The sequence below is a fragment of the Lagopus leucura genome, unplaced genomic scaffold, assembly GCF_019238085.1.
Source record: "Lagopus leucura isolate 7727_CA_CO unplaced genomic scaffold, USGS_WTPT01 Super-Scaffold_100026, whole genome shotgun sequence".
In the NCBI taxonomy this organism is placed as follows: domain Eukaryota; kingdom Metazoa; phylum Chordata; class Aves; order Galliformes; family Phasianidae; genus Lagopus; species Lagopus leucura.
The window spans coordinates 2,550,634-2,619,823 of record NW_024962277.1 but is presented as its reverse complement, the minus strand read 5'-3'; the positions used below and the strand labels follow the sequence as shown (position 1 = coordinate 2,619,823).

Genomic DNA, 69,190 nt, shown 5'->3' with positions numbered 1-69,190 from the left:
ACCAGTGGGGATGGGATGTGTCATGGCCCTGGGGCCAGAGCACTCTGTGCACCAGCCAGGACTGCTGTTCTTCATGGGCACCACTTCTAGGCCTCAGGAGCAATGGGATTTTTACAGCTCTTGGGGAATGAGGGCTTATCTGAGATTTAGTCACACCAGGTCATTGTCCTGTAGCCATGACTGTGGTCACAGTGTGTCCCCCATTGCTGCCAGCTCTGTGTTTCTGGGCTCCACGCCGTTCCCATCCTTCCTGAAAACAATGTGCTTGCATAATGTGCCTGAAGGTTAATTACCGTTGGAGCATCCTTCCTGATGGTTCCTGCCAATGTGCTCGAGGAGAGGATCATAGAATCATAGAGCTGGTGGGCAGCCTATAGCTGAGACCAAATCTTGGCCACAAAGGACAGCTGGGGGCTCCCAAAGCAATGCAGCTGTCATAGGCTGAACTGGCTGGCAATGTTTTTTTGGCAATATTGCCCAGCAGTTCCTTCTGGGGAGATTTATTCTTAGCTGCCTGCCTCTTTACCTGGCCCTGGCCAGGTGGGCTGACATTTCCCAAAGTTACAGAAGTCCAACAAAGGGAAAGCAGCAGAACGTGTTGGCATAATTCTCCCCCGAGAGCATGGATTTGGGATCTGTAGGAAAGGACCGGGCTCATCCTGCATCACGGTGCCAGCTCAGGCTGTGCTTGCCGGGTCACCTGTCCCAGCACCCAGCTGTGCCTCACAGGTGGGACAGAGCGTGCCTGAGTCAGCAAAGCCTGCTCCTAAAAATAACTTTCTTATCTTCCACTCCATCCAAATCAACATCAGCTCAGGCTATAAATAGCTTTGTGTGCCGAGCAGGGTTGATGCCAGGAAGGGCTGTGTGCAGGGGCTGCCGGCAGGGAGGGGATGTAGGGGCCCTTCTGGATGTCCCCCAATGGACAGTCACCCCAAACCTCATTGAGCTGGGCTTTCTGGGGTGGGAAGGATGCTCCCCCTTGTTTCATCTCCTTGCAAAACAGCTACCAAAAGAAGACTGGGTAAATAATGCCCCGTGTGCCCTTGCTGAGTCAGGGCCTCGTGCAGGTCATCACCTGAATCCCCACGCTGTTTGGGCTGCAGAACCCTGCATGGATCTGACATGACCTGGTGTCATCCTGCCCATGATCTGGCCTCATGCTGCTATGCCATGCCATGCTGCATGCTTAGTGAGTGTCCCCTGGTTCACTGCTTCCTCGGATCCCAGCCCTGGCTTAAGGGGGTGAGCATGGGTGGGTGGTAGGCTCAGGAAATGGGAATGTGATCCAGCGCCATTTCCCCACAGGTTAAGTGGTGGGAATTACTGTACCTGCTAATCCCTTGGCTCAGCTGCCGGGAACAGCCCAGCTGGGATAAATCCTGGATTTTACAGCCTTGTGTACGTCCTGGAAACAGGCTGTGTGTCCCCGCTGTGCCCACACCTCCTGCCCCAGGATTGGATAAGCCCACAGCTCCGCATGGCTGTGGTGGCAGTGGCTCCCACTATCCAGGCTGCTTCTTATGGGAATACCCCAGCACAGGGCTGTTTGAGAGCTCAGGGACATGTGTGGCCCTAGTGGAGGTGCCAGCAGGGCTGGCAGCCCAGGGTGTCCCGGTGTCCTGCGCTGGGCCCCAGCCAGAGCCCTTGGGTTTGCTCCTCTGGGCACTAAAATTAGTGACAACATCAAAGGGGGGAGGGGAGGAGAAGAGAGGGAGAGTCTTTGTTTACTTTAATCAAAAATAATTTGTGGCAACACATCTTCTTCCAAAGCAAACAGAGCAGGAGCCTGCCCGTGCTAATTCGGGAAGCTGGAAGGGAGTGAAATGAAAGCGCAGACCTGGGACAAGGAAATGAGCAGTCTGCAGGGCGAAAATAGAGCAGCAGAGCTGGGCAGCCTGGCTTTCTCACCTGGGGGAAATGCAGGCTGATAGCATCTCCAATGATACAACACAATTCTTCTCCCTTCGGGGATGTCTTTAATTGGAAAATTAGGCTGAGGAGAGACATCCCAGCACACCAAGTGGTTGCAGCAGCCCTTACTCAGGATGATGTGGCATACCCCACCCAATCATGGGGCAAAATTAATGCCCGTGGCCCTGAAGCACTGCAGGGGCTGGGCTGCTGACTGCAGGCTCCTGGATTATTTTTATCTCTATTTTATTTGCCATTTTTTGATGTTTCTGGTCCTGGGCAAGGACTTTGGGCCACTTCTCTTATGTTAATTTCCACTGGCACGTTATAATCTATTAATTAGGTAATAGGCACCGTGGGTGAAGTTTGGGTTTCAGCAAGATGTCAAGAGCAGGTCAGGCTCTCAGCTCATCCCCAGCCTGGCTGCTCCCCACTGCTGGAGCTCTGGGGTGGGGGGTAGGTGCATTTTGCTGGAGCTGCTTGGGGTCACAGATGCATAGCCAGTGCTGCGAGGCTGGTGGCCAGGGGGAGGACCCCAGCAAGAGGGTTCTGGGGGCCCTGGGCACCCAACTACTGCATTATTTCCTTGATGTCCTTATAATTTATTTTTGCAGCCAAGTTGTTTTCATGATAAAATGGAAATGTTTCCCACGGGCAGCTTTGAAATGAAAAGCTGGGCGAGGAGGCTAAATGTAGCCCCCTCACTGGTGTTGGAGTTGCTGGATCTGTGCTCAGCAGGGGGATGTGGTGCACAGCCCTGCGGGACCCCCACTGCCCCTGAGGCCTCTCTGTGCTGGAGCATGGGGGCTGGTTGCAGGGCTGAGCTCAGAGCTGAGCTCAGCTGTGCCTCCCAAAGGGTAGAGGTGTCCCCTTCTCCCTCCATCTAGTGGAAGTGACACTGCTGGGAACACGCAGGCCACCCCTCTGCGTGAAACAACGGTCTCATTAGCAGGAAAGTTCAGTCCTGCCTGCCCTGTTGACTCATCGCCTTCCCTTTCATCTTCTCTCAGAAGTGGCTCATTATATGCCCTATAAATAGGTTTTTCTACTGATTACTCTTACCCAACTATCACCATTCTCCTCCCAGGCCTGACGCCAGCAGGCAGAGATTCCAATGGCAGTGGGTGTGTGGGTTTATCCAGGACCACCTCCTCTTTGCCTTATTTTGTGTGACTTTGTTGCAGTGGTCCCCCTGGTGCCTCTGACTGCATGTCCCTGTGTCACCCCTTCCTGCTGCTTGCTCACGGCACTAACCCCAGCATCCCCAGCCAGAGTCCCCAGTGCCACCCGGTGTGGTGGCACACTCTTGGTGGCCTTGCAGGGACACCACACTGGGATGGTCACCCTGTATGTGGTCCCAATGGCCGTGCAAGAGGAGTGGGGAGATGAAGGGGTGCCGGGAGGGATGCCAGTCCCCTGCTATAGAATAATAAAGGCTGGAAAGTCCGCTAAAACCATCTAGTCCAACCATAAACTCCTCACCACCATACCACTGAACCATGTCATTCAGTGTGACGTCTGCCCTTTTCTTGACACCTACGAGGGCAGTGGCTCTACCACCTCCCTGGGCAGCCCCTCCCAGTGCCTCACCACTCTTCCAAGGAGAAATTTTTCCAAATATCTTCAGCACAAGTCTTCAGTGGGTTTGAGCACTGTGTGACGTCAGCAGGTTTTCAGGGCCAGGAAGAACAATGATCTCCATTTAGTGTTATCTGCTCTGTCACACGGACCATTGTGACTCTGGCATTCCTTGGCAGCCGTTTGGGTGGCTAATTACCTTCCCTCTTAATTAAGTGGGTAATTGTGCCTTACTGAGGGGTGGAGGCAGCAGGAAAAAGAGGTTGGGTGTGGAGCCCTTGTCCATGAACCCTCAGATTTGTATTTGTCAGTATTTGGCATGGTTTAGTGGGCATAGTGCTGACGGGTTGCTGATTGGACTTGATGATCTTAGTGGTCTTTTCTAACCTTAATGATTCTATGATAATGGATTCAAAGTCAGCTCTGAGATGCTGGAAACTGCTCTGGCAAAGAGGAGCCCATCACTCAGGGATGAGCCAGCTGCACTCACCCCATGGCAGCCCCAGCTCCTGCTGAGCAGCACAGAGCTCATCCCCACGCGATGACGGCAGTACTGGATAATGACAACGATAACCATAACAATAATAATCCTTCCCAGCTATCAGCAGAGAAGCTCCACGTGCTCCACAGCCAGGCAGGAGCTAAGCCTCGTGGCTCCCTGCAGTGTGATGCCAACCCGCTTGAGAGGAGGGAACTGGCTGGGAGGGCTTCACAGGCTTCTTCATTAACCTTGGCCCAGATAGTTGGCTTCACTAATCCCTGCATAGCCTGTCCAGATCAGGGCAGCATTTGCCTCATCTCTGAGATGAGAAAATCATCAGGAATATTTTTTCCAATGCCCTCCCCAGTGCCATGGCCCTAATGGGACTGAGGAGAGGACAGCAGCACTTGGTCTGTGCCAGGCAGAGCTGTCACATTCCTCACCTGCTGTGCTTGCAAGCCTGCCCTGCTCCAGATCAGCCTGCAACTTCTTTTATTTTGAGGTCAGCAGCAGCTGCTGGCAGCCTGGCCTCACTCCCTGTTTACTTTTTAAGCAGCTCAATGCAAATACAAAATTAACTGCTTCCTCAGATTGCTTTAACCATTTCATTGCTCCTGCTGGGGAAATGAGGACAAATAAACGTGGGGCTGGTGGTCTGCATGCAGCTATTGGCTTGCAGCAGATGAAGCTTTTGTTCTTCTGCTTAATCCCAGTTTTGGTTAGCAAGCCCAGATAATCACTTGTCTCACATACAGTCTGCAGAGTAATTCTGCCACCATTTCACCCCTGGAGATTAGAGGGGAAGGGGAGAGGGGAGCTGTGCAGCTCTGTGGTGATAGCTGCACCTTCTGCCCCAGGGATGTGGGGGCTCTGGTGGGTGTTTCCCTCAGTGGGGACAGCAGCCAGGAGCTGCGGGCAGCCAGCAAGACGTCATTCTTGTGCTGGGAGCACACACTGTTCCCTCTCTGAAAATGACTCGGGAGGAAGGAATTTAACACAGAATTTCCTCTTTATGCTGCTCCGGCCCTTGTTCTGGACATAATCTCCCAGAAGAGAGATTTTGGGATGCAGGAGGCTGGGGGTATGTGCTGGATGCTGCTGGGGCCATGCAGGGATCCCCTTTTCCCTGCTTTCTGATGAAGAGCTTTCTGCAGCAGGCTGAACACTTGGGCAGTGGGGAGGAGGGCAGTGAGCTTCCCTGGGAAGCGCAATGATGGTGACAGTGCCAGGCAGACCGAGGGCTCACTGCCCCGTGCACAACAAGCCTCCTCTCTCTGTGCAGCCGCGTGGCTGGACAGCACGTGAACTGCTCTCACCCAAAAGCATGAGCTTCTGCCAGCTGGAAATCATGAGCTCTTCGCAGGAGCAGATCTGTTATGTGCACCATGGCTGCAATGTTAGGCGTTTGCAACAGCAGAAGGGGTGATAGGAATAGGCGGCAGCAGCTGTGCTTTTGGTGCCACCCGCTTGTCACAGGGGCTGGAGGCCTTTGCAAATTTCCCCTAAAGAAGTGGGTCAGCATCCAATCTCTCTTTGGAAAGAGGAGAAGGACACAGGATTAATTGTTTGGTATCACACGGCCAGGCAATGGCAGCGCTGCTGGGAAGCATCCCCAGGGCTGGGGCAGTGGGGCTTTTATGGTGTGTCCCTCCAAGCCAGCTCATGTCTGCAGCCCAGCCACCTCCCTGCCACTGTCACTGCAGGAAAACAGTTTGCTGCAGCTGCTGCCTGGCTGTTCACAGCCAGCGCCTGTTTCAAAGCTGTGCAATAGTTGGTGATGTAACTCAGCACTAAAAATAACCCAGGAAGAGTCCCTGGAGCAGCAGGAGGAACTGCAGGGAAGGGCTGTATCAGCAGCGTGACGTTCCTTCTCAACTGACGCTGCCTCGCACTGTCCCCTTGGCATTGCCAGCTCTGCCTGCTCACTGATGGCTGCATTCGTGTTGGGTTGATAGGTGGCTCCTGGCAGGAGGTGTGGGATGAGGGAGCAAGGGAAAGGAGCAGGAGGAAACCTGCATCCAGGCTCCTCCATGGGAGATCATTGGTAAGAGTGGCAATTGATATATTGTTTCAAAATCTTGCAAGCATTACATGAGCTGTATGGGGATGAGAAGTTCTCTGCAACTAGTTCTTCACCAGTGTGACTCAGAGGGACATCTGATCTCTCACCTTGGCAAAATGCCTCATGTGGGGTCTGTTGGGACCATCCCTTATTCCACAGAGATGCAGAGGGTCCAGAATCTGAGTGAAACCCAGCTGCACAGAGTGGTCACAAAAGTGAGGATGGAAATCAGAAGGTGATGGTGGTGGGAGGCTCAGAGCAGCTGAAGAAAGAACTGGCTTGTTTTTGATTGATATTTATATCTGAAGTGGCTTCTCCCTGCCCTAAATAGCCTGCATGGCTGAGCTCTGAGCAGCAGTGCAGACATCCGCACAGCGCTGTGCAGAGCGGGGATTTATTCACTGAGAAACATCTGAGGGAGGCTCAGAAAAAAAGCAGAATTGGAAAGCAAAGCTGCAGGAGGGTGTGCAGTGAGGAATACAGCTGCATGAACAGAGAAGTGAGAGGAGGAAACCAAAATGGCTGGTGCTTTCCTGCTCCCATGTGCTGGGGATGCAAGCCCAAATGCAGGACTGCCTTGCCATGCAGGAAAATGCAGAAAAGTGGTACCATAAATAATCCTCTGGCCTGCCCTAACCTTTGGGTTATCTCCATATTGTTCTATTCATGTGTTTTTTGGTGAAGAATGTTTTTATCTTGCAATAGCACAGAGGAATTCTGCTGTGCCAGCAGCTCACAAGGGAAGGGAGAGTCATGCTGGAGGTCTGCCGGCACAGCAGACACAACTGATAAAGACAGGGAAAGAAGGGGACAGAGCAGTAGCTGGAGTTTTGTTATCAGGAGCACAAGTTGAATCTATTGTGGTAGCAGTCTGGCAAGAGTCCCTGATCTCCACAGGGGAAAGAGGCAGAGAATACTTTGCCCGCACTGCTGGCTTGGAGGCAGCCTTTGGTGCTGCCTCTTTGCCTGCAACACAGCCAACAAACCAAACCCATAAACCATAAGCTACAGATGTTTTTGTTTGCGGTTCCTGGGTCAGATCAAATCAGTTAATAGAAACTTAGAGAGAAGAAAACATATCCCGTTAATCACAGCCTTCTGCAGGGAAGCACTGCTCCAACACCTGTGATCTCTCTTGTCCTGGCAGCTCTTGAGAAATCCCAGAGCTGAGCTCCCACCCTGGCCAACAGAGCCTGGCTGTGTTATGCCGTGTTTATCCCCATCCCTCAGCCTTCAGCTTGAAACTGCTTGTGGCTGACAGAAGGTGCCTGGCCAGAGCTCTGGCATCTTCTCTGCTGCCTCGCACAGAAAGCCCTCCCATCGCTCTTCACCTTCCAGCTTCCTTCTCACATTATTATTATTTTTGGCCCCATCAGGATTGAGTGTAGAGCCTGGAATCTATTTCCGTGCAAGGCATCTTTAAAGCATGACATTTCCCATCTTCCTTATTAAATTAGGCGCTGGCCTCTTCAGTGGCCTGCCTTGTGTACTGAATCAGACACAACATCTCATGAGATGTTTTGCAAGTAAATAGTAATGAGAACCATGTGCGTTCATTTGAACTAATGTAGGCACCACAAAAATGGCACAGACCGCACCGTGCAGACAGACCACAGGCTGTGTCTGACTGCTCATGAGGACTACATGGTGAGAAGAAAGCTGTCTTGTGCTGGAACTGGGCTGATTTGGTAAGAAGTGACTGCATTATTTTTTTTTTTGCTTACATCTTTTGATTCAGGGTCTCAGTTTTCATATAAATGAAATTTTGCATCCCTCATCACGACAAGGATAATATTGAACTTTACAGCATTCCTCTGCTCCCTGTAACAGGAACAGCTCCTAGGCAGGGACAAAAAAAACAATGTACACGCACTTAATGATCAAGTGTGCTTCTGCCAGGTCATGGACTTGACACAACTCAGCAAAGAGGAGTTTTCTCTGCTGCTTCTTATGTTGTATGAGTTCTGTTCATAAAAGCAAGTGCTTGTTCCTTAAAACTGTCAGCCTGGCACTTTTCAACAGCTCGTTTAGAAGTGTATGTACATGTATACATTCACACAGAGCACACAAGGGAGAGAAAGGTGTCTGGGGAAGCAGGATGTTTAGTGCCTGCTTTTAGAGTGCCCACCTGAGCAGGTGCTGAGGGGCTGTGGTGCCAAATCTTCTACTCAGCAAGAGGAGTGCTGCTATTGCAACTTCCAGGGTCTGCAGAGCTCAGCATCTTGGGCTGCACTGCTCAGGGGTGATGCTCTCAGGTTGTGCTATGGGTCACCTGGCAGACAGGGGAGCAGTGCTGTAGCCATGCCTGCAGGCCCATGGCAGGGAGGTGACCGCTATCCACATGTGGTCAAGGGCAGCAGGACAGAGGTGGGGCAGTGAGAGCTGAGCAGCAGTAGGCCACTGCCAAGCCACGCTCCATGTCAACATCTTCTTGTTACAGGCATGACCTGGCTCAGGAAAACTGATCGCAGAGAGGCAGGAGGTGTCAGAGTGACTTGTAGCCTGGAGTCGCTCCCTGTCTAATTAAGAGGGACAGGAAGAGCAAGGCCCAAGGAAACTTAACGCTGCTGTAATCCCATGGGAACACCCCAACACTGGCAGCAGCAGCAGCAGTGCCATGCACAGCACCAGGAGCCCCAGCCCAGGATGTCACAGCGATCGCAGATTAAAACCGGCAGCACGAGCTGATAATCTGCCACAGCTGCCAATGCCTTGGTAAACTACACACGTGTTTGCTCACGGCTAGCTTCAATCCAAAGAGACCTGGACTTCAAAAGTGCCCTGCAGCAATGCCCCACACCAAGGGTCCTTCAGCTGCACGCACTGCAAAGAACAGCTGTGCTGCACGGCTGCTGCTGCTGGCGCGCTGACCTTTGTTTAAATGCGGCGCGGAGCAATTTGTGTCTGAGAGGACTCGCTCTGTCTCATTAACGTAATTAAAGCGGCGTCACTGAGTTCACTGTCAGCGCCTGCTGCGCGCTAATTTAAACCACAACAATCGTTATCTGGCCCGAGGCCGCGGGACCGCGCACCCCGCACAGACCGGGTTGTTGCGGCAGCACCACAAGCATCAGGCCTCAGGCCCCGAGGAGCCACCGCTCGTTAGTGAGGGCCCAGGAGTGGGGCGGGCCAGCCGGTGGAGGAGGCCGCGATGAGCTCGGGGTACCCAGGCCTCTCCGTCCCGCAGCGCCCCGAACCCCGGCTCCCCTAGCAACAGCGCCGCCGGCGGCCGTCCAATCAGCGCGCGGCAGGACAGGCCGTGCCAATAGCGTGAGGCGGGCGCGATGGAGGGGCGGGGCTTGGGGCCGAGGTGGGGGAGGGCCGGCCCCGCTCCGCGCCGCCATTTTCACGTCTGACAAACAAAAGAGGCGCAGCCGCCGCCGGCGCCGACCCGACCTCAGGTAACGGCCAGGGCTCGGGCGGTCCGCCAGGGTGTGCGGGGCTCTGACGGGCCCGCTGCTGGGGGTGAAGGAGGTGGGGAGGGGGGCGGTCTCCGTCGGGGCCTTGCGGTGGTGGGGGGGGACTCTGGAACGCGGGGGGTGGGGACCGGGGCTCTGCGGAAGCTCGGGGCCGCGGGAGGGGCGGGCGGCTCGGCCGTGCCCGTCTGTGCCGAGCGAGAGGTGGCGGCGTTCCGCGGGCCGGGCGGCGCTGCGGGCGGCACGGGAGGATGCGTTGCGTAACGCTGCGCCGCCACTGCCCCCGGTGTGGGGAGTCGGAAGTGCGCGGGGCGGGTGGCGCGGCTGTGGCGCGGCCGCGGCGTAGGAGGCGTTCGTTCGGCGTAGCAGCGTTATCGCTGTTGGTGGTAACGGCCCAGTGGGACTCGCGCCCCGATGTGTCCTTGGCCTCGTTTCCACTGTGTGAAGTACACGTGCATAGCGCGGATCTCGCTCCTGACACGAGCTGGGATTTAATTGCCTTTTGCTTCTGGTCTGTCAGCTTTTATTTCTTGATGCAGGGGTTCTGGATGTCCCCGTGTGGTTTTGTGCTGCGTGCGTCTCTGGGCACTTCGGGGTTGGTCTTGGAATAAGGGCTTAGCATCGAGTTGTGTGGTTTTGAACTGCCTTGAAACACTGATATCTTTGCTCATCCTGTCTCGTGGCTTCATATACAAAAGCACGCACACGCGTACTTCAGAATTGAATCATTAGGTAACATTTATTTGTTGTTTACTATGCTGCTGTTATAATTTGTAAGTAGGAAACAGCAACAATTTAACTGCCAGAATCCAGAAAGCGTTGTTTCTTCTTCATAAACATCTGAAGTGATCAGAGGTGCCTGCTGGTAAGGGTGGTGGGAAGGATTTTGGGAGGAGGGCTCACAAGATGCTTGGTGAGGATTACAGCCATCCAAATGGACTTGTTTCTAATAAAAGTAAGACCTTGCACTTGGCCAAGTATTTTTCCATAAATTGAGATTCATTACCTTAATTGAAAAGCTCTCTTCCTAGCTCTTCCCTTCATAGCTTTCTGGAATAATAAATTGTCCGCAGTACTCTGCTAATACAAATAAAGCAGTTTTATGTTGCTATTTATTCTTGAGGCAAAGTAGATCAGAATCAGGGTGGGCATGTGGTACAGCAATTTGGGATGGAGCTGAACAGCTGGGTAGTGATGAGATGTGAGTGCTGGGCTTTGTGCTCTCAAACATTCCTGCCCTACCAGTTGCTTGCAGAGAATACTTTGCATTTGTCAGGCATGCTGCTTTGAAAAAGCAGGGTGAGGAAAGATGTTAAAGAAAGAAGCACTTAGCTGCCCTCCGTGGTTGGGCTTTCTGCCATGTCGGTACTGTGGTAGTGCCTCATCATTGTTCTCTGATAGCAGGGGAGGAGGCAGGGTGTTTTAAGGATGTTCTTGTTTTCTGAAGAGGTTGGGGGAAAGTAGGGGAGCCTTGTTGTAACAGTGCCCTGCTGTGGTCACAGGTCATAGCATCATAGAATGGCCTGGGTTGAAAAGGATCACAGTGATCATCTAATTCCAGCCCCCTGCTATGTGCAGGTCACCAACCAGCAGACCAGGCTGCCCAGAGCCACATCCAGCCTGGCCTTGAATGCCTCCAGGGATGGGGCATCCACAGCCTCCTTGGGCAACCTGTTCCAGTGCCTCACCACCCTCTGGGGGAAAAACTTCCTCCTAATATCTAACCTAAACCCCCTCCATCTTAGCTTAAAACCATTCCCCGTTGTCCTCTCAGATGTCTGCCTTCTGGCTTTGGGAATAGGTTACTCTCAAGCTGGCGGTGAAAAACACACTGGTGACAGTCCACAAGGAAGTCCCACCCAAAATGATAAGCTAAACATTAGTTGCTCTTAATCATTAAATCTTTATTGTCTGAATAAACTCAATTAGATAAGGTTTTGATTTGGAATAAACTCTCAGTGGTTTTGGTGTGAGGCGTGTGCCTCTCGGAGCAGAGCAGTGTCCCTGTGGGGACGGTGGGGGTTGGGAGTGAGCAGTGGTTTGATGTGGCTTTCAGTGCTAGGCTGAGGTGCAGCTTCTGTTCTGAAGACATTGGTTTCCTTACCATTTCTGTACCAGTGCTCGAGTACAGAACTTGTTTGGCGGGTGGAATATGTGAGATGCTCTCTCCTCAGTGAGATGCTGCAGCAGAAGGTTGAAAGGATGGAAACTGAGTTGCAGATAAACAAAAACAAAATCAGCTTGATTGCACTTTCTGCTCTAGGTATACCTATAAATGTGGAGATAAGAACTATGGTAGATTCTAATCTGTTATGCTGATATCTCTGTATTTGTAACAGTTCTGGAGTACCTAGTGAGCGGGGGTAGTGCTGTGGTGTGGAGGAAGTCAGGTTTTTTACACCAGTGTGCGCAAAAACTCGCTGTCTCTTTCAGTTCATCCACTTATCAGCTGTTGGTTTGCTGATGCGCAGCTTGTCCCTGTTGGCAGGAGGCAGCACTTGGTGTCTAGGCAACGCCGGCCCGGCTCAGCATCTCTGTGGCTTGCTTGAAGAGATGAAAATTTTCCATTGCAGGGAGAGGATTTTTCCTCTATCGCTGGTTCTTGAACCTGGCTTTCGGTCTTGCCCAAGGTTAATGCATCCAGACTAGGGATGGCTTTCAGATACGAAGAGCTACGTTGTGTAGTTTTAAGGTATAATTGTAGGTAACCGTTTCTATGTCTCTTCTTAGAAATATCTCATGATGATGTTATTTTGGGCCTTTCATAATAACTATTTTTGTTATGATGTCATTCTTTTCTTCAATTTTGAAAAAAAAAAAAAGTTAAGAAAAAAAAAGTGACCCAATGTAATGAGCTGTGAGTAGCCACACATTGCTGCTGCAGAATCTGACATACTGTAGATATAAGGGAGGTAAAACTGTTCAAATGCAGATTTGTTGGTGGTGATGTCCAGTAATGTGTTTATGAACTTTGAATCATCAATAATGGTTTTGGGCACTTCTTGATTTGCATGACAGTACAGAATCAGAATCACAGAACGGCCAGGGTTGGAAGGGACCTCAAGGATCATGAATCTCCAACCCCCTGCCACATGCAGGGCCACCAACCTCCATGTTTAATGCTAAACCAGGCTGCCCAGGGCTCCATCCAATCTGGCCTTGAACACCTCCAAGGACGGGGCATCCACAACCTCTCTGGGCAGCCTGTTCCAGTACCTCACCACAATCTGGGTAAAGAATTTCCCCCCTGATATCTGACCTAAATCTCACCTCCCTCAACTTAAAACCATTTCCCCTCGTCCTACATGTATCAACCCTTTCAAAGAGTTGATTCCCCTCCCCTCTGTAGGCTCCCTTTAGGTATTGAACCTTGAGGTTCTGAGCGTGCCTCTGCTGGGTTGTGTTGGACTAACAATAACCTTTATAATAGGTACAGAAGGTACTCTTCTGTTGTACTGGTTGTCAGATACTTACTACTGAAGATAGCTGGAACCACGCTGTGTCCAGTTTTGCATTGCTGTACTGGGGGGAAAAAAAAAGTTTGCTTTTACAGCTCTTTTGATCTCTGAGAATCTTGCTTGATGAGGACGAACTCATTGCATCTGCCATGCTGAGTGGTTGGGAAGCAGTGGGTGCACAAGTCATGGCTGGTTTGGAGCTGGGTAAGTGCTGTCCAGCCAGTTAATAGGGCAGACAGGAAGGGCAATTACTGATTTCACACAGCAGCCTATCATGGAACTGTATGTCTTGGTCACTGTATCTGTTCCAGCTGTGCTGAAGTTCAGAGAAATGGAAGGAACTAACAGAATTGGGCTGACTAGCTGGAACTGGCTGATGATGCTCCAGTTGACATCTAGAGCTCGGGGAGCTCTGTACCAGGACAAAATGCTCATTTTCACAGGCACTGTTGAATCTGTTAAGAATGAGCGCTTGGAACTGCTGGGTTTATTTTCTTGAGGCATAGATGGCTGTGACGACAGTGCCCAAATAGCAGTGCGGTGCTGTGATGCAGAAGGCTTCAGTAGTGCCTGAAACCTTACAGGAGTTGTAGGCACTGCCTGACTTTGTGCTTACTGATGCTGACAGTTTCCTTCTAGCAATTACTCTTCGTTTATTTTTGCTGAAGAACAGCACTTGTACTTTGGATATATGGTTAAGAACATGATGGCCAATTATTTATCATTCTTTGGCTGACGTTAGCTGGCACACCTTGTTACAAAGTGGAACTGCTGACTTGATGGGCATCATCTTGATGTCTGTGGGGTATTGGCTCTTTCAGAAGGTTGGTTCAGTGGAAGTAAAGGCATGGGGTTGAAGTGGATGGATGTGATGTGTTCATACTGGAGTTTTCAGAGTTGATGGAAGTGAGCAGCTTCTCAAGGATGAGGTGTAGGTGGAATAAAGGTGCAGTAGCAACACTGAACCGAGTGGTAATGGGAGGGAGTGTCTTGCACTTGTTCTATTGAGACAAAAAGCAAATTTTGAACAGTTATTTCTTGTGTCTGGGTGAATAATGACTTAACATCACTGTAGACAGTTTGATTTCAAAGGATGTAGTCTTCCATGACCTTCCATAAGCTTGATTTCTCCCTGATGTGTTTTGTTTTCTGACAGTGTTGTTCTTCAGAAACACACAATTGGAATATGAGCACAGCATGAATGATGGTGCTGTACTGCAGAGTTTAGAGGAGAAAAGAGGCTTTTGGCAGTCATCCTGTCCAAGTCCTTCTTTGGCTAGTGGATACACTTGTGGCAGCCATGCTCCCTTGTGTTAGGGAGTTGCTGGCTGGTACCAAATGTTGCTGTAACTTGGTTCCAGGTATCTTTAAGAAGCGTGGAGGGGACAGGAGGTGCATGTAAAAATCACACAGTAATATATGATTCCTCAAGGATGAAAGTTCAGGCTGTGTGGTTTGGTTAGAGATGTGTTTGTGGGTGGTTCAGTGCATTCTGAAACCAACGCAGTTAGAAGGATATGGTGAATGACTCTCAGGAACCTTCCCTGATGGGCAGCAAAAGCTCAGTGACTGATCCGAGGTTGAGTCTCAAACCCAATATTTGAGGAAGCGCAGAATGAAATGTGGCTGTCACGTCTTACTGCTGTCTGTCTTGTTTTGCTGTGAGACTGCTTTCAGCTGGAAGGAACTAGGCTTCATTTGACGTATGCTGATGGTATGAGTGCATATACATGTAAACAGGAGACGTGCAGTATGTGGCTGTGGATTGTTGGCACCATTCTTCTGCTGGTTCACTTACAGAAGGTCTTTGGTGCTCCTTCGGGACCTTTTTCTCAGGGAGTTAAGAGTAGATTTTAGAATTTGGGCAGTTTAACAGGCTTGTCCATGTAAGCAACAGGGATTGGGATTTCTGAAGGGAATGCAGACAGAAAAATCTTCCTGCAATACAGCAAATGCAACCCTTGTGAAAGACTTGACAGGTTCCCTTCTGAGCAGCTTCACATACAGGGCAGCTTAGTCACAGCTCCAAGGGCTGCTCAGAAAGGTGCCCAGCTCTTTATTGAGGGGTTAGGAGTGCCAGGCTGCTAAATTTGTGGCAGTGAGAAAGGTGTATGCATGGGTTTATTTCAACCTTGATGCTCGAATTTCTGGGTGGCTTTTTGTGTCTCGAGTAGCACTTTTGCTTGTGTAATCCACGTAATTTAGCTTTTGCTGTCTTATTTTCAGAAGATTAAAGGCTGACTGCCATTTTGGTTTCTCCATGACAAAGGGCAGTATTGTCTTTTTATAGTACCCGGTGTTTTTGGCCAGCGGTGTCAGAGTGCTGTCCTAGGATGGATCAGTTTCTAAATAGGAAGTTCAAGTAGCTTAGTTCTGGCGGTTCGGGTTTCTTAGTTTCCATGGCATTTTACGTGGCACAGAGGTGAGCTCTTAAATTACACAGTCCCTGGAAATACCACATGGGTTAGAATTGCACGCTCTTTTCTGGCAGGGTATGCTTAGTAACCTGTAACTTGGCTTTATTTTTGTTTCAGGGAGATTAAATAGCTTTGAGACAGAAAGCTGGCATTTTGCTGGAGCTTTGTTTATGTAATTGTTAAACGTGCAGATTACAAAGGCGTACGGAGAGCTGAAAGCTGTTGCTTTTTGGTATTTGTAAGGCTTGTTCAGAGCTGACCTCCTTGCTGAGGTTTAAGGGCTTCCCTCCCTCAGCTCTGTGGCTTCATCCGCTAAGAAAAAGCTGTATAAGCTCTCGAATTGCCTTGGTTACTCTCTCGTGTTCCGAGACAAAGCGAGAGGGCTGTGTGTTTCTCCTAGTCATTCTGAGCTGGCTTAGGCATGGTAAGGGGCAGCAGCTGTGTGTGAGGAGCAGTGATGGAACGTGATACAGCAGATTTCTTTGACGAGTTTGTGCTGTCAGTGTGTTATCCACAGATGTGTGTCATATGCTGTGTCATTCTTAGTTCCATCTATTTGGGCTGTGTTCAGAAGTCCTGCCCACACTTGCAAGAGCAGCTCTGCAGCTGTTCCAGACTTACAGCTGTAAATGCACGTCTCAACTTGAGCAGCAGTGTTTTTCTCATAGTAAATACTGCTGCTTATATTTGAAGGAAAACAACTCCATGGTTAAAAGGAGCTAGCAAAAATGCTGCTTTTTGTTTGTGCCTTATGCTAAGTGCCCATCTTTGTGCGTGTGTAGGCACTGCAGTGCCTGATGTTCTGTTTGTAGGTTGCAGACAGCGTTAGCGTTGGGTGGAAGGGCCCAGTGCTCCTTGCAGCAAGGGCTGCCTGCAGCAGGTGCTGCTGTGCACTGCTGGCTCCTGCAGGCTGAGCTGCGCTGCTTCTCTGCTCTCGGTGGAGTTGGGCCTGTGGGTGCAGCATGCCTGGCATGAGGAACCTAGGGTATTTCCAGGTGTTTTCAACAATCCTGACCTTTCTTTTTAAGTTTATTGCTAATTTTGAAGATTTGTAAAACTAGCAGAGATTTACAAAGAGGCTGGAACGATTTTTTTTTAGAGCTAAATACTTCAGCTATGTTTTGCTTGTCACGTGCCAGTGATGGATGAGCTCTGGCACAGAGCACAGACTTTTTCTGAAAAGCTAATGCCAGTGGATTTGCTTCGGGTTTTATTGCTGCATTTCTCCAGTAATACAACAGGAAAATGTTTACAGCTTGAAATAGGAGTTCCTGTAACTGGAGGAGGGCAAGTGCTGCTGCTTTAATTTCTAGATGAACAGATACTTTCCATCTGATAATAAATATGCATTCTTCCATCTGTTAGTGATCTGATGTCAAAAATAAGATTAGATTTCTACCTTGATACAAGCAAAACTGCTGTCTACTTAGCTCTGCTGCTTTCCCAAAAGGGTTTTGCAAACATGTTTTGTATAACTCTGTTCCTGAATTATGCGTAATTCTGCATTTTAGGTGCAGTCTAATTACGTGTGATTAAGGGAAGAACTTGAAAGAATTTTCTTTCTTTTGTCTGGTGAAGCCTTTCTGTTGTTCCAACCTACATGGTTGTGTTGCTGCAGTTGCCAGTGGTTTCATAAGAACAGATCAGAAGAAGAAACTGGTATCAGTATTTCTAAGAAGCAGGTGGGACAGACAAATAGAAGAGACCAAGCACTGTATGTTCAGCAGGCAGAAGTGGCTGCTTTGTAGCAGGTGAGCTGGTGGTGCTGAGCACATCTTATGGTGCCGGACTCCTGTCGCTCTCATCCTGACCTGTGAAGCCTGGAGCCAAAGTCTTGCTGCTTGGAAAGTGAATGCACATGTTGTCTCTATGTGTAGGTATGGAGGAATTGATATTTAACTCCTGTAACTGTTCCTGCTGGGTGTTTTTACAACACCTTGTAACTGAGAGATGAGCACGTACATGTCTCTGAATGACCACTTAAAGGTTGTTATATTGATTGATTTGCTGCAGAAGAACACAAAAATAAGTTCATTTGCATAGGAACTTACAGCTCAGCATTTTTTTCCTTACCAGTACTTATAAGTAACGAAGTAGTGTGAGTAGTCACAGACCCATGGTTTAAGTTATACCTTTCCCCCAGTCCTTTAAAGCAGGTTTGATAGAGCAGCCTTCTGAGATGCAGACTGAAGTGTTGCAGACACTAGGAAGATTTGTTAGCAGATCTACAGCATGCCACTGCCCTGTGTCTTTTTCTTGCATCTAGGGAAGCCAGGAAGCATTTATCCGAACAGTTTTGACATCCTGATGTTGCATCCCTCTGCTCTGTAGCTTGTATTCAAGGAGTATACCTTGCTATTTGCAATAGGTTGACAGCGCTGGTAACAGAAGACGAGGCTTGCCTGTTGTGTGCTCACGTAAGGGTTTGGAATGTGCTGGTAAAATCCCACTCAAATAGGTGCATTGCAGGTTCTTGGTGTGCTTATGCTGGTCCAGCTGTGAAGGCTGTTCTGTTTGCACATGGCATTGACTTCCAACTGAGCCCTCAGTAAGGTTCCAGTGTGCACAAAGCAGGTGGTGGGTGTCTCACAAACTTCCCTTGGTGCTTTCCATGTTGATGGCTGCATGTTTGTCTGTCCCTTCTCAGTTGGTTTTCATTTCTTCAGGTTGGACCGGTTTTCTCTTTGTCATTTCCAGTAGGTCACTGGTTTTCTGCTTGCTCACATTTGCCCATCTGTGTGGTTTGGCTTCCTTGGAATCTGTAGGAGGGACTCATCTTTGGTTCTGTGGGGTTGGGGCATTTTGTAGCAGCTCAGCTCTGCAGGCAGCTTCCCTTTTGCATAGTGCAGTGAGCTGTGGGAAGGAGGGCAGAAAGCTTTGCTGCCTCGTTTGTGTCACCGCATGGCTGAGTGAGTGGGGGCTGTTGGAGGCTGCAGGTGGGCCCCGGTGTGTGCAAGTCTGAGCTCAGGGAAGCCCAGCTTTAATAGGGGGTCAGAAAGGTGGTTTGGAGCCAGCAGTTTAGCTGTTGGGTGTTGGGGAAAAGGGTTATTCAGTGAGATTGTTAGGAAGGGGGGAGTTGGTGCTTAGTTGGAATCTCCAGAGGATGTATTCATTAATGCAGTCACATATTGGACTGAGTTAAGAATCAGTAAGGGCATAAAATACCTGCCAAAGAGTGGAGTCACCCAAGATGCATTTTAAAACGCTGAAAACGTGAGTTATTGGTGCTGTTCTTTTATAGTCACTGTCAAGTTTGGATGAAAATAAGAGCACGTGGGGAAGGGCAGAGCACGCTGAGTTTGGCATAAAGATGCTGGAAGATGGCTGCTGTGTGCTCTGTCCTGCCTAAAGAGCATTGGTAACAAGCTGGGCATGGAATGGGGAAAAAGCAGTGTAAACTTGTGCTCATCCTGGCTGAGATCTCTGCTGTCAGAAGCGGCCAGACTTATGTTAGAGCTTTCCTTTTGAAGGAAGTAAAACCTGTCTGATGTTTGCAAGGCTGTTTGTGCAAGCATGGTGTTTGTAAAAGGGATGGTACAGGGGTTTCTGGTGGGCCTTACAGTTGTGATTCAGGTTCTGTTAAGCTGAGTGGTGAATTTCCCGATATTAGGTGAAGTTAAAATAGCAAACACATTGTTTGTAGTAAAAATCCTGGGGTTTTAGCATTACAGAGCACAATCTTAAGGGTATTTTTGCTGTGACATGCTAATGAGAATACCTCTGAAGGCCACTTTGTGGCATGGAAACAACTTGAACTCAGATATCTTTCATACCTTGAACAGGTAAAATACAGTAATTGTTCCCAGGGCCAACTTAAGCTGCTTGATTCACTGAGATGTAAATCGCTGGCGGGGCGTGCAGGTGTATCGCCTTTTGGGCACTGCTGCCCTGTTCAGACCTTACATGCATTACAGGCTTACAGCAGGGCTCACTCGTACAGGCACAGTGAGTTGTCCTTACTGGTGCGAGTTCCCTCTGTCTCTCCAGCCTTCACATCATCCCCACTGAGCACATGGTGTTTGGCTTGTGGAGATGTTTCTAACATGCCTCTCCCCCCCTCCTTTAAATATTGCATAACTGCTATTTTTATAATACCAGAGCTATAAAAAAGCTTGCTTTGTTAGCCTTTGAATGGGAAGCTGTGCTGTATGATGTGCTGCCAGACCCGTGTTTTTCAGGAAGCAGCGAAGGAGTGTGAGCAGCCCTGCTGGGGGCTGTGCTTGGGAGCACTGCTGCCAAGTAACGTGCTGCACCATGGGCAGGAGTGTTGTCTGCACCGCTTGGGCCTGTGTGAAGTAAACAAGCTGAGCTGCTGCTAACAAGTTCCCTGAAGGTGCATTGGGTAAGCAAGGTGTTGAGTGCTGGCTGTGTTGCAGGTGCTTTCTGCTACGCGGCTCTGTGTTGGAGCAGTGTCTGTAAGACTGAGCTCCTGGTGCAGCTTCTGCAGCAGTAGGACTGGTGCTAACCAGGAGCCAGAATCACTGCTGCCAGTCTCTATGTCAAGGGTAATCAGGAAGGTGCTCACAGAGCTGTACTGCTGTCTTGGAAAGAGCCCCTCTTGCAGTGCCCATGTTCAGTGCCAGCACGGAGCTGTGCTCCCCCATGGCCTTGTGCATGCTGAGCTCTGCCCCCAGTGAGTGCCAGCAAACCTCTGCCTTGCACTGGAGGCACCAGAAGCCTTGCTAGTGCAAGGAAAGCCCAGTTGCAGCTCTGGAGAGATGCGGAACTGCTGCAGTTGGGAAATGGCTGGGGTGACACTGAGAGGTCCCGACCTGCCTGCCTACAAGCTGTGTGTCCTGCTGTGGGCGTCTCTGGGGACACAGTCACAGCACGGTGACGGAATGTGCTGGAAGGGAAGCTTGCTAGTTCGGTAACACTGTTACACTTCTTGAAAGCAAGGGAGAAAAAAACAGCGAAGTGCTGTGTAGTGAGTAGAATATCGATCTGTTAGCTGTGGTGCAGGTAAACATTCCCGGAGCTGGAACCGAACGATCGATCCGTGTCCTGAAGTGGTGCTTTCACTCCAGTAATGCCCCCACGGCCGGGGTGTGCCGTGCGCGGTGAGCTGCAGCCCGCGGCGCTGCTTCTCGGTTAATGGAAAGCCGCCGGGTAACAAAGGAGGGCAAATAAAAATAGAGCCGTGACCTGGAACGCTTTGTGATCCCTTTGAACTAAGTGCGTTGTTGTTTGAGTAATGATCTTCAGACGAAATAAGAGGAGGCTGTTTTCGCTGCAGAAAGTTAATGATTAAAGCTCCTGTCTAAAATTAGAGCGATTTGACTAAAATTTTACATGCAGGCCGGGCTGAGCTGCGCTCCGTGACCCCGCGCCCGGTGGTGCAGGGGCGAATGGGGCGGTGCTGGTGCGCTGCGTGCCGGGACGGCCCGCCCATCGCCGGCATTGCGCAGGCGCGGGAGGACGGGAGCTGTTGGCCCCGCCCATCGGCGGCTGCCATTGGTCGAGGCGGGGTGGGCGGGCCGAGGCGCGGCGATCTGTCTGGCCGCGTCCCGAGCGCGCCCGCAGTCCGGCGCCGGCCGAGCGGCGCGCGGGGCTGAGTTGGGTGCTCAGTTCGGTGCTCCTCTGCTTGCCTTACAGACCGCTGGGCTGGAGCTCCGCCTGCGCGCCTCCGGGACCTCCGCCTCGGAACCGCCCTCACGCCGTTGCCTCCCTCTGTCTAATGCGCTACAAGGATGAGCCCAGCATTTGGAGCTATGGAAGTGGAGCACTATTCCAAGGGAGTCCTGCTCGAGCCCTTTGTCCACCAGGTCGGGGGACACTCCTGTGTCCTCCGGTTTAATGACAAGACTATCTGTAAGCCCCTTATCCAGCGGGAGCACCAGTTCTATGAGACTCTCCCAACAGAAATGCGTAAATTCACTCCGCAATATGAGGGTAAGTTACAGAACCATAGGATGGGGTCAGGCTGCTGCTTTCCGCAATACCAGCGTGCTGTGTGCTCTGCTGTCTCTGAAATCTCTTCTGCGTGGAAGAGGTTTTGGGGGTTTTCTTTTCATGTATTTTGATGTTGTCTGAGGCAGGCTGTGGAGATGCAGGGTGGAAATGCTTGCCCAGCTGGTGTTTGGGCTGCCTAACAGCATTAGAGTAGAGCAGCTCTGCTGGTGATAGTCCATATATCTCCCTTAGGCATAGGTAAGTCACTAACAGCTTGCGGATGTTTTCAGTAATTATCTGCTGCTTTTTTGTGGATTTGTAATTAATTTTCACCACTTGTTTGATGTCTGTTTACAGGAATTTGATAAGTTGGGTGGTGTTGTGTGTAAGCTTAATTGTGATCTCATTTATTTGGGGGTTTGTCCTTTCATTTTGATCACAATAAATACACGTTGGTGAAGTGTCTTGTTAAATATTTGCAGCGTTGTTTTGTCATTAAGGAAACGAAAATCCATGGCGCTTAGGTAGGCAAAGATCAAATAGCCGCGATGAGGCTGAGTCAGATCTTATGTAGGAGTGGAAATTCCAGTTCTCCTAAACATTGCACTAGTTAACAGAAATTCTTTTCTTTGTTATTCCATCGATGGCTGGTTGGTGATTAATAAATAATGACCGAAGCATTTTTTAAATGGAGTTGCTTTTTATGGCACACTGACTTTAACAGCTGTAGGGTGACCGTTTGCACTGTTTGTGAAACTGGCAGAAGACTTCAGAGATGTTTCCCAGTAGTGCTGCCTGCGTGCTGGCAGAGACTGACACCTCTTACATGAGTTCTTTGGGACTGGAAGAAAATGTGGTCTTTGAGCGATCCTTTTCAGAATGTAATAGAATGATTGTACGGCTCTCTGAATGATTGCATGGCTCTCTGGGGAGTGTGGGAGGGATTTAGGGGATAAGGGGCCTCACTTGGGCCTTCTGTTATTATTTTTCCAGGATAAAGGCCATTTGCTAGCTGGTTCCACCCCCCTTTTTCCTGTTGTCCTTTCCTTTGTGGCAGCAGGAGTGTCAGAGCCTCTGCACCCCCTCCCATGGGCACTGTAGGTGTCAGAGCTGCCTGCCATCTCTCGCCGAGACCTCTCCCTCTGGCCCAAAGATGAGCTGCAAGAACTTGATTTGAGGATAAGGAGAGGGGACTGGAAAATAAAAACCTAAAAACCAATTCAGACGTTGTCATGGCTTAAGCACGCCCAGAAACATGCTAATGTTAGCATGGGGGGCTCTGTGTCAGAGCACTGTGCTGGGACTGAATGCAGCGCGGTGCTCCAGAGCCTCTGCAGAGGGAGGGTCAGAGAAAAGTGTTCTCAAGGTTCGCCGTCTCCGTGTACCACAGATGTGTTCTGTACTGCATTGTGTGATTTACTTCACAACACTACTGCATTGCTGCTATCAATAAAATATATACCAAAAAGAAGAGCATGTGTAATTCAATGTAGTGATTTAAGAGGGATGCACTCGGACTAGTTTCGCTGTCGTGTGACATCATCTTGTTTTGCTCTGCTTGCAAGTCTTTCCCCTGGGGTTCTGCTGACCAAATCCTGTTTGGACAAGTGGGTTTTGCTTTGCTGTCATGCAACAACTTAAAGCTTTCACTGTTTGGATTATTTTTTTTGTGCAGATTTTCACTGCAAGTTGTTAACATGTTTGACATCTCGTTTAGGGTCAGACCAGTCAGGTTTTTTAATAAACATTTTTATTAATTGAAATTGTCTCCTGTTATTATTTGATTCTTACTTGATTCTGAATTGGAGAGAACAGATATTTTTTTTTTTTATATTCTGTCATTATGATAAATTGTCTTTTTTAAGGTATCATCTTTGTCTAGGTCTTTTGATATTTGTTAGGTTGGCAAATGAGGTTTGGCCTGTGGCAAGATAGAAACTAAGGACCAGGGTAAGAGAAAAAAACAAAAGTTGCTGTATTGTTAATGTTGTGTGTTGTAAAAGGCTTGCTTATTGCTTCAGCAATTCACAGCTGCTTATGTCCTTTCTCTCTTCAGGCGTGGTGTCAGTGAGCTTTGAAGAGGATGAAGATGGAAACTTATGTCTAATAGCATATCCATTAAATGGGGACCACGATAACTTGGAAAACTTAGATAATTCTGACTGTGAACCCAAAAGTAAGCTGTTGCGATGGACTAACAAAAAGACAGTGTTGTTAGAAAATGAGAAGCTATCTAAGGAGTGGGTCCGACAGCACAGGAAAGAGGAAAAAATGAAAAGGTAGGTTTAATAGGGAGAGCTGGGATGCAGAGTGTTGAAGCATAGCATTTTTTGCTGTCAAACTGGGATAAGGTCTCCAGAATTCCAGAGAGCTCTCCACATCTCTGCTTTCAGTTTCTGTTCTCATTTCTTTCATCTTTTTCCTGACCTTTTCACTGCAGTCAGGCTCAGTTGTGAAACTGCCCTGTCCTGAGCCTGATAGCATGGTGACTGCTTTTTGCTGCAATGAGCTAAGAAGGGTTTTCCAGTGCTGTACAAAAGATGTGTTACAACCAAGCCATCACATTCCAGTTGTGCTGTTGTAGGAAGCCTGCTTTATCTCTGTTAATCATGTTCTCCCTCACGTTTTCTCATAATTATGCCTGCTGTGAGCTCTGTGAGCTGTGAAGTACTGAGCTAGAACACTGACCTTAGCAAGGGTAAGGATACCTTAAAGTATCCCTTACTTCTTTGGAAGTAATTCAGACAGGTAAAGAATGCATACATTGAATTACTGCATGTTTTGTGACTAATTTATCCGTATGCTAATTGTCTGAATGTACAGAAAGGGGGAAAAAAACTAGTGCTAGCTGTTAGAGAATGCAAGTAAAACAGACCTCACTGGGTTTAACTTTATAAACTAAGTGTTCATTGTTGATTCACTTCTAATCTAATCTAATGCTTTATTCTGTTTTCTAGTCATAAGCTAGAGGAAGAGTTTGAGTGGCTGAAGAAATCTGAAGTTTTGTATTATACTGTAGAGAAAAAAGGAAATATTAGTTCACAGCTTAAGCAGCATAATCCTTGGAGCATGAAATGTCACCAGCAGCAGTTACAGCGGATGAAGGAAAATGCAAAACACCGAAATCAGTACAGTATCCTTTCCTGAAGATGGAATGGGTAGGGCTCTGCTTTTTATTTCTTGAACATGACAGATAAAAACTTAGTGCAGGCTTAACTCCAACCCAGGGATCTTTGTGAAGCAGTCACTTACATGGTGACTTGGAAGGGATTGCCAGCACTTTCCAGGATGCAGGCTTTTCCAGCATGCTGTGAAGTAGTGAGGGCAGGAAATCCAAGTAACTTCTGCAGATTGGGACTTAGTTAATGGAAAGGCTTTAGAGCGTTTGGGATCTTCCACAAAACAGACTTACTAATGTAAGCTTTTGGAGGAGGGGAGAAGTTAAGTGACTCTTTTTTTCCTTTGGTGAGAGCCATTACTGTGATCAGTACTGAGGATCTCAAAAACTAGTTGCTGCTTTCCCTTCTCAGCAGCTTCTCAATGTTGTCTGAAATATAGGGTGGGATGGTCCGATGGAGTGGTCTGCTTTAATAGTCTCCTTACAGTGAGCCTTTCTGATAAAGACAAGCTGAATATAAACTGTCAGGATGGCAGCATGAGAAAAAAGCAGTGACTACATGAAAGCTGAGGCACGCTTCTGTGCTCTGCAGCTTCAGGCAGAGCATAGGAACGTGTCCAGAAAAGGACAGTGAAGCTGTGAGTGGCCTGGAATGCAAGTTTTATGAGGAGCAGCTGAAGGAGCTGGGGTTGTTCAGTTGAACAGAAGGAGCTGGGGTTGTTCAGTCTGCAGAAGAAGAGGCTCGTCTCTCTACAGCTGTTTGAACGAAGGCTGTGGCAAGTTGGGGTCTGGCTCTGCTCCCACATAACTAGCCATAGGACAAGAAGAGGTGGCCTTGAGTTGGAAGGCATTCCAACTTGTTCACTGTAGGAAACCTTTATTCTCTGAAAGAGTGGTGGTGGGTGAGCAGTTGGACTGGATGATCTTGGAGGTCTTTTCCAACCTTGGTGCTGTTTGTGTGGCTGGGGGAGGTCCTGCTATATGCAGGCTTGCATGCGGCCAGTAAATCCTGCCAAGATACTGATACCTGTATGCTTTGGTAAGCAAATCCCTGTGTGTGAGGAGTTCTGGTGAATGAGTTACCAGAACATCTCAGTGACTAATAAACTGTTCAGAGTGAGAGAAAGTACTTTGTGGCTGCGCAGAGTTGTCACTGCTTCACTGCGGGTGACTGATAAATTACCTGGGAAGCGTGTGATATTTCAGAAGCAGACCTTGTGTTCTGAGGTATTTGTGGGCTGTACTTTGTTGTTCTGAATCTGTGGCTTGTCTGCCAGATTTTGTGACCTCAATTACATTTTTCCCACTTACTGCAAATGAACAAAGAAATCACCTGTCTCATTTATCTTCTCTAGAGACCAGTATAACTAGGAGTAGGTAAGTACTTTAATACCAGGTGTTTGCAACTAAGTTTTGATAGGCTGCTGTTTAGTGGGCATAACTATGATTGGAATTACGGCACTAACATGCCTGTGGTAGCGCTTTTAAAGTCCTGTGGCTGCACTGTGAGGATGGTTCCTTAACTAGCACTTCCAGAATTCATTTTGCTGGAAAACCTGACATCTCGATATGAAGTACCGTGTGTGCTGGACCTCAAAATGGGAACCCGACAGCATGGAGATGATGCATCGGAAGAGAAGAAGGCGAACCAAATCCGTAAATGTCAGCAGAGCACATCAGCTGTTATTGGAGTCAGAGTTTGTGGCATGCAGGTGAGAGGAAAGTGAGTTGCGTGTAAGGCAGCTGACGAGTACCTGTTTCTGATTGTCTTTTACTTTCATTTCTTGCTTCATCCTTTGTGTTGTTGTCCTTGAGATGCTGTGCTTCGTTTCGAGCAGTGAGAGGAATGAGGCTTTTGTGAATGACTTCCCAGTGGAAGGTAGCAGCTCCTGCATCACAGGGAAAGTGTTCTCTGAGCAAGAAAGTTATGGTGCAGGCTCCTGCACCATAAGAGTAATTGAAAATTGTGTAGTAAAATTACTGATTTGATTAATGTCTCCAGATAAGCAAGATAAGTGTAAGAAGCAGTTGATGAGAAGGTCTCCTGGAACATGCATTGTGAATAAAACATGGAAATTAGCCAAGATTTTAACTAGCATCAGTTCTGTCTTGCAGACTGAAAAGCTGTACATCTTTCTGTTTAAAGTAGGCTTGTTGTGAAGTGGGTTAGAAAGTGTGGTAAGAGTAGGGGCTGAATGAGATCCGTGCATGGACTTTCACCCGAGTTCTTTGTTTACTTGTTTCTGTATTTCCTAGAGTGACAAGTGGGAAAGAGCTTGTTTGTTTCTGAGGCTTTTCCGAAGCCTCTCCTCCCATCCAGCAGATTCTGGGAATGCCAGCAGTGTTTGCTGGGACTTGTTCCACAGCACGACTCTTGGCATGATTGGTGTTCAGCTCACTGTTGAAATTCTGAGAAAAGCACGAGGCAGCTCCCACACTTTTGTTTCTGCCTTTTAACCACACTGCAGGGATTTGAGCTGGCTGGCTTGCTGGTTTGCCTTCCAGTACAGACCTGTGGTGGAAAACAAGGAGGAGCTTTAGAAGCACCTCTCGTGTTTACTTTGTGGAGATGTTTTGGCATTTTTTCTGTGCACTGTGTTGAGTGCTTTCCTGTAGGAAGAATCTTCCTGCAGGAGAACCTTCAACTTCTTGGAAATACGGAGATGTATGGTGGCACACCTTGCTTTTCTGAAACAGCATTTGCTGTCCTGTTCTGAGCTCAGCATCCTGGGAATGAACTGGTGTGCCTGTGAGCAGAGGCAGGTGGTGTCCGAGTGGCTGCAGTACAAGTTGTATCTTGCATGGAGATCTTGGCCGCAGCTTTCCTAATCTCGCTTGAACTCCCCAATCATACATTCCAAGTGGAAAAGCTCAAATGTAAACTGAAGGACTTTTCCACTTCCTCTGAGCCTCGAAGTTCCGTAGACACTGCTGGCTGTTGTTGCAAACAGTTTCTGCAAGAGCAGTGTTGAGAGCAGCGTATCGTCGTGTAAGAGCTTTCCATAGCAGCCTTCTCAGCAGTGCCAGCAGTTCTAACTCCTCTTTTCTCTTGTGTGTGCTTGAATACACAGGTGTACCAGGCAGGTACTGGCCAGCTGATGTTCATGAATAAGTACCATGGGAGAAAGCTCTCAGTCCAAGGATTTAAAGAAGCACTTTACCAGTTCTTTCATAACGGCAAATACCTGCGCAGGGAACTCTTTGAATCTGTTATTAAAAAACTGACTGAACTCAAGTCTGTCCTGGAGAAGCAGGAGTCCTACCGCTTCTATTCGAGCTCCCTGCTGATCATCTACGACGGGAAGGAAAGGCAGGAAGTTGCTGTCGACTCGGACCCGGAGGACTTGGAGGACCTTTCAGAGGAGTCTTCAGATGAGTCGGCAGGAGCGTATGCCTACAAACCCACTGCTAGTACTGTTGATGTCCGCATGATAGACTTTGCCCACACCACCTGCAAGTACTATGGGGAAGATAGCGTGGTGCATGAGGGCCAAGACACGGGTTACGTTTTTGGACTTCAGAATTTAATAGATATTATTAAAGAAATAAGAGACGAAAATAGCGAATAAACAGTGTGAATGCACATCAGTAGAAAGCGCACTGTCGTGACTCTGTATTCCAAAATTATTGGCCACTTTCTGGTGGTAGGAATCCTTACAGGCTCTGCAGGGATGCTCCTGTCAGAGTCAGACTTGTTCAGAGGGCATTTACTTATATTGGTGCTGGACCTAGCACTGGCAAAACTTAGTATCCTTATTTATTTTAACTTTCTTAAACATTCCATATTTGATTACTCAGATACCTCTGTTATCCCTGTGTGTATACGTTCCAATAAAATTCTTTTGTTCATTGTAAGTGATGCTTGTGTCATTGCTGCTGACTGAGAAGGAGGTAAAGTTTTGAGATCTTTCTGGTGGGGTTATGCAAAAGCAGCACTAGAACAGCAAAGCTTTCATTAGCTTTCGTTAGACCACATGGAATAATGCATTGCTTCTGGGCCTCCTGTCCAGAACACCTTGAGTGAGTGAGAACCATGGCAGCGGAGAGCTGGGGCCTGGCCAGCAGCTGGAGCACCTGCCTCTGGGGAGCAGGGCCTGTGTGGGTCTGGAAGAAGGTGCCTCTGAGGGAGCAGAGGGATGAAGGCTGTTAGAGGCTGACTGTTGGCTTACAACAGCCAACAAACTGTTTCCTGTTTTGGGATCTTGTAAACTGACTCCTGCTGTGTAACCCGTTTCTATATAAATTTTCCTAATCTAAGATGAGCCAAACCATACGTAAGAAACTCCTACAGGATTAGCTGTAATAGCAGCTGGTAGGGCAGAGCTGCAGAGCTTGCAAGTTATCTTAAGCAGCTTAAAATCTTACTTGGGACGAATAGGTGGGAAAGGAATGTCGGAATGTCAGAAGATGGGTGAATAATTGCAGTAAAGATAACCGAGCAGCCCTACTTGTTCCTCTTTGGAAAGAGCGATGTTTATTCATCGAAACACTTTTAGTTGGCTGACTTTTCCTCTTGGGAAGCTTGTAAATCAGCATGACAGTGCAAGAGCAAAATGGTGTGGAAGTTGAGGAGCACTGTTTCTTATTCCATTTGCTCAGGATAAAATGAGGGTGTGTAGAAGTGAGGAGTGGGGGTTAGGGGGTGGTGCTGGGGGTCCTGGCCCTGGCCTGTCTTTTGCTCAGGGTGCGGAAGTGAGGGTCCTGCTGATCCCCTGGGTACCAGCACACGGGGCTGGAGCAGGAATGCAATGGGCCGGGAGGCAGGCTGCCTGCTGCTGTCGGGTTCTGTTCAAAGTCTCTGCAGTGGCCGTCCTGTGCTCTTTTGTACTTTTTATAGAGGTTTTTTAACCTTTACTCTTGTTAGTTTGTGGTTGCTTTTCTTGTTTGTTCCACAGTACGAAGATGCTAACCAACAGTGTCAAAGAGCTACGTTTGCGTTTTGCACTCAGTCTGCTGTTTTGCAGCTGCACGTGGAGATGGAGGATTGCTGCAAAGAGGCAGTAGTGTGATGGTGCTTCATGCGTCCCTGTGCCTAGCACAGCCCACAGAGAGCCCTGCTGAACTGCCGCCGGGAACGTGAGCCGGGCGTGCTCAGGGGCTGTTTGCTGTTGGCACTGCGGGTTGCAAAATTCCTTGGGCAGCGATCAGTGAAACTTCCTGCTGTCCTCTGCGATGTGCTCTAGGTGTGAGTCAGAATACCGGGAACGAGGAGCGGGATCGCCTGCAGCAACGTGACGTTTCCTTTTCAGTTCTGCTTAAATGCGATGCCCTCTGCTAATGAGCTAATGACAGTCTCCTGGCAGGCTGCGGTCACCCGCCGCTGCTGCAGCATATAAATAAGCCTGCCTGTGCAGATTCATCTGATACACGGTTTGACTTTGTAGTCTGAAATTAGCAGGGATAAAGTCCTCTAATGGACTTCTGTTACGTACGAACTCTGGAGGGAACTCAAAATCCGATGAGAACAATCGCATTTGCTCTGATGCAAGCTGCCTCCAGAACAAGTCCTCTTTGTTTCTGCTGCGAGGGTTGGGAGCTGCTGGGAGCAGTGTGAGCCCTGGGTGCTCCCAGAGCCCCTTGGTGCCACCGCTGTGTCTGTGCAAGGACTGCGCTCAGGTGCAGCTGCTGTGTGCTGGGCAGCAGCTCTTCCTTCTGCTCCTCCTGCCCATGGTGGGGGAGCAGGCTGGGAGAGCAGGGACAGTGCACAGTGTTGCCTTTTTTTTTTCAGCTGCTTCACAGGACTGAGGTCAGGCTGTTGGAAGGCGGCTCCTGCGCTCGCGTGTTGATTTAAGCCCCTGGGTGTCCTCAAGGGTTAAAGTGGGGGCAGCTGGGACAGCGTGTCCCTCCAAATGCAATGTTATCCCGCGTTTAAGAGCGGGGCTGGTTTCCTTCCATGGTGCTCTGTGCAGATTCCTCAGAGCAGTTCCTCGTGTTCGCAGAAAGGCAGTTACGTGAAGTGGGGCCCCTGTGGGACTCTGGGTACAGGGTTGTAAACGGGTTGTGGAACTCCCTGGAGCAAAGCAATGCTGGGTGCGCATCCCTGCTGCTTGGGTGCTCCTTGCTGCCCCGCTCTGCTTCCCCCCACTGCTTCCTGATGCTCACACTTTTCCTTCCGGCCTCGCCAGGCTCCGTAATTCCTGACCCACACAGCAGCTCTGTGGGGCCTCGCAGGCAGCAGCACTCAGAGCAGGGCTCCTGCTGTGTGCTCCCCATATTGTGCAGAGCTCCTCATGGAAATGGGTCGCTTTGAGCCCAGATCTGGGACAGGCTGTAGGGAATTCCCATGGGCTGCCTGGATGGAGAAGGAACGTGCTCCTCCAGTGGTGGGCACAGGGCCTCGAGCTGCTCTGGGGGAGCTGCAGCCCCCAGGTGTGGTTTCTAACAGAGCTGGGGTGGAGTTTATATAATCCGGCGATGACAAAGCGAGGGGACAGGGAGCAGCGCTCGGGGATGGAGCTGCCTTCCCTGAATTGTATGGAAATGAGGGTGTGCCTGCGGCCTTCCCAGCTCGTGGCATGCAGAGCCAGCGTCATGCAGAGCCCGCAGCACGCCAAGCACCCAGCTGTTGCCTGCCCCCAGCCGTGCCCCCACCAGATCCCACTTGGGCTGTGTCCCACAGCCACTTCCCCTCCTTGGGCACAGCTCTGCAGGGCTGTTGTTGTTCCTCCACACAGAGCTGGCTGTGAGGCTCCGCCACCCGCCCTTCTGTCTCGGCCGTTTCTAGGAACTGCAGCTGTTGACAGCAGCTGGATGTTCCTTCCCTGTGCTGAAGGAGGGGCCCTGGGCCTGGGCCAAGCCGTCCATAGGCACCTCGCATGCCTTGCACTAGGCCGAGCCCGGGCTGCAGCTCAGCTCTGCACTGCTGCCTCTCCTCACTGCTGAGGGAGCTTGGAGGCCGTATGTCCCTGAATCGGCGCACGGTGCTGCTGGGGTATCAGGAGAGCAGAGGCACTACTGCTGCATCCCTGCACCCAGCCATGCTGTGGCCTTGCCCACTGCTCAGTTCTGGAGCCCCTGTGACTTTTCACCCAGATAGAGCTCTCTGCTGCACAATAATATTTGCACGCCTAAAAGTAGCAGGATTGATCACAGCGCTGTTTTGCAACCTGTTGACGAGCGGGCAGTGCAGGATTATATAAGTGTACACAGCACTGGCACTGCTGCCCCTCAATCATATGAGCACTGTTGTGTAACGCTTCCTATCGCTGGCACCGCACCGAGCGGCTTCACCGGGCACCGCTGCAGCCCCACACCATGAGGGCCCTGGAGTTGGTGATGGCCTCCAGGAGGGCTGGGGTGCAGGGATCTGGCAAACCCAGCAGGGAAATGAGCTTGCTGCCTTCCGACCCTGCAGCAGGGGGCTGCGGTGTTGGGTTTTGAGGGCAGGGCAATGGATGCAGGTGCCGTTATCTGAGGTCTGAAGTTCGCCTTCAGATGTCACCCATGCATGACGCAGTTTCCCCACCCAGGCCAAGTTAAATTACCTGCAGCTTGCAATTAAGAGCCGTTTCCTAATCAGCAGCTGCTTGTGGTGAGTTCTGAGCACTCATTGCCCCCACACACCACAGGCACAGGGGCTCATCCTCACCCTCTGCATTGCGGTTTGGCCACCATCACCCAACTCCTGCTCCAGCTGCACTTGCCATGTGGACATTTCCTCATTCCTCCTACCTGGGGCAGAGGTAGACCTGGCCACCCCATCACGCTCCCCACAGCCCTTTGGCTTGGTGGCACAGGGTCTGTATGCTGACAGATCCATTCTTTGCCCAACACACAGGGCGCTGTGCTCTGCACGCACACAGGGCGCTGTGCTCTGCACGGTGATGGCGGTGCCACACGGGACGCAGCGCCTTCCTGGACACACTCAGAAAACACATCTGACATTGTGCAGAGCAAGGAAACCTCACCCTGGGACACAAGCTAATCTGTACGGAAACACAAACCCGTTTCTGTTCCAAGCACCGATCCCCCCCCATTCTTTCTGTTCCCTGCACTGGCACCAGCCCATTCCCACCACCGCTGCCCCTGGCACGAGCACCTGCACGCCCCATGGGGAGAGGGACACACGTACTTTGCAAGCCAGAGCCTTGCCCCATCGGCGAGGTGCTGCTTCCCCGCTGTCCTTAATCCCCCCCCCCCACCTCTGAGCAGGAGGAGCAGAGCATCGCCCCGCAGACGGACACTTGTGGGTGCCAGAAGGCAGGAGCAGAGCACGGCACGGCGGCACCGAGAACTGCAGCTCAGCCGCGGCCATTCGCGGGGCATTGCTGCCCTCTGCTGAGCAGGAGCCCGGCGGGGAGCTCTGGACCCTGCGCTCTGCTCCCCGCACTCAGCGCCCTACACACGGAATCTTGCAACATGCTTCTTTCGTTCTGCAGCCTCGCACCTAGCGCCCCGCATCTTGCACGCTGAACTCTGCAAACTGCAGCCCTGCATCCCACACCCTGTGTCCCCACATCCCTGCTACTTCTTAACTCTGCATCTCGCATTCCTGCACCCCCACACCCCTGTACGCGGCATACTCCGTTTGCACCCCTCCCTCTCTGCAGCCCCGCATCCCTGTACCCGTGAATCCTGCATCCTCTTTTTCCCGCAGCTTTCTCACATCCCTGCAGCCCCCACCGGGGCACCACTGCACCCCCGTACCTGCAGCCCCACCCCCCCCGTGTTACACATCCCCTGCACGCGCCTGCAGCCCCGCATCTTGCAGCCTCCCACCCCTCCCTCCCCCCGCTCACGTATTTGCGCGCCCCGCAGCGCCGCACCCAGCACTTCCCCGCCACGCCGCCAGGGGGCGCTGCGAAGGGACGCGGCGATGGGCGCGGTCTAGGCGGGGGCGCGGTCTCACCGGCGGGGCACGGGGAGGAGGCGTGGCGGCGCGGTGACGCACGGGGGCGCGTCTCGGCGGGGCGGCACGGGCCGGCGGCGCGGAGCGGTACCGCAGCCATGTACCGGGCCCTGTACAGCTTCCGCTCGGCCGAGCCTAACTCGCTGCCGTTCGCCGCCGGAGAGACGTTCCTGCTGCTGGAGCGCAGCAACCAGCACTGGTGGCTCGTCACGCGGGCCGGCTCCGGGGAGACGGGCTACGCGCCGGCCTCCTACCTCCAGCGGCTGCAGGTGGGCCGGGGGCGGCGGGCCCCGGGGGAGCAGCGGAGGGCGGGGAGCCGCGCGCCGGGGCGGCAGGAGTGGGCGTCGCACCGCGGTGGCTGCGTTAGCGGAGCGCTCCGGGTCTCGCGCCCGAGGTGCCGGCCGTGCGGTGATGCCGTGCAGTGCGGCTGTGCGCCGTGCGGGCGGCCGGGCGGGCGCGGGGACGCCGGGGTACGGGGACACGGGGCTGACAGCAGCCTGGCGGCGGCTCGTCCTGCCGCCGGGGCGCACGGCTGGCGTCTCTGTAAGCCCTTAAGCAGTTTACGGGCACTATTCATTTACAGGGCGAAGGCCTTATTTAAAGCCCCGCGGTGGCACTGCTCCGGGCTGCTGCTCCTGCAGCCCCTTCTCTGCTGCCCGTCGGGCACGATGTGATGTGTGCTCGTCACGGTGGGCAGCTGCCTTCTGCCCTGCGGCCTTCTGGAGCAGCCCTCCAGCGCTGCCCCGCTGTGGTCATTCTGGTTTCAAAATCTTCCAAGAAAAAGCATTTTGCTTTTGAACTTATGTTTGTTATTCACGTTACGTTTTGCTGTAGCCCCAAAGCGCTCAGAGGGCGCTCACCATCTGCTGTGGGTGACCCCAGCAGTCTGTTGGTTGCCCACTGACACTGAAGTAGAGCTGCTCACAACACTGTGATGCTCAGTTCAGCTGCTGCTTCCCCGGTGCTCGTGGAGCTCATAGCAGGAAACAGACAAGCTTTTCCTGCAGCCTCTCATCTTCATTTGGTGATGAAGTTTCTGGAGCCAGAACTCTCCTAGTGGTGCAGGAGGCAGCAGGACCCAAACTGCTGTCCTGCAGCTGTGGTAGTGCCCCATCTGTGTTATTCTGATGAGCTGAAGTCAACCTGCATGGCAGTGGGGCCCTGCATGGGAGAGCATCCTCTGGCTGAGCTGGGCTGTGGCCATTTGCTGAGCGTGAGCCTCTTGACCAACCTCAGCTTTAAAAAGGCACTGATACCAATTAGTAACAGTCTTTTGCAAGGCAAATTAATTCCGCCCCAATCGCAACAGGGAAAATGCAGCTCCTGATTAGCAAGGAGAGCGACTGGCCAACAGGAGTCACCATTGTAAAGCGAGGCATGGCTGTCAGCAGTGCGTCAGGTTCCAGGTGAGTGCCAGCAGCAGCTCTGAGCCCTTGCAGCAATGCTGGGGGGAGCACGGGGCTGCTTTCCTAGTGCCACCCACTGCTGGGAGCATCAGCTTCCTTCTGATTCGCAGGTTTGCCCTGTCTCCAGGCCCTGCTGGCTCAGGCTGTGTTCCCTGTGTCGGCAGAGGTGTTAACATTGCCTGGTGAGGAGGGGAGTGGTAGCTCTGAGCCGTTCTGGTGAGAACATGGACACAGCTGAGAGCACAGTGAGCAATTTAAGGATGCCTCAGGTTGCTCTATCTTTTTCTGTAGGAACAAACAGGCATGTGATAAAAATAAGACTGCTTCACGCAGCCTAGCAACAACTTAGAATTCTCCTGCAGCATAAGCAAATGCACAGAGGCACAGCACAGGTGATCCTGGTTGGATAGGCACGGGGATGGTGTTTCATTACCTCAGCTGAAGAGAAGGGAGGGTTTTGAAAAGGAGTGAAGTGTGAGCTCCCTTTGCTTGCAGGAAACCCCTTCATCCTGATGCATTTTGTAGTATTGACGCATGCCCTGGGCTTACGTGGCTGCTTTTCTACAAGGACAGCAAACAGGTCAGTTCAGCAGCACCTCCTGGAGCTGGTATTGATGTGATTTGGGTCAGAAGGTGAGCAGAGGGCTGTGGCACTGACCATCTCCTGCACTGCCGCGGAGCCCGAATCGCCGTGTGTCATCAGTTCCAGATCTGCCACAGCTTGTAATGGGCGTGAGAGCTTAATCAGAGTGCTCGCACAGATCCTGAATAAGCGCTTAGACTAAAAATAAAGTTTTATTTTGGAGAATAAGCAGCTGGTAGTGCTGTGCAGCTGAGGCTGTGTTTCTCAATACATGTAAGGAGCTGAAAAATGAGGCATTTTTTTCTGGGCTGTCACAATAAGAGATGCTATCCTAGCAGAGCTGCTGATGCTTCAGAATGAAGTTTCATTCTTGAGATTAAATGACAGTCAGGGGAATTAACCATTTCTAATTACTGCAGCTAAAGATTGAACATCTTGGCCAGAAGTTGTGCGATCTTTCACAGTTCTGAATGATTAAAGTAGAAATGCACTAATGGTCTTTGGTTTTTGTTTTTGCTCGGTCACGTATCTTCTGGGGGTCATGGGGATGTGTTCTTCTCACTCAAAATACGTTGATTAAAAACAATTAAGTGCTGTTGTATCAGATATAGAAACTTGGGACCTGAGCTCCCACACCTGAACAGCTCTGTGCCTGTTGGTCCCACTGCTCGTGGTGGCACTGCCAGGCTCTGGGGCTGCTGCCCCTGTGGCTCTCCTTTAGGCTGCTGACTTTAAGGCTGTTGTAGGGTCTGTTCAAAATGGCTGAGCCTCAGAGACAGAAAATGTAGATATCCTTCCTGCCGCCCCATTTGCAGGAAAAACATCAACTCTGAAATTTAGTAAAGGCTGACTGGAGGTGACTGAACTCACTGTTTGCTCACGGGGAAAGAAAGAGTGCTGAGCAGCAGGAAAACAGAGTTTGGATTGCTTTTCCATGGGGGAAAATGTGCTGGTATTAATGACTGTGGAAAAACAACATACAGAAGGGTGAAGGCTTCTCCTTGCTGGAGAAGAGTAACATCCATACTCAGTGCAGGCTGCGTGCCAGGAAAGGCTTTGATGGGAGCAGACAGTATCATGGTCGTTGGCTGACCTAAGAAGATTCCCTGCAAGGTCTGGGGCATATTAATTCCTGAGGGGAAAGTCAAATCCCATATAAACGGGTATTTGTCTCTCAGTAGCTGAAACATTGGAAACAGCTGAATCTCTCTGTTAAGGTCATTAAGAGATCTCAGTGCAACAGAAACAGCCTCCTCCTTTTCTTCCTTTACTTATATAGCTCAGATGTATGTAAAAATAAGCAGCATTTTTCAGGGCATCCCAGTCACGCTCCCTCATGAAGGATTTAAACTTTGTTGTTCCCTTTCGAGATCATGCATGCATCACATGAGCTGTCAGTCCAGGCCTTGGAAGGATGATAAATTCCAGCAGGGAGAGAATTTCATCAGGAGAGAAGAGCCAGCAGCCTTCATGTGCAACTGTAACATTAGATAGTCTGTAAGAAAATTAGACTTATCAGATGCTGATGCCCTTTGCGGTCAAAGCTACAGCCAGAATGTTATAAGGCATGGCTTCTGACAGAGCTCTGTGTGCAGGTGGGTTAGGAGATAGGCTGCGGCTCCAGCTTGCTGCTCTGCTGCGGAGCCTGTGTGTGCAGATTGCTTTGTTGCATCTGTAGCTAACTTGTGTTCACATAAGAAGGGAAGGAGCTGCTTTCAAGTCCCTGCCATGTGCTGAGGATCAAACAGCTGTGCCACAAAGCCCGGTAGAGGTGATATTTAATGTGCAAGGAGCAGGTTGGTCCCTGCCCTGCAGCAGAGAGGTGCCAGCGTGTCGCCTGGTTTCACACAGAGGACAGTTCTGTGCTACAGAATGACTGCCACTGAGAGAAGTGTGAAGGATATGGGGCTCATGGCCTCACTGGGGAGAGGAGTGTGGGGGAGCGTGGCCTCCAGGGCAGCAATCAGCCATGAGTGCATCGCACCCTCTCTGGGCTGTGGGTTGTTGCCTTTTGCTGTAGCTGGACGGGGTGCTGCGTGCCGTGCCTTCCTTCTGCACACACTGCTCAGCTGAAGCTCATGTGCGTGCAGGCCGTCTGTGAGACGCCGGCTTCTGTGCCCGTGACCTGGAAACACCAACGTGTGCTGGTCCTGGGCTCTGCTCAGCTGCGCACCGGGTTTAATTTGGAAAAAGAGAAAGCTGTCAGAGTGTGTGCTAGATAATTCCAGGCTGTGGGTCACATCTTGCTAAATCACCAGTTCCACATTCAGGATAGATCTCTTCCAAGCAAAAGCTGTTTATTATTTCCTGGTTTGTTTATTTTTTGTCACTACGAGTGAGGTAGAGCTTTGCAAGGCAGGAATCTGAGGGCAGGCCCCAGCTCACAGGCTTGCCTTGTATTAGCTAAAAACAAAGGGATGAAGGTGTGGCAAGGTCCCCAAAATAGTGACCCTCCTTGAGGGAGGTGGGGCTCATCGGGGGCAAAAGGGTCCTGAGTGCTGTTCCTGCCTGGTGTTTGCTCAGCGTTGCCTGGCTCTGCCTGGCTCTGCCTGTCCTGCCCTGCAGGCTCAACCCCATGCCACAAACAGGAGATCCCAATTGCTGTCGACGGGTTTTCAAGGTTGGGAGCTCTGTGTCAGCTGGGCTCAGTGCAGTGACTGTGTGCCACAACGGGTGTGTTCTGGGACCAAACAGATGGCTGCCTGAAGAGATCAAGCTGAAGCTCCCCACCAAGCAGACAAATGCAAACCTCGGTGGCCGTGCAGTCTTGTGTGGTGACAGCTCCATTTTGGGTGAGCTCAGTGAGCTCTGCACCCAGTGAGGCTGCTCACAGATGGCCTTTTTCCATCCCTTCCTGAGAAAAAGATGTATATTAGAAGAAGAAAGAAGGGGTAGCGTGATGTGACCATCCAGGATCAGGTGTGTTATCCCCTGTTGGTGAGTCCCACTGAGTCTCACGGGACTGCAGTACCCTCCTTTTGGCCCTGTTCCTGAGGAGCATCCTGCAGCAATGGGTTACCACTGTCCTTGGGTGGAGTTCTGGCTCACCATACGCTATCAGGGCTCGTGTGTCAGGGAAGCCCATCCTTTTGTTTTTGTTTTTTTTTGCATGTGTAAGGAATAATTGCATTAAAACCCAGTACATGAAGTAGGAACAATGAGTAGAAAAGTTCTTCACCTACTTAATGTATAAGCTTAGGGATTTCCCTGAGCCTTGCAGAGTCAGTGTTTGTAGCTGGAGGCTCTTCCACCTGACACTGTGCCCCTGAATTGCTATTCTTTTAAGTAACAAAGTTTTGCCTGCCTTAGAATCACCTTTGTGATTTAGACTAAAAAATGCATCCCATGTAATGGTTTTTGGACTTGATTTAGAGCATGTCTTTGGATGCTTGATGACAAGAGGGGACTGCATCATTGAAATAAGTGTGAAGTTATTAAAAAGGCTGTACAATATAGTTCTTTACATCAGGGATGGTAACAAGCCCCTCCAGCATCCCTTTTTGGGAAGCATGATTTTGTCTGTGGTCTTTGGCTCCTAGAAGCCTCCCCCTTGTGATATGGGACAGCATCTGAGACTTCTGTGTGCATGAACCACGTTTGGAATGGCTGTATGCTTGAGCTGCTTATTCTTGAGATCTGATTTAGAAGTTTAAGATCTCAAGGTAACATTGAGCTCCGATCACTTCAAAAGCTTTTAAACACGGTGATATAGTATTGATATCTGAGCAACACATTCTCCCAACAGAAGCAGTGTTGACAATGGTCGGTCCTGTGCTGAGTTGTAGATGAATACAACCATCTACCAGCTGGGCCATGTGGAGTATAGAGTCATCTAGGTTGGAAGAGACGTTCGAGATCATCAGGTGCAACCATCAGCCTGATCTACAGGATCCCATCACTAAGCCCTGTGTGAGCGTGGAAGGGCAGCCAGCTCCACCTGGGGCATTCAGAGGGCAAAAAAAGGGAGAGACAGCCACCATGGGCTTCCCAGCCGTGTGCCCTGAGAGTGCTGTAGCCCCATGCTGGCTCTGAGACAGCTTCCAGCCCTTCTCTGCCCCATGGTGGTCTTGTGCACCGGAGGGTTCTCTGGGCCCCGCTTGTTCTGCTGGGGCTGAGCTGAGCCCTGACCATCTCCTGTCCGGTGGGATCTGTCTCGCTTTGAATGGACATGAAAGTCTCTTTGGAATATGTTCATTTTAATTTGTCCTTGTGCTGCTGAGCAAGATGGAGACTGATGAGAGTGAATGGGGCATGCGAAAAGGTGGATGTGAGAAATCAATGCTGTAATAAGGCAAATGAGCTGAGGTGAAAGTTTTGTACGTGAGAAGCAAGCAGTCCAACAAATCTAGGTTTCTCCTCTTCATTGCCTTGGGCAGTGAGGAAAACAGGATTATGGCTGTTTTGCTGCCTTTAGCACAATGTCCTAAGAGGACATTCTCTTCCCGTTCCAATTTCTTCGTGTTTTCTGAGCCTCTGTCATTTTAAGCTGCAAAAGGAGTTGGGATTATAACTTGCAGCTCGAGCAGCAGGCTGTTTTTTCCCCTCAGATAGTGTGGACACTAATGAATTGCTTTTCTTCCGTGACCCACCTCTTGCTTTGCTGTGGGTGAAGTGTCAGCAAATCCAGTTGAACTCTTTAATCTCTAAGAGGGGGAGAAAAAAAAAAAACAACTTAAAGCAACCCCCGTATCTGTTCTTGAGCTGAATTTGGTGATAACAGCAAGTTAGCCTCCTTCCACTGATAAACACAGCTCGACTTGCAATTCTCAAGATACTTTTGTAGGTCAGCGCGGAAACTGTCGCTGTGTCTTCGGTTTTGCAGCCCAGAAAAATCGTGCATTGTCCACCCCCACCATCTGCCAGTCAAAAAGCAGCTCACAAGGCCTCAGGTCTTAAGTTTGCACTTCTGGTGGGGTTTGTGGTGTTCTTTTTTGGTTTGTGCTCTGCCTTCATGGTCACGCACGCAGCAGCTCTAGTTGTGAGATGCAGCTACAGATCTCCGTGGTGTCTTCATTCTCCCTTAGCAAGAGTTAACATTGGCTTTATCGTTGTCCCAGGATAGCTCAATTGTGTTGACTCCCTGAATTTGCTGTGTGTCTCAGCAGAAGCATCCACTTTACCAGGAATAAATATGCCTGCAGCAGCAGCTCTTAATAAATAAGAACATTGGCAGGCCTGGGGTTTTTTTCTATGGCCAATTAGCATGCTTTACCTCTTGACAACAACGCAGCCTGTGTTGTGTATTCCAGCCCTTCTGGTGCCTTTTCCCTTGCTGTCCTGCACCTGCACCCTCCACAGTCTTTTTATGGTTCTGGGCACCAGAAGAAGCATCATACAGAAATGATTTTTTTTTTCAGTTGTCTACTTTGGAGAGACTTTGTAAGCATGCTTTCTGAATGCCATTAGCAGGAGCAGTCCTCAAGGATCTCCTTTTCCCTTCTCTCCACCCCTGCTGGCACCACAATTGAATGCCAGCGACTTGCATGGCTTCCCAGGCTTGTTTCTTCTTGACTCCATCTTTACCCCCCGTTGAAGCAACAGCCAACAAACGTGATCACCTGCAAAGGGTGTTTCTGTGGCTGTGTTTTTGGCTTGCAACCGTGTTTTTGCTGATTCTGTCAGAGCGCATATGGGCTGAGACTTGCAGTCTGGCCTAGGCATCTCCAGCACTCTTGGAAGTTAGAAATTAAGCATGACCAAAAGTGCAACAAATGTAGGGTTTTTTTTCTCCATGTGCTTAGGATAACTGCATGTGAGTCACCTGGGAGCTGTGCTGAGTCTCACTGAGAAGTGAGGGGCATCTGGAGTGTTGGCTTGAGGCTTCTTATACGTCACGTGTCCTCCAATAGTTTCTTGCACTTTACTGCAGTGACTTTCCTTCCACTTTTATATATCCTGTTCTTAACCCTGAGCCTTCTACAGTACAGAGACTATCTCCAATTTCCTTTTCAGTATAGGCATTAGCTCTAAAATATGTGCATGTACTTTCTTTTCTTTCCCCTGCACAGATGCAGTGACCATTACTTGATCGTGCTTCATGCTGACTCATCTCGCAAACCGTGTGCCAAAAGAATGCTGAGCAGCCAAACCTTAAAGCCAGGACGCTCTGTCTGCCAGCTATTTACCTGGGACAGACAGCGAGACATCCCCTGGAGAGCAGATAACAGGAAGAGCTCTGCTCAGCCAGCGCAGGCTGCAGCCCCGTTGCAGTTTGGTGGCTGTGCCCCTCTGCTGCCCATTGGACTTGGTGTATTCTGAGAGCCGCTGGTGCCTGCACTGCCTGGTTAGCACATCTCCTGCCGGGAGCTTTAGCGGGATTTGCACAACAGAAGCCCTTTCCCCTTCTCTCCCTTCTCTTCGTTTCCCATTTGCTCACGCTGTCTGCTCCAGCAGCTGCTGTCAGCGGGAGCACACGGGCTGTCTGCGGGCCGGCTCTTTGTCAGCAGGGCTCAGCCACGTCTTTGTTTGCTCACTGCTCGGCAGAGATGCTGCAGGTTGGTTAGGGGCATTGCTCATCCTGTTTGCTCAGCAGCCAGAGCGGTTGCCCGTTGTTCCTGATGCATTTTTATGGTGCGTGTTTAAGTGCTGCCAGGCGTAGTTTCTTTGTACCGAGAGGAGTAAGTGAATGCCTGTCTCTTGGCTGACAACCTGGGCACTGAAGTGTTCTGATTGGGGCTGCAAAAAGGGGAAGGGAAAGCATCTGAATTTCCTAAAGCAAACCAAAAGGGCTGAGTTCTGTTATTTCTGTATGAACTGCGTGGTTCGGAAGGGGGAAGTCTTATCTGTACATCGCTGTGCCATGGAGCTGTAGAACAAAGGCCAGCTGGCTTTTTGTAAATCACTGCAGCCATCATTTAAATCTGGAAGGATTACAGCGTGCAGACGGCCGGGCGGTGACTGGGGACGGGCTGCATGTGACCTCAGAGGTGGTGCTGGTCTCTGGTGTGAGCAACAAAGAGCCAGTCTGTGCCTGCATGCGCCAGCAGGATCGCACCCCAGTCCCAGCAGTGCCGGTGCAGCTGCGTGAAAACAGAGCCGTCACCAGAGACAAAACTTCGTCTGTCCTCTGCCGTGGTGTTGTGAGAGCATGACATGGTGGTGCTGCCGTGTGTCCCTGGCTCAGCCTGCTCTGCGTTCGTGGGCTGCTGTCACGGATGTGGGGTCTTGCACACATGGGGCAGCTCAGCCTGTCCGCGCTGATGCAGCCGTCAACCTGCTTGTCTGGAAAATGCCTTTAGGAAAGGTGTGATTATTCTGGGCTACTGGGCAAGCTCTTCTGTGTGACTGCATTTAAACAACACGGGGTGGTAGCTGAGGAGAAATCCAGGCAGTGAGGGAGGTGCCACGTGGGACAGAAGGAAATCGGCAGGTGGCCCCGAGGAGGTCCTCTATTTGCTCATGTTATTAGCAAGGAGAGAGGAAATAATGATTTATTGATGCTTCTGTAATTCTCCTCTGCTGGGCTACGAAGGGAGAAATTTGGTTTTCTTTCTGATATTCTGGGGTCTAATTGAGATGTAAGGGCTGCCTGGAGGGCAGTCTTCTGCAGGGCTGTGGGTGCCCCGTGTCTCAGCTGTGACCGAGCTGAGGATCTGCCATCTGCACAGCTCAGCGAGCAGCAAGTTAATGCTGCGCTTTGATTCGAGCCCTTCTGCCAGGGCTGCGTTAATAGAGGGTTGGGTGGGAAAACACAGGGAGGAGCGCGGCAGCAAAAAGCTGGTTGTCACTGTGCTGTTCTGTCAGTGTAAGAATGCCGTGCCGTGTAGAAAGGCAGCAGTGCCTGTGGGTGCAGTGGGACGGCAGAGCTATGGCGTGGCAAGCACTGCCAGCGTGCAGGGATGGGGAGCAGGGCTCACATGGACCATGGGCACAGCAGTGTGAAAGGTGGAATAACATCCTTACCAGAGAGCTGTGGTGCCCCATCCCTGGCTGTGCTCGAGGCCGGGTTGGGTGGAGCCCGGGAGGCCTGAGCTGGTGGGGAGCAACCAGTCCACAGCATGGGCTTGGAGCTGGGTGGGTTTTAAGGTCCTTTCCAACCCAAGCTGTTCTGTGGTTGTAGGAACGTAGCCTTCCTTTCCAATGAAGTCATACAGCTGCATTCTAAGTGTTGGGTTTGGCCTTGATCTGATACCTTTGTGAATTTGGTAGGCGTATTTTAACAGACTTGCTTTTATTTTCTGAAGTTTTCCCCTGTTGCTTTCTCTTTTTTTGATCTTTCTTAGGAAAACAAAGCAACCAAAATACTTCCTGTATTTTTCATGCTCCAAGCTGAGGATTGCAGAGGGCTCCCATCCTCACCTTGTGTGCATATCTTTCTCACCATCTGCAGTTGTTAATTCACATTTGGGTTAGTAATTAGGGAATAAATAATACATGGCAGGTTATCAGAATGCTGCACTCTGGTGCTGGGGGAGCAGCTCTCCTGACAGGGAAGGGCTGCATTCTACTGCTCTGCGGTCCCTGAGAGGCTGATTCAGGTGTACCCTTGATGAGATCACAGGGCTCCCAAGTGTGAAAACCTCCTTCTTCCCTTGCCCCTTCACCACAGCTCTTCCCAGCTTCCTGCTGTGTGTTGGGTATGTCTTGTTTCAAAGCTGGCGTGTATCTCAGCCGAGCTGGCTGGCAGGAGGATTAAGTGTTGCTATGACAGTTTGGGTGTGGGGATTTGGAAAAGCCACCAAGTTGCAGAACAAGCAGCAGGAAGAAAACGAGCAAAAATGCAAACATGGAGCGAAGTGACTCTGAAGGGCACCAGACTTTAGGGCTGTCACATTTGTGGCTCTGTGCCTGCAGGGTGGCGAGAGCAGCAGGAGCAGCAGGAGCTGGGTTGCACTGCCATCCGTCCTGCTGTAAGCTCCAGCAGTACGTAAGTTCAAGTCACAGCTGAAGCAATGGGCTGACATGTGGGATGTTGCATTTCTCAGGTGCTGGAGCAGGATGTGGTCCTCCAATCCATCGACCGTGCCATCGAGGCTGTGCACAATGCTGCCATGAAGAACGGAGGGAAATACAACCTGGAGCAGAGGGATGTCCTGCAGTGAGTGGGACGGTGCTGGTGGGGGGTGGGCGGTGTGACAGGAGGGTGTGGGCTGTGCCTGGGGATAGAGATGGCCGCCACCAATCTGAGTCCCATGCTGCAAAGTGCCGTGCCCAGAGAGTTTTCCAGTGCTTTTGCTGCCAGCTGCTGGGGTTCCAGTCCAGCACATCAAGTATAGCGGTGCTCCGCTCCTCACACCCTTGGTGTACATAAAGGAAGAAGAAGCTGTAGGCTTAGAGGAGAAATCCAGAACCTCTCTGGCTCTTTTCTCCTCTCTGCCAGCCAGGAGTTGTAGCGGTGGTTGGCTGTGTGGCACAGGGCCCTGAAAGCGTTCTCAAATAATTGCTTGTGAGGAGAATTTTATTTTTTTCCTCCTCTGACACCTCGCCCTCTGCACTGAGGCACGCTGGTTTAATCTCAGCTGAACAGTGATTCTAAAGTGCAGGCAATTTCTGGAGCTTGCAATGCAATATGTGACTCTCCCTTGAGGAAGAGCCATTTTTCTCCCATGAAGCAATGAATAAATCATGGGCTTCTTGCAAAGCCTCTTCCTTCCTCCCCTAGAAGTGCTTCCTTAGTTGTTAATGAAACTGGCATCGGCGTTCGCAGTAATATAACCCATTCCAGCACACGTAACCCCAAAGCAATATATCATGTCGGCCCCTTCCTTAAGCTGTGCTCTTCCTGATGTCATCGTTCCTTTTCAGAAAGCTGATCCATCACCGGAAGGAGACCGTGTCCCGCAAAAGCCACTCTCCCACCCCTCAGGGGATGGTGATGACTCAGTCCTCCAGCGACCACCACCTGGACGCGGCGCGGCAGCCCAACGGCGTGTGCCGGACTGGGTACGAGCGGCACCACAGCCTGCCAAACACTGAGTTTGAGGAGGAGGATGAGGGCCCCTATCAGGTAATGGCAGCTGGGCGCCTCTGCGTTCCTCCTTCAGTGGGATAATGCTGCTTGGCTTGTTTAATAAGATGCCTTTATGGCTGAAGTCCCAGAGCAAGTGTTGTGTTGCTTGCTATGGCGCTGCATCCCTGGGTGCGGTAAGCTGATCCTGTGCTGTGTCCATGAAGCCTGGAACTGTCCCTCTGTTGTTCACTCTCTTGATGACTTTTGGGACCTTTGAGGGTCCAAGGCCTTACAGTGCAGGCTCTGCTCTAGACTGAGTGTTTCCTGAGGACTTTCTCAAGGAGTTGCAAGCTCCCCAGAGAACTCTCAGTGAAACAAGGGGAATAAGGGGGGATGGTTTTAAAATGAAACGATGGGAGGTTTAGGGTGATTATTAGGAGGAAGTTTTTCACACAGAGGGTGGTGAGGCACTGGAACAGGTTGCCCAGGGAGGCTGTGGATGCCCCATCCCTGGGCATTCAGGGCAGGCTGGATGTGGCTCTGGGCTCCTGGTCTGGTGGTTTGTGACCTGCACATAGCAGGAGGTTGAAACGAAATAATCATTGTGGTCCTTTTCAACCGAGGCCATTCTATGATTCTGTGGTTCAAAACAGCACCGGCGTGAGCTGCAGAGCTTCCTCCACATACTCAGCACTGCTTTGTTTCCCTCTTCTTGAATCTGCACAGTGATATCTTTGGTTCTTAAGTGTTTATCTGCTGTGGGTGCCAATGTTTACTGCTTAAATCATGAAGAAACAAAGACCCTGCTTTGTCTGAATGCTTCTTGTCATGATAAATTGAAGGTAGGATGCAGGGAATATGATTTATGTGTAAAAAAGCAAACTGCCATAAGTGTTACACAATTCCAAGGTTACTGTGTGGCGTCGGCGAGACTTCAGCGAAGTGGCCAAGGACAAGGACAGATGCAGCACTTGTTCAGGGAGAGTGATGTGGCCGATTATGCCGTGTGGATACAGCTGTGTTTTAGGGCTAAAGGCTAAGCAGGGCTGAGCACAGTGATTTTTTTCTCCTATAGATGAGCACGTACGCTGTAGTTTGTCTTCATCTCCACACGATTATCTGAGGTAGGCAGTGCTTATAAGGCACTGATAGACTGTCACTGCAGCACATGAAGCTGCTTTTGCACCTAAAGAATTGCAAGTTCCCAGAGTGCAAAGGTAGCTCCAGCTTGTGTGGAATGCGGCAATCCCTACAAACTCCATTTTTCTTAGCCTTAGTTTTCCTCTCTGGGCAGCCAAACCAGCTCCATTCTCAAGGCTTCACACTATAAGCTTAGGAAATGGAGCACCTGAAGGTCCATTCACCACACTGATTTCCCATCTCTGTCTGGTCTGTGCTTTGGTTGCTTGCCAAAAAGGAGCAGGATGGATCCATTGGCTAACAGAGCTGTTTCTGTCTGATGGCGCCAAGGATGCAGCCAAAAAGATTCCAGCTTAGCCCTGTGCTGAAAGGGCTTGTTGAGGTTATAGCTGCTCAGCGGAGGGGTTTCCTGTATGCTTTAGAAATAGGAAATGGAGGAAACATCACTGCTTTCTTTCACTATATCTGGTTATGCAGCTGTCTGAGAGTCCTGCTGAAAATTAAATTTTCTCAGCAACTCCAGAAAAGCAGAAGTCAGGGCGTGTTTTTCGCTGGGTGCATTTTATGTTTGCATATAAAATCATGAACAGAATTTGAAGTGCAAATTTCCTCTCGGTAGCTTTGTTCCCTGGAGGCTGAACTGGCTGAAATGCATGGAGGTGGCACCATGCTGAGTCTCTGCTCCTTCCCCACAGCAGCACAAGATGGGAGATGCTTCCTCCGTTCTCTCCTCCTTCCCTTGGGGTTTTGATGCCTCCCCCCTCTGCTCAAACCCACTCCGGAGCACGGGGCCAGAGAGGGGATGGTCATCTCTCACCCCCGTGTCTGGTGGTGAAATGCATTTGATGCTTCACATTCCACCCACAGCCTCAGGGGCTGAACTCACAGCGCTGGAGAGCCGCCTGCGTGAGGCTACGTGGGGCTCTGCACTAACATTAGTTCTGCATCTATTAATTTAGACACGAATCTGCAATGGTTGTGTTAAAGTCGTGTGGTAAATTTGGAAAGGAGAATGAAGTCCTGGAAATACTCCAGAATGTCCCAGCCCTAGCAGCCTCCAAATAATGTCGCGCTGCTGCTCTGAACTCCACGCCTGCCTGCTAAATCCACTGCTCCTGTAATTGTGGCTGTGCCATGCCAAGCAGCCCCAGCTCGGGTTGTTATCTGCTGCTTTGCCTTTAGCACAGCTGAGCGTGCCGCGTGTTGGAGCAGCCCTCCAGCCTTGCATTGTTCAGTCCCTCCTCATCTGCTTTGGTGCTCGCAGCTGTGCCCGCTCCTTTTGGACCAGTGTGGGTCATTTTTAAAGGGCAGGCACCTACTTTGTGGATTCCAGCCAGTTCTGGATGCACGTATCACGTAGCATTTCATGCAGATAAGGATGGGAGATGGATTGACAATAACAGCAGGGCTCAGCCTGGGGGTTTGCAGCAGTACCTCATTGTACTCAATGGGCTGAAGGCTCTTGGAAAGGAGTGACCTGCTGTGTGACACTAAGTACACTTTTTCTCCTTGTTGTACTGGAGCCATTCGAAGTAGAGACTTCTCAGGACTCGGTCTCTATTTGCTGTGGGTTGGGTAGCACTGCTCTGTGTGCCTGGGCTGTGCCACACTGCTCTCTGCCCAGCTCACAGGGAAACTTTTCTTCCAGGGCTGGAGAAACCTAGAAAATCAACAGCGTGGTGGTCCAAGTGCCTCTGTAGCAGATTCCAGGTGGTCCCAGCCTGAGCTGTGGGAGATGTTCAGCCATCACCTCCTTCCTCTTCCCATTCAGAGCCGAATGGTTTTGTTGCAGGCAGCAACTGTAGTACCCCAAACACAGAGGCACATTGCAGGCAGCCAGCTGCTGAAACGCAGCAGTCCCATGGGACCCCAGAACCGTGTCTCCTGACCCAGCACATTGGGATATTGATGCATTGTGCTCCTTAGTCCCCTTATGGATTTTGCTATAGGTCATGTAGAATTGCACAGACGGTCTACCCTATTTTTTCCCTCCTGCATGAGCAGGAATAGCGATGAGAGTGTGGAAAAGGCATTTACACATTGGCTTTGTCTTTCTGCTAGGGTATTCGTGGCTGATGTAATGGATCTCTCCAGAAGAGTGCCTAAATACACGCTCTGTTTGCAGCCTCTGTGGAGCTATTGAGAGTAATGTAAAGCCATAGTGAGTGTGTGGGATTGCGCTGGGAAGAAAGGAGGAGTAAATGCTTGACAGGTCTACACGACATGTGCTGCGTGCTGCTGAACGCAGCAATTAAACAAGGGCTGCTCCTCCTGTCACAGGGAGGGGATGGAGCGGGTGTGAGTCCTGCTTTGTTCTTCTAGGAAGCTGCCTATTAATAATCCATCCTCCTGAGAAAACTTCCCAGAGCGATGAGAGAGATGTAAGGGCAGATTTACGCACGCAAGGAAGAAGGTTTCATAACAGAATGTCTTTATTGCCTGCCTCCTCTGATTGCTGTGAAATGTCTCCTTGCAGATCCCGCCGCAGCCCCGACGTGCAGCTCCCATCACTCCCCCACCTCCAGAGAAACGCAAGAACGCGCAGATGGCCGCACCCCTGAAAAGTAAGGGTGACTTTTGGGGTGAGAAACCTTTGTGGTCCTGACACTGCAAGGGCCCTGGCACAGCCATCCAGGTATGGCTGGCATCCTCCTGCCTGGAAATGCAGCACAAGGCTTTGCTGCCTGCTGGCCCGGCTCGCTTGGCCAACACAGGAGCAATAGGGCTGCGTCCCTCCCACGGCACCTTAGAGCTCTCCCACAGTGGCAAAGGGACTTTATCAGGGCTGTGCTAAATGCACTGCTTCACCAGGGTGAGCTCACTGGCAGTGCTCCTGGCACAGGCCCAGGTCTCCTTTTGGCTCCCAGTCCATCATGCACTTTCTTGTACAGTGGTCAGATGAGATTTCCACCAAATCAGTTGGTCTCTGTATGAAGAAGAAATAATGCCGAGGGCACAGCTGTGTGTGCCCTGCCTACAGGGCCTCTGAGCAGAGCAGGACCACAGGGCCAGTGCAGGAGATTTTCCACCCTCAGCACAAAGGGACTGGAGGGGAAACAAGCAGTCATGCTGCTGACTTACTGCCAACCTGCCCACCTGCTCTCCTGTGCTCTGATGGATACGTGGTTGATGACACATGGTCCATGTCAAGCTCACCCATGTTCCCCTGTGAAAATCAGGGAGGATCTGTTGAGCTGTGCATAGTTGATGGAAAACTGGGGCTGGCACTGGCTCCCTGAATGATACTGAGCCATTTTCACTGTGGAAGTGGAAATTCACAAAGGTCAGTTCCCTTGAACTCATTATCTTGATTTAATGAAACATGGGTGAAGAGGAAGGAAAAAGAGGGATGCTGAACCCCCATGGGAGGAAGGAGGCCTCTCTGCACAGTTTGTGTTTGCTTTGAGAAGGAGCCTTCCTCCCAGTGCCCTCCAGAAACAAAGGGCAGGGGCTGGGGGCAGCAGGGAATTGGGGCTGGCTGCAGGATGGATTGCTCAGTGGGACACACATGGCAGGTGCTCTGTGTGGCTGTCCTGCCAATCACTCACTTGGTGCTGGGGAAGGATGTGTAGCTCAAAGGCAAGGGGAGCTTCCTGGGGACAAGCAGTTGTATCAAAAACAAACAAAAAACCTACCAACAAATCCCAACCAGACCCTGCAAGGCTGCAGAAATACTTGTGCAGAGTGAAGCTGCCTTCATTGAGAGTTGAGCTCCCTGTCATGTGTGCTCCACCATCAGCTCTTCTCTCCAACCTCTAGGTGAAGACATCCCAATGTCTGCCCAAGTAAACGTCGATTTTCACAGTCAGGGAAGGGCTCAGTTATGTTTCTGCCCCTAGAAGATACTGGGCATAGTTTGGTACAAGTATGTATTAGAGCAGAAAATGCGGTGATAGGCTTGTGATAGGAGCATGTGCCAGTGGGGCTGTGGGGTTGTGAGCAAATTCTCAGTAGTGCTGAGAAGGAGGAACCACAGATGTGTGTCAGCCAAATATTTCCCTGGTGTCGGTGCTGGCTGCGGTTTAGTCACTGCCACGGGGAGAGGTCTGGGCAGGAGGGAGATGCTGACAGCTGCCTGTGCCAGCACGCATCCTGCAGGCACTGGTATTCAAAGTGATGGCTCATATCCTGAGTGCGGGAAAAAGGCCCTTGCTGTGCCATGGGGAGAAGGCTTCTTCTGTCCCTTAGTCCTGTTTCTTCCTCCTTCCCATCCCCGGTGTAAAACACTAAGCCCTTTGAAGGATATTCATCTCAATAGAGCAGTTTTCCCCCTTCTAAAGAGGTGATTGTGTGGGAATGCTCCGGAGGGAACTCGGTACAATTTTGCTTTGAGATAAGTGAGGCAGGAAGAGGAGTTAAGCTGCTCTGGTGCATGCACAATGAGCCTTTTAATGGACTGCGCTGTAGCAATTTGTTTGTTCTTTTTCCCTTTGATGCTGTTGCTAAGGCTTTTTAATTGTTCCCTTTCAGATGCCGTTGAAATTATCCCTGGGTCAGCTTCCAGTGCCTCCTCCGTGAGCACCACGTCCCTGGACACCCTGTACACCCCTTCCTCCGCCTCAGACGCCGCTCTGCCCACGGCGGCCTCCAGCCCTGCCACCACACCTCCTCCCGTCCCCAGCCGCAGTGTGCACACCACCATCACACGGAACCTGGACACCGGCCCCGCGGCCCACTCCCGCTATACGTCTTCCCCAAAGAATGGGGCCAGCAAATCTCCTCAGGCCAAACGGGCTGCCCCAGCACCGCCATCCGAAGTGGGGGCCTCAAGGTCCCACGCTGCAGATGGGGAGAAGACTCTGCAGGGCAAGAAAGCTGCCCCGGCGGCCCCCACAAACCTGGAAGCGTTCAGCTCTCTCTGTCTCGAAGATAAGAAGGCTGCCATGGCGGAGCCAGTGCCACCGGAACCCAGCGGGCTGGTGGCATCTGTTCCCAAGACCATAGGTGCCGAACTGATCGAGTTGGTGCGCAGGAACACGCACCTCAGCTATGAGCTGTCACGCGTGGCCATCGGTGTGGTCATCGGCCACATCCAGACCTTGGTCCCGGCAACCAGCGGCATCATGGAGCAGATCCTCATCTCCGTAGTGGAGAGTAAGGTAAAGCAAGCAGGACTCTATAGGCTGGCTGGTGCCAAGGGCTGGGGTAGTGTAGGGAGCACAACACAAGTTCTCTCCTGATGTTTGGAATGGGAAGTGCAGGAAGATGCCAAAGGGAAGGTGCTGGCTGGGGGTAAACAGCTCGCTGGGGAGATCGAGGGCTGTTGTTAATCCATAAAAGGTTGAATCATAGAATCATTACTGTTGGAAAGACCACTGAGCATCTAGTGCAGCCATCAACCCATCACCACCATACGCACAGTCATTAAGGCTGGAAAGAGCACTAAGATCATCTAGTGAGGAATGCAAAGAGGTATTAAAGAACTCAAGAGAGATTTTACAAAATAAATAAATACAAGGGCAAGGAGCTTGCCATCAAAGAATGGGGAAAAACCTAGAGAGGATGTTGAGTGCGTAGAATGAATTAGCACTACCTGAGCAGAAGCACGAAAGGGAAGAGGAACTGCTCCAGCTCATGGCTGTGGCGAAAAGATGGATTGGGACTGCAACAAATCAGCAGGCTTACTCTCCTTGCTGCTTTTTTCCCCTGATGGCATTGACCACGGGTTGTGAAAGCTCATGGAGAGCCATTGTGGTGGTGTAAAATCAGACAGAAATCAATAGTGACTTTTTCAAGAGGTGTTTTCTGTTTCGAGTGCTGCAAATAGAAGCTACAGAAAATGGAGCCTTAGCAATACGTGGCATTTAATAAAAGCACCGTGTAAAGTAAGGCATTGTATAAACTTATTTTTCTCATACTATGCTACATATACTCTGCGTAAATGCCAATGCAGACTGTACACCTGCAGGTGTTTCTTCTGTCCTGACTGTGGAGCACCCAAAGCCTCCATTGCTTGGCTTGGTCCTTCCTCAAAACGAAGAGAACTGCTTTTCCACGGGGGTGTTCTGTCATTCTACAGCACACTCCTCAGCTGCTGCTTCTTTACAACCACCAAAGAGTAGAGCGTTGTTTTCATCCACGGGAGGAGGAGGATTATCGTGACCTTGTTCTAAACCTTGTACCAAATGATCACATGCTCCTCCTTCCTCTGTTACAGGCACACAAGGGGGGGAAATAAAGAAATGCTTCGTGCAGCAGTTGTTAAAATAGCAAAGTGCGTCTGGGTGGCCCTGTGCCTTAGTTGGAGAGAGAATAAATTTCAGCTCCCACTTGTTAAGCACAGCCCCAAGGTGTGCATTTCATATCGACATCTGAGATTGAGTTCCATCGCTAGTGGCACAATTATAACAAACCATTCCGAGGCATTTGAATATGAAAACTACGGCATTCAAATTTTAGATGGAATCATAATCTACTTGAATAGTGTCCTGTGAGCAATCATGAATTCTCAGTTTGTGGCCGTGACCCAATGGTTAATTGCTTCCCTCTTCAGTAACAATGCAGTCAGTGTGCGATTCAGCACAAATTTTGAGCTCTTTCAAGCAAACGCTCCGGCTCTGACTCATTTCAGAGAGGTTCTGTTTGCTGTTATTAGGATCTTGGACAAGGGTGGGATATTATTTTTATCTTTAACACCTGTTCTCAGGATACAGTAAGCATAATTCCACAGGAGTCATTTTGTCATGCTGCCGATAGCGCCTCACCTGGCACCAGGCTCTGGTGTTCCTACTGGTGTTGGAGACCAGCTCTGCCAGTTCCAGGGGCTGCTGTGTGTCATTGCAGGTGGTTGGCTTCACGAGCATCGTGTGATGGTACAGGTTATTATTGCAGACTTGGTGTTGTTCGTTGTACCAAATCATTGCATCGTCTCAGGGGTTCCCATGCAGGATTGTTGCTGAGTTGTCTGTTCTAGGTCAAGGGCATTTTGTCTTTAATTTGTAACTTTTGAAATCCCCCTGCACTCCAATCCATGCAAATACGTGGTTGTTGCTTCTTCTGCACATTTTTTCAAGGTTGCTTTTTTCTTTTTTCTTTTTTCTTTTTTTTCCGTAAGTGAGATATCGCCCCTGATTAAAACTTTGCTCTGGTTGTAGCAGCTATTACTCCTGTTTCAGCCTCTTGTGCTGCAGTCTTTAATTAGTTATGTCCTTCCTGCTCCCGTTCCAGTCTTAATTTGAAGTCAGATCACTGGTTTACTGAATCAATCCCAGAATCCATTAACTTGCTCTTATTCCCAGTGCGCTGTGAAGGTGGAAGTGCCGCGCCGTTTCCTTTTTATTCACGCTGCTCCTTATCTGCCAGGTGCCTGCCTAAAAGTGGGCTGTTAGGAGGGAGAGAAGGGCCTTCAGCTGGGACAGCATCACACCCTCTCTTCCACTTTGTTCTTGAGTTTGGCTGTGCTTAAAGGAGGAATGGCTTTAACAAGCCACGGGTGCTTCTCTGGGGTTTGTCTTTCCTCCAAGGGAGCCTTTGTCCCTGTGCTTGCCCAGGATAATGGCAGTCAGCAGGGTGAGCACTCTCAGAGCCGACTCATTTGGCTGTACCCCTTAGTGAGATACTGAAAGAAATGTGAGTGCAGAAGGAGGAGGAATGCATTAGTGCTTTGATGGATCCTCTGTGTGCTAATTGCTGGAGGAACAGCCCTCATGCTGTCCGAGCCCCAGCCTTGCAGCTCCCTGCTTGGCCATCCACAGCTTCCCGTGGCATCACACAGGCAGGGTCTGCTGTTGAAGCTGAACTGCTCCTTCCTTCCTTCCTTATCTGCTCGGCAAACCTTATGTAATGAGCAGCCCCGATAAGAACGCTTCTTTAATTATATAATTGAACCACTGAATCAAGGTCTTAATTAGTTCACACCCCAAATACCACAAAGCAAATTACTAGCAATCCTGGCTCTAATAAAGCAGATTAAACGTTGCAGTTAATAAACTCGGAGCCGTTCCCCCCTTCTGGCCGTGGGGTTCCCAGCATGCAGAAGGTGCACAGCCCTTTGCTTGGCACAGGGTGCCTGTGCCACTGGTGCCCTGCTTGTGCTGCCCTGTGTCAGTGCTACAATTCTGTGATCCAGAAAAGACTTGGGTATAAGTCTTATTCCCATGGCTTTGGGAGCGCTGGCATGACTGGCTTGGCTTTAGGTAGTGGCAGGCTGTAAGCAAAAAGCGGTGCAGCTTGTTTGAGTGAGGCTTCCTGGGTTCCTTAGCATTCTCAGAAGCCCGCCAGAGCTCCAGCAGGGTGGTGACAGCTTGGATTTAAAGACTTTGACTGTGCACCAGTCCTGGCACCTATTTTTGAGGGCAGGAGTCCAATTTGATTCATTCACTGCACTAGCTGTGCAAGGAAAGGAGGGGGAGTAGAGGCCCAGCAAGTATGAAAGCTGAAATAATGGCTGTGTCTTTGCTGCCAGCTCTTGACTGAATGAGGTCAGCTGCACTCCTCAGTCAAAGACCACATGGAGCAACAGCCAGCTGCCAGGACCCCAGTAACCACTGTTCTGCTGTCCTGCAGGACCTGAGCTCGGGGCTGCCCTCAGGACAGATCTGTCACGACGAGCAGCGGTTGGAGGTGATCTTTGCAGACCTGGCCCGGCACAAGGATGATGCTCAGCAGCGCAGCTGGGCGCTCTACGAGGATGAGAATGTTATCTGCTGCTACCTGGAGGAGCTGCTTCGCATCCTGGTGAGCCAACTCCTCTGCTGTAGGCACGGCACAGCACTCCAGCACTGGTGAAGCTCCTTTTATTTGGCTGCCTATGTCCTTGTGTTGCCATCAGACTTGCTGTTTCAGAGAGTGGGGGTTTCCTGTGTATCCCTTACTGTTTGTGGAAAGTCTGTGATCCTTCTGCTCCGCCTTGCAAAGCTCTTAAGGAATTACAGAACAGTTTTTTACAGTGGCTGTTATTTCCCTATTACAGGAGAATAGAAAGCCTCACTTCTGAACAGGTATAAAACATCTCAGCATATTTGTATGTATGAGAGGTACGTTGTGGCAGTGAGAAATACTGTCCCAGCATTCTCAAGCATGTACAAGTCTGTCTGTACAGGGAACACAGTGGCACAGGAGCTGTCATCTGGTGCAGTGACGTGCTCTTTGCTACAGGTGCTATCACCATCTTTGTTATGGCACCTGTTTGGTACTCTTCATCAGTTCTAACATGAGCAGAACTGATTTATTTTTTATGGAGTAAATGCCATTGTCTCTTTAACTCAACACATGACCTCCCTTCTTGCTGTGAGGCCCGCAGGGCAAGAAAAAGGGGTGGATTGGTGCATTTCCTCCTGATGTAGTGGGGTTCTGAGTGGGAGGTACAATACTTCTCACTGTGGGAAAACTGGAGCTGTTGTATGTAAGATGCTCGCACTGAGATACTGCTCAAGTCATGGGTTTTGAGATGCTTTCAGCCTAAGATGTGCTGTATGGCAGAGCTTTGGTGCAGAAGTCTCCATGTGGCAGTTCTTGAGCTGTTTCTGTTCTGCATTCAGTTTCTTTGAGATGGTTAGGCTGTGGATGCTGAAGCCAACAAGCAGCTGGCCTCCCTGGAGCTCTCTGCAGCAGCCACCTTACTGCTATCATGCAACGCTGGGCTGACCTGTCTATTCCTGCTTCCAGACAGATGCAGACCCAGAAGTTTGCAAGAAAATGTGCAAGAAGAATGAATTTGAATCCATCCTGTCCCTGGTGGCATATTATCAGATGGTAAGGTGGCAGCATGAGTTGCATTTCTTTCTTTTTGAGATTTCCCTGAAGGTGCAAAAGAGGAAGTTTATGTGATGAACGTATGTTACATGTTCCCCCTGGGTAGGGCAGTCCTGTGAACGCAATGGAGTTGTAGCATACCTCTTGTGAGTGCTGGGAAATGCCATGTTATTCATACAAGCTATATGGAAGAGCAGAGAATGCTACGGACTCTGAAGCAGTAGCTAGCAGTGTGAAGGGTAAAGCTTGCTGCTTTTGATGGCTCCATTGAGGAACAGAATCAGCATCTATAATATATAGGGGAAGAATTTCTGAGGATGCCTAGGGTAAGCTGACAGGCTGGGACTGCTCCTCTTTTAATTGATGCACTCCTGTGCATTAGTAAATAGCTTTGCTTGGGAAAGTAGGTTGTGAATAGAAGCCTTGGGAGCGAGGAAGAAAATCAGTATTCAGAGGAAGAAGTGGAAGTTGTGTCTTCAGTGCCTATGCAGTGTTGCTTTGTTCTGCTTCTTCCTGGGCCTGGCTGTTGTAGGATGCTGTTGGGGTTGGAGGCTTTCCCCCATCCTGTCCCTCAGGGCCCAGCTACAGCACAAGAAGCCTCGCTGCATTCAGCTTTCATTTCTATGTCTGAACCCAGAGCTCAGTGCTGGGCGCTGTCTGTATCTGAGAGCAGTGGGCAGCAGGCCACAGCCTGCACCAGCCCAGTTGTGAATGGCACCTGGAAAATGGCATCCTATGACACTGTTGGAAAGGCAGCAGAGCTGCTGGGGTTACTGTTACTCTAGGAGGGTCTGCAGCTGTCCCAGCAGCAGGAGCTTCTCCCAGCTATGTCTCTCACCTTAGAGCGAGCCCTCATGCAGCACGTCATTTGATCTATTACACTGTTGTTGCAGGAGCACAGGGTGCCGCTGAGGCTGCTGCTGCTGAAGTGCTTTGGAGCCATGTGCAACCTGGATGCTGCCATCATCTCCACGCTTGTGAACTCCGTGCTGCCGATGGAGCTGGCGCGGGACATGCAGACTCACACGCAGGGTGAGCTGGGGCTGCTGTGCTGGGGTCACTGGGGACATCTTCCCATGAGATGGATTACAGCAGCCTTAGTGGCCTGTCGCTGCTTGACTGCTCTGTGTGCTCTGGGGACGTGGATGCCTGTTTTTACAGTTACTCAGGTTATTGCAGCTATAAATGGAGAATGCGTGGGAGGGGATGTTTCAGTCCAGTGGTGCAAGGCCCTCCAGTTCTTGAACGTGCCACTAGTGATCTGTGTCATTGCTTGGAGAGGTCTTAAAGCACGTTCTGAGCTGTTTCAGTTGGCTTCGTGATGCTGACAGGAGGCATCTCTGCAGCCCCTTATTGGAAGTTTTTCTGTGTGTTCTATCCCAGGTCTTGGAGGTGTTTCTTGGTGACAGATGAGATGTGTGTTGCATCAGAGGAAATTGCCTCCTCTCTGTCTGTGTATGAGGAGGGGTGGTCATGCTGTTAATGAAATCGCAGAGCTGCCACAGCCCTGCTTTCCTTAGCTCTTTGCCTTCCATACCCAGGCTTTGCCATCATGTTCCTCCTACTTTGTGCTCCTTTGTTAGGATGACCTGTCCCTGTTGTTAGCAGGAACGTCCTTCCTGCCTTTGGGCTTGATGTGTTCAATATTTCTTCCCAAGCAGATATTGGAAGTGCATTGTTTTGTTCTTAACGCAGCTCACAGTTGCAGTAGCTGTTGAGTGACCATTTGGATGAAGTCAGAATATTAGTGTTTGTGGTCTTGCTACCTGTCCCCTGACACAGACTGTATAATGCTGGTTTGCTGTGGGTGTTGTGGACTCTTGGAGAAGTGTAATTCGGTGATGAGACTGTAGGATATTTCTGCTCAGAATGGGGACTGTCACATCCGTTGCTTGCGAGCCAAGTAAATGGCCAAGAAGACCACCATGGATGTGCATAATAGATGTCCCTGTCCCCAGCATGCTGCTGCAGCCTGTGTTGAACATCTGTGCTGTGGACAGGAGCAATGGGGCTGATCTGGTGCCTGGATAGGAATGTGGGTTGGGAGCCAAGCCTGCTCCGGAAGGCTTTGTGGTCACATTTGCTTTGCAGTGTGGGCATTTCGTAGGTGGGGGATGACTGAAAAGCACTGAGGGCAGCACAATGCACGTTAGGTTAGCGTGGAAAGGGACTGAGATCATTATGCCTATGTCGGCTTAGCTTTCTCTTTGTGTTACCGCAGCATATCAATTATATGCAGTGAGCCTGTCACACTGTTGGTGTTTTTTCCTGGGTATGCATGAGAAGCCTCTTCTCTAGAAAGAGGTTTTTCTGCCTGAGAAGCAAATAATACTTGGTTATGGAACTATGACTGTGCATCTCTGACATTATTCCTGATTTTTGTGCAGCCAAAAATAAACTTTATTATGCATCTGTCACTAATTCATAAAGATTGTCTCCAGGTAAAGGTTTTCTGTGCTACACTGAAACTTATTTCAGTCTTTTGCTCTGTTCTGCAAGCTGCCCTCATGCAGGCGGGGTGGGCTGACCTAGGTTCTCAGAGCTGCTTGCCATGCCCCACCTGGTCACTGCATTGCTGTCCTGGGTGCTTTCCAGGGACTGAGTCATTCCAGACAGCACAGCTAACTCTGCCTGCAGAGCATCAAGCTTTGACATAGGGGACTTCTGCACATCTTGCTGATGTCCACGTGGCACTTCTGCTGAATTGGATCATCTCCCAGCAAGTGTTAGACTCTGCTTTGGGCACCCAAAAGCATCCCACCTGAATTGGGTAGAAAGTGGCTCTGCTGCGTTCCCTGGATATCCAACCTGCAGTTGTGATGTCTCTTCTTTCCTTACATTTTTCTCAAGTGAGATGCTTTTTGCCCTCTGTGAGGTAACACTCAAGCAGTACAGTTAAAGGGTTAAAAGCTGCTCTTCCTTTTGCTTACAGGAGCCTTCCAAAGTCATGATGCAGTGCTGCCTTCCTCACAGTAAGCTCGTAGCAGGCACTTGCAAGCATTCCATCTGTGCAGCGTGCAGTCCTCCTGGCCTTCACAGCAGGGCTACAGAGAGGTAACCATCCTTGATCCAGACATGTCTGTCCTTCAGAGGTGGCTTAGGGCATCAGTAGTTCCCTCCTGCCATCCTGGTGCTTACTGCTTCGTGTCCCACTGCCAAATGGCAAGCAGTGCCTTGCATGAAAACACGACCTTCAGCACTGGAACGACTTGAGCTTATTTTGGTACTAGGAACTGGGGAATAGCAGCTGATCCATGACATGCCATGCACTAGCTAATCCCTTCAGTGGATGGCGGGGGCCAGAGCAATTGGTGCCAGCACAAAGCCACCGGGGACCACTGCACAGCTCTGCAGGATCCCTCCTGGCTTGTTACTGAGGAACAGCCGAGGCTGAAGCTCTGTGCCTGGATGCTGGGTGCCTTTGATGAGAAGGAGCTTTACCCTGGGGCTGAGGCAGGCATGTTGGCTGCTGGCCAGTTCTGCTGCCAGATGCTTGGGTCTTATTGCTTCTGGATGGCCACTTCTCTCTGATGTGGCTGGCCTGCGCATCTATCAGCATTAGAAGAGCTTATAATAAGGCACAGCGAGGCAGAATTAGCCAGAACAATTCCAAAGAAAACAGACGGGGATAATCCACTCTGTAATTGTGACTTTCTCCCCTGTTGCAGCTCAGTGTACGTGCAAGTCAAGCTGCCAGGCTCTCTTTACTTGAGTTGCAGACAGTTGTGTCTGCTCCCTGTGCCCTGGCTTTGCCCTGCTGTGTTTGGAGGTGAAAAGCAAGGTCTTTGGTGGCCGCTGAGAAATCCCTGTCAGACAGAATAGCAGCCCTCCTACCAGTGCTGAGGGAACACGGGCTGGTGAGCAAACAGCCACATCTCTTCTGTCTTTCATGGCCACTTCAGTGACACCTACCAGTCTGATGTCACTGAAGTCCCTCTGCTTCAGGAGAGCTTTCTGGATGCTATTTATTCACTTGCTGCCACTGGTGCTGCTCTGGAAGAAAAAAAAATGCCATGCTTTGGCTGGCAATGACTGTTTTTCAGGATGATGCAAACATGTCAAGGAATGCAGCCTTGGCTGAGCCTTATCACAGTGGGAGTGCTTCAAACACTTGCAGAGTGTGTGCTGAATGAGTGCACCAAGTTAATCCAGATCTGCTCCTTGTTCAGCTTTCAGACTCTTTTCAGCAACTTCCCATCCAGCATCCGTAGCAGTGGAGCCTGCAGTCAGCTGCTACAAATGGACATCAGTTCGCAGCAGATGGGGCAGGGACATGCGTAACCACCCTCCCCCCCATCCCATGTCTAATTAATCTCTTCCTCTATGTTTGCTACAACTGCATGTTCAGTGCTGGCTTCTGGTTCTCAGATCATTGTTGTGCGAGGAGCATTGAAACGAGAGAAAAATTCTGTTTGTGAAACATTGTGAAGAACACAGGAACAGTAGCTCCCCATACCTACCTTCTGCCTCACCTTGCCTCTGATAATCAGCTCCAGGCGCCTCGGATGGAGAAGTGAAGAGGTCTTGTAATGAATAGTTGGGAAAACAGCACAGCCAGACGTGGGACGTGCCCACAGTGGCTGAGTGGTGGTGCCTGGAAGCACCTCTGCCTGTCAGTTCTGGCTGTGCAGGTGCCTGTTGCTGCTGTCAGATCCTTTTTCTATTACAGCGAGCTTTGGTATCACTGACACCTTATAGCTGGGAGCTTCTTAGATAAGAATGAATTAGATTTAAGTTACTCAGTGTCCTCCCTCTCTGTTTAACAGAAGCTCTCTTTGCTGCTGCGTTGTCTAGGCTGCTCTCATACAAACTCGTGATCTTGTTAGTGTGTAGTATCTCTATCTGGGCCCCAAATGATGTACGTTTTCACTGAAGTGTTTGCTATTTCAAAGCTCAGGCGTCATGTGGAGCTTTGGCAAAGTCTGCATGCTCTTTGTTTATAGAGCCTCTGCTGATGGAGGTGGATTCTCAGGGTTATTGGGCTGAAATGATTCTCTAGCATTTCTTCTCTTGTGCTAAGAGTAAATCTGCAAGCTGCCAACTGCTGCAAGTCCTTCAGCCAACTCCAGGAGCATTAGGAATGATGACGGCACCAGCCTGAGTGGTCAAAATCAAATTGAGCTGGCTAGCACTTAGAAATGGATTGATCTGTGCACAGAGAAGTCTTTCTGGGTTGGAGGGGGAGCCGGAACCAGGGAAGCATCATACATGGAAGGGAGCTTTTCCTTCAGCCTCACCGCTCTGGACGAAGGCTGCATTTTGTTATCACACAGCTCATATCCTGCGACTTTTGTTTCCCTGTAAAAATCTACTGAGGTGTATCCGTTAATTAACATTCAGGGAAGGCACCGGCTGTGGAATATTCACTTGGAGCTGCTGCCAGCACGACTGGCGTTGGACCGGCGGGCTGCAGGGTGTGTTGGTGGTGGAGGTGTGTGTGGCCTGGGCAGTGGGCAGAGGCACAGCCCGAGCCGTGAGCAGGGACCTGGTGGTCTCCCCAGAGACTTTCCGTCCCTCCAGGCAGAGCTGAGGTAGCAGAAGTGGAGCAGAGCTGAGGTGGTAATGAGCAGTGCAGCGCTCCGGGGGCGGCGGTGGTTGGAACAGGCGGCACTTCAGGGTGGCCAGATGGATGCTTTTTCTGGGTGCAGTAATTGCATAACTATGGGCTGCGTCCTGGGACTGTGCAGGGGAGGTTCTTCATTATTCACGTGGAGTTTGCCCACGTCCTCTTAAGTGGAAGGGAAAGAAAAAAAAAAAGAGAATTCTGTTGTGATTATTTTTAAATTAATTTAGCAATGCATGGTGCAGAAGGCGTGTGCTTAAACAGGAAAACACCCTGATAGTTCAGTAAATACGAGAACAAAGAGCAGTGCAATCAGCGTGCAGTGTCTGTATTAAATATGTGGCTTAGCAGCTGAGGGTGCTGCACCAAACCCTCAGAACAATCAGTGGCAGAACCTCTGGGCTTCTCTTGCAGATCATCAGAAGATGTGCTACTCTGCCCTGGTGCTGGCAATGATATTCTCCATGGGGGAGCCCCTTCCATACCATCATTATGGTAAGAGCAGCCTGTGCGTGTGTCAGAGCTGGTCATGGGGCACCTGGGGATGGAGCTTTTGTGGGACAGCTTGGGGCACGCTCAATGGCAGCAAGGTGAGATTAGGGCCTCCTTTTCACCACTGGAGTCTCCCTGATGGAAACACAGAGCGGAGAGGCCAGGTTTTCATAAAGAGCAGCACAAATCTGGCTTGGAGCAGAAGCATTCTGCCACGCTGCAGAAGGAGCAGTTTGCCCAGCACTGTGGCTCAGCAGCATACTCGTCCAAATGTTTTGTTGTACTGGTGCCCTGCGCTACAGCACTCACCTCTTATTTGCTGCAGACACATTCTTTCTGATGCTAACTCAGATCGCTCCATGAATGTCCACTAAATCCATCAGCTGCATGTGGCCTCTCCCTGCTCTCCCTGGTAAGAAGGTGGCACAACCCTGTGAATTTCAAGTTCTTCATGCGAGTGGAGATGATTAAGAGTATTGCAGTCAAGAGGGAAGTGCAGGCATTGCTCCAGCTCTGCCTGTCGTACCCTTTCTTTTATGTCAACCTTCAGCTAGAAAGTGCTCTCTGCACGCTTCTTCCCCTGCCGTGTTGTGTTCCCAATACTTGGGAAGCTCTGGATTCAGCTTTCCTAGAAATGCAAGGAAGATTTTTATAATTATCTCCTCAGCAGCTTCACCTTAACACTCCAATAACCACGTGCAAGGTATAAGCTGGTGCAGTGGGGACTGAGCAGCGAGTCTTCACATCTCCTGCTTTTCTCTCCTCATGTAACCCTGGCAATTATTTCCAGCAGGTGGACTTATTTGCATGAGCTCCTGAGCTTTCCTAATAGCTAAATTGAAAAATGGGTTATTACTAATGATCTGGATGATTACCCTTTTTTTTTTTAAAATAGATGGATTAGACCAGTGGTCAAGAATACAAATCTCTGCCTACCTGAAGCCTTCATTGGTGACAGTGGTGCTGGAACAGCAGCTGGAGCGGAATTTGGCATTCTGTTTACTCAAACAATAAATTTTAAAAAAGCCAGTGGGAAATGAGCATTCAGCATTTGTGTGAACTGTGGGTAATTCTGAGCCATTTGTCTCTTGCACAAAGCCATTTGCTAACTTCCTGGTGGCTAACACTGGCACTCCAGTAGTGGCTTTAAGCCTAAAGGCACAGAGAAGTGGCTCACGTGGTCCCTCATTGCTTGGTGTACCTTCCTGGTGATGTAAGTGCCGTCTTTATCCTTCTGCAGAACATCTCAACTCTCAGTTCGTGCAATTCTTGCTGGATGTGATTGAAGATGGGCTGCCCTCAGACACCACCGACCAACTCCCTGACCTGTTCATCAACGTCCTTCTGGCCTTCAATCTCCATATTCCAGGTTGGTTTGGTGCTAGGCTGCCCTGGCAGGACACCAGAGGTCAGGACCAGTGAGGGGATGAAGAGTGGGGATGCAGAATCTCACTGGGACTTGATGGTGTTGTGACAACCTGTGCAGCTCTCAGCCTCCAGCAGCACACTGTTTCTACTTTTGTCTCTTCAAATACTGTACAAAACTCTAGAGGGAAAATCAGGCTGAGAGCCCATGTCCAACCAGCTGGCCCTCTACAGCACAGCAGCCATGAAGTGCAGTGGATTTCTGTCTATACATGCAAGCTGGCTGGATCAAAGCAACTGCTGGGCTACAGGACACACGTATGGCTAACTTGTAGGCACAGCTAATTTGGAAGGGAGCATGCTTCAATGGGCATTTCTTGGTATCTGTCCAGAAAAAAAAGTTTTTGCTTTAAGAAGGTCTTCACAAACCTTCTGCTTACCCAGCTGCACTTCTTGAACCCTACTCAATGCTCACACGTTGGAGTTGAGATTATTATCCTTAGCCTGAGCTGCACTCTCTCCTACTTTCCCTCATTGTCAATCCTCCCTCCTCTGCTGAGCTCCTTAATAAACAAAGCCTGTGATCCCCAGAGAAGGGCGTTTGCCCATTCCCTGCAGGGCTGACTGGGAGCTTCAAAGCTTGTTGTTGGAAAACTGGGAATTAGTGCAAGGTCCTGCCACTTGTTAACCCTGAGTGAGTTTGGACAATGGGTGAGTTTGCAAAATCTCCTGTTGCTCCAATTGCATTTAATTATTTACTGCTTTTCTGCTTCATGTCCTTATCCGTGGCTTTGTGGAGAAAGGGAAGGATAAAACAGCAGGACGTGTCTAGTAATTTACTTATTATGAGTTGTACTTCATTAAAATTTGTGTGAAAGTTTCTAATTTCATGTGAAAGTTGATTGCACAGAGGCTGATTAAGTATAGGCTCTGCTGCTTTCATTCATTGCACTTTTGCACAGATACCCATAGAGTTCCTGGATGCAGTAGTTGGGCAATAATGTGTGACAGGCAGCGTGTTTCTGAGGGACCATTGCACACCTGGGATGTAGCTGAGAGCAGTGACTTGTTCTCTGATGCTAAGAACCTGTTAAGTGATGCTCAGGTTGCTTATCAGCGGATTGACTTGTTATTTCTCTGCCTGCTCATTTGTCTTGCATTGCAGCTGTGCAGAGTCGATTCAAAAACTCTGCTAAAACATGTCGTGTTCATCGACTCATAGCGAGGCTTAGATTGGAGGGTACCTTAAAGATCTCCCAGTTCCAACCCCTGCCACAGACAGGGTTGCCAACCACAAGATCCATTGCTTAGGGCCCCATCCAGCCTGGCCTTGAGTGCCCTCAGGGTTGAAACCCTGAAAACTTTGGTAGCCCTGATGGGTTGGTTCCCTGCAGTTCCCCAGAGCGATGCTGTGAAGTGGGAGCCCTGTACTGCTTTCCTTTTTTGTTTTGTTACTGTTGTCTTCAGCAAACAAAGGGATGTGCTGAGCAGGTTTCTTCCCTAGTTCCAGAGCACAGTGTGATCATGATGACAATAAGCAAGCACTCCAATGTCAAGACTTTCACGGAGAAGCTGCTGTTGCTGCTGAACAGGGGAGGTGAGTGCAGCACTGTCACCCGCCTGGCAGGGGGTGCAGCTCCTGGGAACGGTGCTTGGTAAGAGCTGGGGGTGCTGGGGCTGCAGGCAGCTGAGAAGCTGTCAGCTCAGGCTGATGTGCTGCTTAGGGTGAAGCTTCCCATTTCAGACTGGCCAGCAGAGGGTTAGCTTTCTGCCTGCTCCGGGCAGAGTGAAATCCGCTGTATGCACAGAGCTTGTGCACAGCAGATTGTTAGAAAGCTGGAGATCACCGCAGGCGGAGCAGTGCCAGGTATTTCTGCCTGCGCTGCATGCCACCATTGTGCTTTCTAATACCTTCTGGAGCACGGGGGCTTTGCAGCTTGAGATTTGTTTTGTTGATATGCTGGTAAATAACTCACCCTGTGATGCTTGCAGCTCGTCTTACTCAGGCTTCAGTTCTCTTTGGGATCGCAAATCAGTTTCCACGCTATACCAGCTTGACGGCAGCCTGCATTTCAGTGCTTCTATGTCTGGCTCTGTCCAAAAGCCTTTGTTTAGCTTTTTTCATATTTGGATTCCCCAAAAGGATTGCCTTACTTTGAGGAGTAGCAGGACCACAACCAATGGAAGATGCTTCTCTTGTGCCCACCTCCTGCACTATCCATAGGCCCTTCTGTGGTCTGCAGGGACATGTTTTGATAGAAAACAGGGTACAAAATGGGTAATTTAAACTTGGAGGTGTTTCTTTTATTGCTTCCAGAACAGTCCTAGCCTGGTCTCCATGGTGAAAGCTTATTTCTGATGCAGGCTCTGGTGGGCTTTTCAGAGGGGTCATTGGACCAGACTTAATAAACCAGGGAGAAAATGAGTGGTGGCTGTTGAGCAAGGAAGGGAGGCACTGAGAGGTAATGTGCTAATGAGCTTTCACCTAGGATGTTAGGTGAAACATAAACAATGATTAATGCTAATGCTAATGACTTTGGTCTCAGCTTGGTGCCCTGCAGAGCTGCCATCCTGATTACACGACTTTGTGCACAGCACTCGGGACTGCTGGCACAAAAGCTAGCCATGGGCAGGGAGCAACTGGCTGAGGTGGGGGCAGGCGCCTCCCCAAAACCTGTGGGGAACAATGGAGGGGTTGGCACTGAAGGAGGTGGGCAGCAGGGAGTGTGTGGCTTAATGCGATCTCTCTGCCACCCCCAGATGATCCAGTTTGTATCTTCAAGCATCAGCCTCAGCCGCCGCACTCGGTGCTGAAGTTCCTGCAGGACATCTTTGCCAGCAAGGATACAGCCAGCATCTTCTATCACACAGACATGATGGTCCTGATAGACATCCTGGTGCGGCAGATTGCTGATCTCTCCCCTGGAGACAAGGTGCTCACACAAAGCCATGGGCACTGAGAAGGGGAGCGTGGTCCCAAAGCAGTGGTGTTTCTCCTCACCTGTGGGGCTTGATGGTGCAGACAGGGGTGGAGTGCTGGGGCAGGCAGAACATTTCGGAGTGCTGAAATCTGTCTGAGGGGCTGAGGAGGAAGGGAGGATTTATCCTGCCTGGCACATGGCAGTGGGAAGGTGTTTGAAGGAAGGTCTGCCAGGCTCTGGTGGTCTGTGCCCTTCTGTTCAGCGACCTTTGGGAAAAGAGCCCCTCTGTGAGTAGCAGAAGGAGGGATCTCCTGTGTTTTATTAGTGCTAGAGGCAGGGAATGTGCTTATGCTTGGGAGTGATCAAAGCATTATTGAGGTGATGTGGGAAAAGCACAGTTCTCCATAGCTAATGATGAGTCCTCCAGAAAAGCAGTGCCTTTGGAGTTCTCTCTGGCTGGTCATGCAGCAGCAGCTGCTCCTGTGCTCATGCTATAATGGAGGCTGGCACTCTTGTTTATCTCATTTTGAGTTTTTCATTGTGCCCTGTTTTTTCTCCCCTCCCACTTGGCAGCTGAGGATGGAGTATCTGTCTCTGATGCACGCCATCATCCGCTCCACGCCGTATCTGCAGCACCAGCACCGCCTCTCTGACCTGCAGGGCATCCTGCAGCGCATCCTGGGGGAGGAGGAGGAGGAGCAGCAGTGCCAGATGGACAAACTGATCATCCTGGAGATCTATAAGGAGTTCCCAGAAATCTCCCCTGGTACCAGCTAACCGCCCCTCAGACTCGAGTTTGAACCACTTGGATCAAAGACGTCTCTTGTTGACACTTTCTCCCTGTTCCCTTCCAGTACAGCTCATACCTTATCCTCCTTTGCGCGAGGCCTAAGGTTTGGACAGTGTTCACCGGCCCTGTAGGAGTGTCAGCAGGGTGACCTGGGGCCTGGTGCTCCAGGGAGGGCAGCGCTGGGCACAGCAGGCTGGGTGCTGGTGCTTGGTTTGCTCCCAGCGCTTGAGCAGGAGGCATTTTTAGCCAGCAGGAAGGGCAGAGCCCAGAGGGACTCAGCAGCCAGGTGGGGTGTGTTTAGCTACGCTGGTGTCCCACCGTCCTGAAGTGAAAGGCCTTTGCCTTAGAGCATCACTTTATTTTCCATGTGCATCTCTCCCTGCAGTGACCAAGTGGAGTCTGTTGGTGCTTGGAAGAAGCTTTTGTAACATCCGTTTTGTTTCTGCTGCTCGTGCCAATGTGCTGCAGCGCTGCCCCGGGAGGCAGTGGCTCACTGCCCAGCGCCTCGCCTGCGAGCCTGACCCTCCCTGCTGGCCTGCAGCTAATGCTTGGGGCAGCACTGCGCCTGGGGTCCTGCTCTTAGTGCAGCAGCTGCTTTGTTCAACCCGCTTTCTGTAGTGACATTTAGATCTGAGTATCTTGCACACTGCAGCAGCCCAGAACTGTGACCCTTTGGTGCTGCTGTTAGGAGCCTTTGGTGTGGCTGTGGCACAAACAGTGCCCTGTGCAGCCACGGCTGCTGCTTGCTGCCTCCACAGCAGCACTGCCCCAGGCAAAGGGGCTGCATGCGGGCAGTGCTCTGTTCATAACGCCTGTGGGTTTTTTGCCTTGAGCTTCGCAGTAGCTCTGCTCGCTGCCCTCCTGTCTGTGAGGCAGCGTGCGCCTGGTGTCCAGTGGCTGTTTGTGACCATGCACGAGAGTGGGGAACCCTTATTTATATCCCCTTTAGGTTTCTAGCCAACAGAACTAACCTGTATCCCTGTTACAGATAGTCACACACTAACGTGGGTCCCTTAGGTATCCGTGTGCGCAGTCTGGTCGCTCCTGTCCCCAGCTCTTCCTCTGCAGTACCCTGTGTAGAAGCTATGGGCGTTTGGAACTGGAAGCACTGGGCACAGATGTACGGGTTTAGGAGACAACAGCTGAGCTCTGCTCACAGGCCTGGGCTCTGAGCACCGTCATGCTCAGGAATGGAAAGGTTTGGCCTGGGAATGCCTGAAGCTTAATAACCGCCCTTGTAGAGAAACCTATTTTTCCTGTGTAAAAATGTATGAATGTCAAAAGGGATGCTGTATTTTCTTAAACACTGAGTGTAACATGCAGAGGAATAAAGATGTCTTAAACTGGAGTTGTGTGAGCACAGCCCTGTCTGGCCGCGATGAGCCCTGCAGTGTGGTTGGAGGGGCCTTAAAGGTCGTCTCGTTCCAACCTCCTGCCGTGGGCTGGTTGCCCCCCACCAGCTCAGGCTGCCCAGGGCCCCATCTATGGTTATGAGCACCTCCAGGGATGGGGCATCGCAGCTCTGGGCAGCCTTGCCACTGCCTTGCTGCCGTGAGCACAGAATTTCTTCCTAACATCTAACCTACATCTCCCCTCTTGTAGCTTAAAGCCATTCCCCCTCTGCTATCCAGCCCTGTCACAAGCCAGTCTCACTCCTGCTTCTACGCTCCCTTCAAGTGTTGGAAGGTTGCACTGGGGTCTCCCCAGACCCTTCTCTTCTCCCAGCTGAACAAGCCAAGCTCCCTCAGCCTGTCCCCATGTGAGAGGTGCTCCAGCGCTCTGAGCATCCCGGCAGTGCTCCTCATCCTCCCCGAGCTGTCAGCTGGGTAATTAGCACAAGTCACCTGGCAAGCCGTCAGCACTTTTTAAAAGCATGGGCCCTGCTGCTGGGGCTCCGTGACGGCAGACGCTGCGGTGCGGCAGCCCGGGATGCCGAGCGCCCGCGAGGACGCGAGCCCGCCCGCCCTCGGGCCGTTACATGTACGAGGCCGCGATCTTTGTTAGCCGGGCCGTAAGAAAGCCCACGCGGAGCCGCCCTGGGAAGATGGGACCGCGCATCCGCCCCGCTCCGCCGGCCCGCAGCGGCGCCCCGTCCCCGGCCGGCGGCGGGCAGCCCCGCACCGCCGCTCCTCCCTCCCCAAGATGGCGGCGGGGCGGGGCGGCC

At 50.6% G+C, this 69,190-nt stretch overlaps 2 protein-coding genes across 3 annotated transcripts; both read left to right on the top strand.

Annotated features, from left to right (window-relative positions):
• The first annotated feature begins 9,343 nt into the window (after nt 1-9,343).
• On the top strand, nt 9,344-28,191 carry IP6K2 (inositol hexakisphosphate kinase 2). The gene is made up of 6 exons (XM_042880244.1): nt 9,344-9,436; nt 20,922-21,218; nt 23,275-23,497; nt 24,176-24,351; nt 25,873-26,048; nt 27,408-28,191. Exons 2-6 carry the CDS (start codon nt 21,017-21,019, stop codon nt 27,903-27,905), a joined length of 1,275 nt encoding a protein of 424 aa, XP_042736178.1. The 5' UTR covers nt 9,344-9,436; nt 20,922-21,016; the 3' UTR covers nt 27,906-28,191.
• Nucleotides 28,192-33,251: 5,060 nt separating this feature from the next.
• On the top strand, nt 33,252-68,374 carry NCKIPSD (NCK interacting protein with SH3 domain). Of its 2 annotated transcripts, none has more exons than XM_042880365.1 (13): nt 33,252-33,453; nt 44,098-44,210; nt 44,918-45,119; nt 48,679-48,766; nt 50,673-51,301; nt 54,708-54,878; nt 55,809-55,895; nt 56,789-56,927; nt 61,873-61,953; nt 63,191-63,319; nt 64,820-64,912; nt 66,076-66,248; nt 66,810-68,374. In XM_042880365.1, exons 1-13 carry the CDS (start codon nt 33,283-33,285, stop codon nt 67,011-67,013), a joined length of 2,280 nt encoding a protein of 759 aa, XP_042736299.1. In that variant the 5' UTR covers nt 33,252-33,282; the 3' UTR covers nt 67,014-68,374. The 2 variants fall into 2 exon arrangements, with proteins under 2 accessions (XP_042736299.1, XP_042736300.1); XM_042880366.1 differs by lacking the exon at nt 33,252-33,453 and adding an exon at nt 34,497-34,590.
• Nucleotides 68,375-69,190: the final 816 nt, after the last annotated feature.

What these genes read in the sequence shown, in the direction of transcription:
- IP6K2 (XM_042880244.1), top strand. Translation starts at nt 21,017, where the DNA reads ATGAGCCCAGCATTTGGAGCTATGGAAGTGGAGCACTATTCCAAGGGA. An exon ending in ATTCACTCCGCAATATGAGG is followed by an intron (nt 21,219 to 23,274) that starts GTAAGTTACAGA and finishes TTCTCTCTTCAG; the next exon opens with GCGTGGTGTCAGTGAGCTTT. An exon ending in TCAGAGTTTGTGGCATGCAG is followed by an intron (nt 26,049 to 27,407) that starts GTGAGAGGAAAG and finishes TTGAATACACAG; the next exon opens with GTGTACCAGGCAGGTACTGG.
- NCKIPSD (XM_042880365.1), top strand. Translation starts at nt 33,283, where the DNA reads ATGTACCGGGCCCTGTACAGCTTCCGCTCGGCCGAGCCTAACTCGCTG. An exon ending in GATGGCCGCACCCCTGAAAA is followed by an intron (nt 48,767 to 50,672) that starts GTAAGGGTGACT and finishes GTTCCCTTTCAG; the next exon opens with ATGCCGTTGAAATTATCCCT. An exon ending in AGGAGCTGCTTCGCATCCTG is followed by an intron (nt 54,879 to 55,808) that starts GTGAGCCAACTC and finishes TCCTGCTTCCAG; the next exon opens with ACAGATGCAGACCCAGAAGT.